The sequence below is a fragment of the Danio aesculapii genome, chromosome 13, assembly GCF_903798145.1.
Source record: "Danio aesculapii chromosome 13, fDanAes4.1, whole genome shotgun sequence".
Classification (NCBI taxonomy): Eukaryota; Metazoa; Chordata; class Actinopteri; order Cypriniformes; family Danionidae; genus Danio; species Danio aesculapii.
The window spans coordinates 31154725-31221122 of NC_079447.1; the positions used below are offsets into that span (position 1 = coordinate 31154725).

Genomic DNA, 66398 nt, shown 5'->3' on the forward strand with positions numbered 1-66398 from the left:
CGATTGTTTGGGAGCCGCACGGGAAGAATGAACCGCACTTAGCAGTGAAAATGAAACTGAAGGCACGCACATCATTTAAATAATCATTGCATATTAGAGTAATGATTACAACAAGCATTAATATGTTTTTCTTTCATAGCGAACACAGAGTGTTCTGCATGAGAATAAATGTTTACGGTGTCTACTCTAGACTATGTAATGTTGAATATAGAGGCAATCTGATAATGACAAATGTCTCATTTTACCAGTAGAAAAAAATGGTCTAATAATGTTGTCAATGACAGATTGCAAGCATATGTCTCAAAGAAAATAATTCAACATCAGAATTATGAATAGTTGTATTCTGATGCATCACTTTACTGTGCATTAATGATCAAGACAAATTTAAAGTCTGTTCAAATCCACCATTCAAAGTCTACTCAAAATTTAGCATTTTAAGCAACAGTAGACCTACACATAATATTTTTATTGTTTTACCATATGTTTGAGAAATAACAATAATAATAGCCTACTGATCTTAACCTTTACATTTAAAGAATCGTGAGAAAATTGTGATCTTTATTTTAAGCAAAAAAATCGTGATTCTTATTTTAGCCAGAATCATGCAGCCCTATTATACAGGGTTAAACACCAAGGATTTTTTCTAATTGGCTGTTTACTTCTGTAAATATTTTTTGTATTAATGGAAAATCATGTAAAGGGATGTGTTGCTTTAGTTTTCTTTTCCTGATTAGGGAATCTAAATTGGAGAATTTTCTGTAAAATGTCTAACAGCTGTTGCGAATTATAGCTCTTTGCAATATAAAACTTAAATATATTAAAAAAGATGTTTCGAGATGAATTATAGGTGATTAGGTGTCAGCCAGATTGGGGTGGTTTTACTTGTACATAGAAAAATAAAGACCTTTTTAAAACACTTTAAGACCTACAACACTAGATTTCAGTCAATTTAAGAATTTTTAAGGCCTAAAATTTAGATTTTTTTAAATTTAAGACATTAAGACTTTTAAGATCCCACGGATACCCAAATTCACCAGTGTTCTCCAAAAGAGTGACAAAATTGTGTTTAGAAAATATAAAACTGATATAAACATCCAAAGCTTGCAGTTTGTCACTTCCGCCTAAATGGATCAATGTTTTTTTCACCTCATATTTCAGTTTCTCATCAAATCTTGACCAATTAAATGCTCTCTAGTATATGTCATGCTCCGCCTCCTTCAAAACACTTTTCATTGGATGCGCTTGAACTCAATCACTCTCAGAGCTGGCAGAGCTGTGATAAACTATTGGCTGTTTCTTTTAAAGGGGAGGGGCTACTCTTTTCCCCACCCTCACTTTGTTTTACAGTTGAGATTTAAAAGCATTTTATGGGATCCTTAAAGTGATTTCTGGTAACATGCTGTTTGATCTGGTTGAGCTTAAAGGGCCCCTATTATGCTTTTTATACTATTATAATCAAATTTTATACTATTATAATCAAATGCAGCTGTTTGTGAATGTAAAAAGTCAAATCAATGTGAAGTCAAATCTACAGATTAATGTTCCCATAAAAAGTTAAATAAAATAATCAATTCTGAACTGCTGAAATAAGACTTTGGCAATTCCAGTTTCACTTTCGAAACTGATCTATTTTCGACTGTAAACAAACATCTATAACACCAGTCAACGATATTTTCTGGCTGCACTGGGTGTGAACAATGTCTACTTGACCTGAGCTCAAACACTTTTATAATTGGTACAGTAGGTTTGGGTTGATCAAGTAGTTCTTCCAATGTTTTACTGAACTGGGTCATCTGACCAATAACAGCAAAGCAAGCTCAAGAAAAGGTGGGGTTTAGGAATAAAACTCTTCAAATGAATTATTTAAAATGCATGGAAATGAGTTTAAATATAAATGTATATTGTAAAAAAATATACATGTTTTTCTCACTTTGTATTCATCCAACTTCTTGTAAGTTGCTAAAAACATGCATTTATGAACTTTTGAAGTGAAGCACTAATAATAGGGACACTTCAAAGACAGTTTTAGCTGTTATGAGGTCTGCGGGCTTTCACCTGATGTCTTCTTCATTTTCAGGGAAGCTCCAGTAGGCGATTCGCAATTGCAGCTGTTCAGGAACGGGGGGATAAACCTTTTCCACCACCTCAAATGGAATATGGAAGGCAACCTGTTTGGCCGACAGCTCCACAAGAGGGATAACTTGACCATCTAAGAAAGGAAGTGACAAGTGAGTTACTTATTCTGCTGCAGATTATCAACATGTTCAAACTATGAAATCACTGACTTCAATTGAGCAGCAATATTAAGGTTTACTCACACCATGTGGAAGCTAATTTATTTGGGATAAACATTTTAACTTGCCCGAACAGCTGTTAAATTGTTTGTTCAGAGCAACATCAACAGTTGAAATGCTGAAAATGTGGCAGGCAAAGAAACATCTCCAAGCAACAAGTTAAAACAAACATTACTGAAGCATGTTTAACATTAAAATACAATTTCAGCCATGATCAAAATCACTGCTATTACATAAAACTATTAAACTCACAACAATTATTAATTGTCTGATTGTAGATAGTTGAAACTTTTACTGTAAACATTGAAATCATGCCAATGATTTTTACTTCACACAGTTAAAAAACAAAGGACAAGTAGTTTTCTATGCAGACGGAAGGAAGAAAACGAAAACACGACTAACGCCTTGTATTTATTGTCACATATACATATACATATACATATATATATATATATATATATATATATATATATATATATATATATATATATAAAACAGAATGGTTTCCTGTGTTTGAGTGTTTGAATGCAAAAAGGGCAAACTCACAGATTAAAGATAAGCAAAAGACAAAAATAATTACTTCAAAGCATTAAATATATATATATATATTTTAAATTTTTAATTATATATTTTTTAATTTTGTATATATATTTTGTGCTGCACAATATATCATTTCAGTGTGGATATCACAATGTACACATGCACAATAGTCACATTGCACGATAAGCAATGTTGATCTGAATTAATGTTGACCAGGAGCTACAAAATTGTATTTAATGCATTTATAAGATTTTTTTTTTACCCTCTGGCAGATATTTTTACTTGTTTTAAGGAAAAACCCTTCATTTTGACTTTTTACTTGATCTAAAAATAGTTATTTTTATATAGATATTTGGATTAGATATCACAATATTTATCGCAAAAAAATAAAATATCGCAATATCAGATTTTTCCAATATTGTGCAGCTCTAATATATATATATATATATATATATATATATATATATATATATATATATATATATATATATATATATATATATATATATATATATATATATAAATAAAGCAGCCAAATAAATAATTTATTACAAACATTTATTCATTATCTAAAGTTTCTCAAGTTTTCTAAAAACAGATTATTTTGCATTATTTTGTTACAGTGAACAGGACAGAAAGCATCTAAACCCTATATGTGTGCGCTAAACATTTAAATTGGTGTGAGTGAACAGGCCTTGATTGTAGATTGATAAAATCACAACATTCCGGTCACAGGCACTCCACATTAAACAATCAAAAATACTTGGCATCTCAGTCAAATAGCTGAACAATAGTCACACACATGGCTGCAGTTCAAACAACTTGTTTTGAAATGGAGGAAAAATGACTGAGAAGTGAGGTTCATGACCTCAGGCAACCTAGTTTGTTCCTGAACCAGACGGTTCATATACACTCAAGGCTAATAGAGAAAAAACAAGACTGAGAAGAGTGTGTATAGCGGGGGGTTTCAATATACTCCAGGGTCCTGAATTCAAGTCACCAATTTTCTTTAGACAATAATAAAAGAGGCCACGCAGTAAAAATAAAAAAAAATGGACTAAAAGAAACGCTTTCAAGAGCAACTGAATATTTGTGCCTTCAGTCTAAATTGAACTCAGCCACAGGTTTCAGCGACAGCACTCATTATGAAACTTTATTTGCTATATTGAGCTGCAGGGCTGTAGTGACATACTTATCTTATTGGATATTATCAAGATGTGTCTGAAATGAACACCAGCATCAGGAGGTCATTATCATAACAGAGCTGCAGGCGGTTGGACTGTAATCCACTGCACTCGGTCACCTTAGAGTGGGATCTCACATTACATTCACACACAGACACTGCACTGATACGCGGTCACTACACAACTGCCACATGAAGACCTCACATAATCAAATACGTTTTCCAATATATTATATATAGTAACTTCACTGCATAATATAAAAACAAATGTTATGCATTACTGTTGTAGCATACTAGCATTACAGTACAGCCTAAAGCATGTTACTGCTTTTATAAAAGATTTAGTAGATTTTAAGAATACTGGGGGGGATACAAACTTGTATAATCTTATGAAGTATTACTGGACTTTAAAGTGATTCCTCAGTGAGTCTTAGATGAATAAATGTCTTCAAGCAATTGAATCATTAACTCAACTTATTCTCTTAAAAACTGATTCATTTAAGAACAAAAGAAGTGACTATCCTTATGTCTGAGCCATAGAATCATTTGCTCAACTGAGTCATTCAAACAGAATGATTCATTCAAAACCAAAAGATTGGTTTTACAGGCCTGTCTCAATACCTTCACTTGTGGTCTTTGCCTCTTAAACCTAAATTATACACAGTCAAACGGACAGAATTTAAAGCATGCTTTATTTGATATAGTGTGTGATGATGTAGTGTTTCTTGTTCATTTTCTGCACCTTCTTTCTCAAAAAAATATGAGTGGTAAAATATCTTTGTACTCATTTAAGGTAGCTCTGAAGACATCTTGTAATCTCACATAAGCACTGATCAATTGGCTTTCAATACTATGTTGTTAATCTTGTTCCATTACTTCCATATGTTTTCTGACTGTCAAACATCGGTCTACATGAAGTGTTGTATTGAATTTGATTAATACAGCGATGAGTATGTTGTAGTGCTGGGCCGATAAACAATATCATATTGAATCGCGATAAAATTTATATCGATAACGATGATAAGCCAAGGAGATTTTTACTCAATATTGATCTAAGAGCCAATCACACAGAAGACACATGCAATAACAGGAATCTGAAGTTGTGTTGATATCAGAGATAGGCTACATGATCCAGTATTGTTTATGCGAGCGCAATTCACTTTCCTGCCAGCAGCATTTGCTGTTAAATTGTTGCTTATTTTTATGATAATTTTTTTTTTTATATTTAAGTAAAACATTTATTTTAAAATAATTCTGTAATTGTTTGTTTTTAGAAAAAGCAACAAGTAAATTGTTCTTTGTGTACTGTATATATGCTGTCAGTTACAGTTCTTCAAAATGTTATATTATATATCACAAGTATATTACAGAAAATCGGAATCTACAAAAAAAATCAGGAGTAATGTGTAAATTGTTTTTTTTAATAAACAATACTTTAAAATGTTAATAAAAAAATCTTCAGACATTGTTGGGATACTATTTTAATGCTGGAGGCATTAACAACTTATATCGAAATATATATCGTTATCGTTCAATATGGAAAAGAATTATCGAGATTGCATTTTTGCCATTTCACCCAGCCATAGTATGTTGTATATTCTCCTACATGCATTGTTGTCGTTTACTTAATTAGAAGCATTAAAAGTACTAAACTGAGAGCATTTTAAAGTTCTAAGTAATAAGTCACAATAGAATAAACCACCATTATCACTTAAAGATGCACAATGATTTATAAATTTTTATCATTTGCAAAATAAACACTGAATAGTAAGCCATTCAGTATAAATACTGAACATGCACTGATACATTAGGTATCTTCTAAACTGCCAAAAACATGGTTTATGCTCACTCCCAAGTGCCTCAATTCTGTTCTATGACCCATGCTGAGTAAATAGGGAGCAGATTTTCTCATTTTTGTTGTGCATGTGCAATAACTTGCTAGCCAATTTCTCAAATTTATGTTTAATTTACATAAAAATTGTTTGAATGTTCTTCTCCTTTAGGGAAAAATATAGGGAATATAGGGGAAAAAACAGCCATTGACTTCTATACATTTTCCCTGGTACTGTGCTGAAATAAAATGTTTATAAAGAATATCGGCCGATATCTGCCCTCCCCATAAAAAACAATGTTCCTATTATGGATGCCTTTTCCCACAATTGTTCAGAATACCCCACTTTGCGTTTTACAACAGAAGAGAAAAAATTGTAAGTTTACTTTTAAAAAAGGAAACTTTCATTTTTGGGTGAACTATCCCTTTAAAGGTCATCAGTGTCTTTTGAATACTACATATAGATCCCAAATGGCTAACTGTTAATTACAGTCAACAAGTACACTAGTATATAACCTCCACAATAAAAAAAAAAAGTGTGCAACCTAACATTGTACCATTAATATATAGGCATGCTGTGATCACATAGCAGAGCCAAACCACATCATTACCAGCCACCCACAAAACCTGAACCCAACTGTCCAAAGATGAAACGCTAAACGACTTCAGAGATGACTTACCAACACCACAAGCTGATACAAAAATACTTTATAGACAGACAGTGGGAGTCATAGAGACCAACGACTTCGCAGGGGACAGGTGACTCATTACAGGTGCTGACAACAAACAGCTGCACAGCAACAATACGAGCATGAGGGCGACTGAGATCCCAGTGAATCAGGCGGCACACTCATAGCCAGTCTTGGCTGACTAAACCATGGTGACCAACAGAAGAGGAGTTAACACAGGCTGCGAGTCGTGCAAGACAGCTTTGCCTTTTGTGAGGCATTCAATAGGTGAGACAGTCTCTCATGAGAAGTCTGCTGTCCCACTGCTCCATACCCTCCAACAAGCAGAGAACAAAGACAAAGAGTGCTATGTCATGTCTGTAATTGTATTCCCTTAATTCCAGAGCCAAGAAAACGATGCACTTCTGATTTACTTTTAGGATGAATGCAGATTAAACACACATAAAAAGGTAAGTTTTGATGTCTCAAAGTGGGCTGTGCAGGATCAGCAGCATTATGCAGATTGATCAAATGGGGCTTTTTTTGTTTAACCACAATCCTCTGCTCAGAGGCAGTGACCTGCACAAGACAAAGCTCTTTTTACAGCTCTCAACTCCACCCAACCCCCTACAACACTCACTCGCTCTCAATCTAAACAACACACAAGGCCTCCGTTTCCAAACCCCCTTAACTCATCCAACAAATGCTACTCGCTGCACTAAGGGATCTGCAGCCGTACGGATCTCTCTACTTCACAGCTGACAAGTCTCTCTGCACATGCACTCCATGAGGCCTGAGGTGGACCGCAGTTACAAACTGACTGACCAAATGCAACTCAAACTCTGTGCAAACATTATTTTAACACATCACAGCTGTGCCGCAGTGTCCTAGAAGATTTACTTTAACTTTACTTTTAGAAAAATAAGCAGGAGGATGCTTGAAAGTATATCTGTGATAATACATCGGAGTTAAACAGAACTGCAAAAACAGCTGCTTTTTCAGTTGAAGAGACAGTTCATTCTTATACTTTTCCCTTATGCGCACAAAAACAACATATTTTTGATGAATGGTGGTGTTCAAACAACCCGTGTCGGTTTATGTGGTACATTTTTATCAGTTCATCCATGATAAAACTGCTTGAAATCAAACGTTCATCATAATGCTGGTTGAGTCCTGCTGCTTCCTCCTAAACTCCAGAAAGCACACAGATTAACTGAGTTTTCATACCTCTTAAATTCAAAAGAAGTTCTTCGATAACTCGTTGTAAATTTCATAATGTGATTTTTTTTTGGGTGATTTACAATTAGGCTGATCAAATTTTGAACAAAGAGATTTTTCTCATTTACTCTCAAGTTGTTTCAAACTTTTAGGAGTTTCTTTCTTCTTTTAAATGGGATGATAACCGGTTTTAAGGTTTACCACAGTTTTGAAAAGTAAAGGATTTAAAACCGTTAAAGTTTTCTGTTATACCATTCCTAAGGTATTTGTAAGTTGTGTTTTTTTTACTTTTTGTACTTTTTTTTTGAGAAACATCTGAAAAACAAATCTCTTATAAGCCAACATCCAGTATGCTGTAGAGCTGAACAGTGCAGTAACTCACTTTATATCCAAAAAAAATAAATAAAAAAAACATATCCATGACTTTTCAAGTTGAAAAGAAATCTGTGTTGATGAAACTAATTGAGACAGCAGATGTCAATGACTTGTTTAACTTATTTAACCTGACATTTATTGTTTCAAAATAATTTAAATGTTAAAATAAAACACGCCTGTGTTCAATGGGGAAAAAGTTGTTGTTTTTTACCCAGACAATCAAAAAGAACATATTTTAAAGCAGTAATTATAATACCGTGATAGTGAAACTGATATTTTTACCCAAGGTTAACATACTGTTGGAATCTTATACCAGCCCATGCCAATTTTGAACACAACAGCTAAAAATCTGTAACCACTGACATCAATAGTAAGAAGAGCAAATGCTTTGGGTGTTAATGGTTACAGGTATCCAACATTTTTCTAAATATCTTCCTTTGTGTCAAACAGAAAAAAAGAAACTCTTAAAGTTTAGTTTGAAACAAGGACGAGTAAAGGTCAGAACTTTAATTTGTGTGAACTCTCTCTTTAATTCAGGATTATAGAACTCACCTTTGATTAACTCAAATTGAACTTCAATTAAAAACAGTTTCATTTTTTGATGATGGCATAACAGCTCTAAAAGACTTCCTTAAAGGAATTATGACAGGAAACAGTGCACTGAATATTGATGCAGTAGCTTAACTAATTGAGCATGCTGTTTAGGTTAATGTCTTGTAATACATAATATTTTGTTGTTGCCACAAATCCATTCATAATGCCAAACAAACTTCTGCAGTAGGACTACAGGCACTTCTGTCAAGTTCTTAATTGTTTTAGTTGCCAACTAGTGTTGGAGAAAACTACGTAACATACGAACATTTAAAGTCACCTACATTTCGCTGACAACAAAACAAATTGAAAATGTGTATTATATCATATACAGTTACTTGTGTGTAACTGTTTAATAAAGTGTTTTAGATTACTCTGCATGATCTGACACATTTGGCGGTATGTTTTTGAATTGTTTAGCTCCAAACCATGGACATATTAACCAAATTAGCCAAGCAGGGCGATGTATGGAGCCACAGTTTGACTTGGTAGGTCTAAACATGTGAGTCACGTGACGATGTTGTCCATAAGTTAAGAATACATGTTAAGGTCAAAGGTACAGTTATGCTAACTCAAGGTGTGCTCACGTTACGATGACAGCACATAAAAACAATCATCCTCCATTACCTTTAATCTTCACAGTGGGGGAATTTGGGCCGGCAGACTGTTTCCTCCATCCTCTCCAGTTCTGGCAGAGACTTTCTGCCTCTGATATGAATGAGCACAGGGAGTCCTCCTCAAAACGATCTGAATCTTCAAAGGAGAACCTCTCTCCATCTTCCCACTCAGCGAACATCAGTTCCATCACATCTGCTGTGTGGAGACCTGGACGCCTCAACTGAACGTGCCTGTGCGCTCCTGTTGTTTTGAGAGTGACACTCGCCCAGGGGGAGGGGAAACACACTCAACCCAAACACAGCGTGAGGGGCCCAAGGAGGTCCCTCAAGAAGACTGTGTTTCTTAGTAATATATATTTACGGTTTTAAATTGAGCATTTGTGAATCACAAGTGTGGAGTTAATCCATATTTTGTTTTCACCCAACCTGCTGAAGACACTTTAGTTTTTAAAAAAACTAACAAAACCCATGACTAAAACTCAAATAAACCTCTAGACGTATAGCTTTTCCCCCTAAGTAAGTGGTCTTGCATTGTCAAGTAGTAACTTATAAGTCGAAAACACCTTCAAAGGTGTGTCGTTGGACCTCTCACGATTTAAATAAGATTTTGACCCCTATACAGTGGTCTGATTGCAAACAAGTTTTCAAACTGCATAGCAAGTTGTGTTATTTGACAGCATTAACAATAGTGACTTACTGGTAAGTAAAGTTCAGGGCTTTTTAGCAAGCATGAGTTCTTTTCACTCAAATGTTCATTTAAACCCCCTCTCCTCTGTTTGTCCTATCAGCTGAGCCTCGAGTCCCTCAGCAGCTCCACGGCTAACAAAACAAAAGAGCGGTGAAGAAAAAAACAGGTCCCCAGGTACAGCTAACGACCCACCGCGGGTTTATTTCTCTTAAATAAGGCCATATCACAACGGCAAACCCGTGTTAACCCTAAACAACCCTTGGTACGGTTGTTTTTATTTCGATCGAGGTAGCTCCGCTAACTCCGAGAAGCTAGTCGGGTTAGCCTGCTAGCTTTTCTAGCTAGCCCGAAATACCAAACAATTCAAAAACTGTCAAAATAAGCGCTGACACGGCCTGTGCTTATGTCCCTACACATAACCAGACGGAATAACGCTGTTTTGACGTTTTGGCTCAAAAGCCTTGGTCCCTAATCCGAATCTTGTCGATCCACTGGGTTGCCCAAAACAAACGACCGGCCAGTGCTCTTATCTCAGCATTGTGCCTCAAAGTGGGTTTACAGTAAAATCAGAGCACTAAAATGCAGAGTTGACCCCTCGACCAGGACAGACGTCCATCCATGGAAAACATATTTAATTGTCTTTATGCCACCTCTAGCTGCCTCGTATCTGTCTTCTTCTTTGTGTGTTAAAGCTTGTCATCCGCTTGTCTTCATGTGCCACCGGCCGGCTCTCATCCAGTCCTCCGTTTGCAAGCAGCCAGCGCTCTCTGGATCCAAAATGTCTTTTAAAGCCGACAATTTGGAGTCGAGATCCCCCTGTACTCTCTGTCCTGCCCCCCTCCTCTCCTCTCTCTCCGCTCCGCTCGGCTCAGCTCAGCTCGGGAAGATGAAGATGGCTCTTCTGCATCAGCTGATCCGCACTTCCGCTCGACGTTAAAGCCAGACAAACAAGCTTCCAAAATTCACCGCATAATATAAATGTGTGGCAGTTATTTGTTTATGAGTGTGGCGTTTTGATACTAAATCACAGGTCATCTATTATGCATTTTGATTGAACACTACTTGGGTATTAAATGATGAACACTGTGCAACATTGTCATAACCCTCTCAAATTTCAAGTTTGTTTTGGAATTAGATATCACAAATTGCAGTTTTAAAAAAAATAATAAACAGATTTTTATGTTATTTCTTGAACAAAAACTGATATAATTCTACATCATTTATTAACTTTATATCTTTTTTAATAAATTAATAATTAATCATTATTTTTTCGGGGTTTTGACCTTTAATTGATAGGACAGTAGAGAGTATTTACATGGAAGTGTGGGGAGCAGAGAGAAGGGGAAGAATCGCCATAGGACCACGAGGCAGGAATCAAACTCGGGTCACCGTGAGCACTGAAGTGCATATGTCAAAGCACTAACCATACACCACTGGCATCGACTGTTTATTTACATTGGGAAAATGAATGTGTTAGCTCAGGTGCGTTGCCTAATTTTACCAAAATCAGTCAGATTGCAGAACAGAATGCAGCAGAACAGAATGTTTTTTCATTGTTAGTTCATTAATAATTAATTCTGTACCTTACTTAAATCTTTGAAAACATTTTGATGACATCTCATTGATGTATTGTATCATTACATCAGGCCTGTTGCCAACCTGGTGAAAGAGCTGGTTCTTTTTTTTCTCAAAACGTGGACCTTTTTGCAGTTATTCACCTCATTTTCTTTTCATTGAAGGTTTAAATACTGCATTTTAGTGATATTTTAAGCACTATTTTAAGCACTAATACGATTTGCTTGTCGGGTGGTCATCAAAACCACAATTTATAATGTACCAAAAACATTTCCTAAAGATTTAGAATAAAGAAATACAAAAAAACAAACAAAAAAACTATTTATCCTTTTATTTATATGATATATAATTTATATGAATAGCAATAAATAGCAGTGGGTAGCACGTTCGCCTCACAGCAAAAAGGTTTCTGGTTCGAGCCTCGGCTGGGTCAGTTGGCATTTCTGTGTGGAGTTCGCATGTTCTTCCCATGTTGGCGTGGGTTTGCACCTCCCGGTGCTCCAGTTTCTCCCACAGTCCAAAGACATGTGGTATAGGTGAATTGGGTGTGCTAAAATTGACCATTGTGTATGAGTGTGTGTGTGTGTGTGTGTGTGTGTGTGTTTCCCAGTGATGGGTTGCAGTTGGAAGAGCATCCGCTGCATTAAAGATATGCTGGATAAGTTGGTGGTTCATTCCGCTGTGGTGACCCTAGATTAATAAAAGGACTTAGCCGAAGAGAAAATGAATAAATGAAAATCATTTTAAAAAAATGACTCAGTTTAAGTTTTTGAATTAAAAACTGTAGCCTGCTGTCATTCATTAGGCAAATAACAAACTGACCAGCACATTCAACTTTCCTCAGTGTGTATTTGTCTATTTGAATAGTGAAATTAATTAAACCAAGTAAAAATAATGACTCTCCCCGTGTTCGTGTCCTCCGGGTGCTCCGGTTTCCCCCACAAGTCCAAAGATATGCGCTATAGGTGAATTGGGTAAGCTAAATTGTCCATAGTGTATGTGTGTGAATGAGTGTGTATGGGTGTTTCCCAGTGATGAGTTGCAGCTGGAAGGGCATCCGCTGCGTAAAACATGTGCTGGATAAGTTGGCAGGTCATTCCACTGTGGCGACCCCAGATTAATAAAGGGACTAAGGCGAAAAGAAAATGAATGAATGAATGAAATATAATGACGTAGAGCTTCCTGGTTTTTCCAGTCTCTCTTGTAAAATAGTATGTTTAAAATTAATAGATAACAACAATAGCCTAATTATTATTGAATTTAACTTTAGCATGCTTCAGGATTACCTTTTGGTGCTTCACACCTTGTAAACTGTATACAGAAGGTAAGTAGATGACTTTACTTATGGTAGATTCCGCCTTCTTCGATGAGCTTTTTTCACAATTTATGTTGGCATAGCAGTCAAAATAGGACAAATGAGCTCATGCAAGGGACAAATTCTGGACCTTTGTCTGTGAGCGGTGGGTCTTACGAACCACCCGAACCACTCCTGGCTACAGGCCTGTATTTTAATGTGGATGTTGCTGATGTAATTGTAATTGACTTTTTAACTAAATGATCATCCTTGATTTCATTAGTCTGCACTGATAACAGACCTAAAGCATGATTATTGTGTCCCTGCAAAATTATCAATGTCTGAAAGAAATCTTTAACAATAATAAATCATACTCAAATAACTCTTATGCTGTTTTTTTTTTTTTGTAATAATTATGTTGCAATGTAGGCTAGTTAAGGAGATCAATTCAGTGATTTAACTTTTAAGACAAACCCAATAGGCTCTTTTTTAAAGATCTAGGCGCAAAGTCTAAAGCGCAATATAATAAAATGTAATAATATTTTTGTAACATTTCAATCCTTCAATTTTTTTCATATGTGACAATATTTGTGTATTGCTGTGCGTATAAAGCAATGTGTAAGCGTTTGGACCTGCGTAGTCACATCACTAACGCATTCTGCACAAGACTTTAGACCAACAATGCGCCTTAACACACCCATAAGTCCACAAAGTGGCGCAAATTAATATATAAACAACGTGGCACAGGGCTGCACGGTGGCTCAGTGGTTAGCACTGTCGCTTCACAGCAAGAAAGTGACTGGTTCAAGTCCCCGCTGGGAGAGTTGGCATTTCTGTGTGGAGTTTGCATGTTCTCTCCGTGTTCGCGTGGGTTTCCTCCGGATGCTCCGGTTTCCCCCAAACACATGAGCAATGGGTGAATTGGGTAAACAAAATTGTCCGTAGTGTATAGGTGTTTCCCAGTACTGGGTTGTGGCTGCAAAGGTATCCGCTACGTAAAACATGTCAGAGTAGTTGGAGGTTCTTTCCACTGTGGTGACCCCTGATAATCAGAAACTAAGTCGAAGGAAAATGAATGAATGAATGAACAATGTGGTTTGAAAATAGCAACAAATCGCGCCATGCACATCTTGATCCCTATGGCGCCTAGTGTATGATAGGGCCCAATGAGTGAGATGAATAATATCAATATTACACTATACATTTTTGATTCTGCTTGTATTTGTTTTGCCATCATTAATATTAAAAAAAGAGGCAAACAAGAACATGCATTCAACTCACTTTATCTCATGATATTGGTGGTACATTTACTGTCTAAACATTTCACTATACATATTCACTATGTGGTTTAAATTTGCCATAACCTATACATTTGTACATAAATACATCACTTTTAGCTTGGGACTGTAGAAAAACAGAACATCTTTTATTAACCTGAACAGTACTGCATGAAACTGTTACGGAAGCTTTGTCATTCAACTTTAGTATACCAAAAACAGCAGCACTCTTATAGTTCTTACAGTTTATTAATCCAAAGAACAATTCATTTGAAAGCCTGTATCGTGTTACATAAATAAATACAACCATAAATCTGAAACAAACACCTAGGCTGAACACTACAGGAAGCAAATGTAACATAACATCACTCAAGCCCCTTTAACGAAACATCCATGAGATGTAATGACAGACACAAGTCTGTTAACATGAGCCATATTTCAGAAGGAGATTCTTCTGACTGTATGTGAAATAACTTTGCATAATTTTTGGTTTTAAATATGTGCAGTTTTAAGTCTGTTGTTGTGGATATCAGTCTTTTTGAATTGCAATTCGGAACTTACTTTTAACACAATACACATCCATCAGTGATGGAAATAAATACCAGATAGAAGGAAGATGTTCACTTGCAAACATTGTTCTCTAAAAGGGAAATTTTAATTAGCTTGCAAAACCACTGAATTTTAGTTTTCCCCCCCAAACCATCATTTCCATCACCAGATTTGTAAGAAAATTCAACAAGAATTCATTAGTTAATGTATTTCAAAAACAATACATTTATTACAGTATTTATTCATCTTTGTTAACATTAGTTGATGAAAATAAAGTTCTTGTTGGTAACATTAACTCACAGTGAATTCATTAATGTTAACAAGCACCATTATTTATTTTAATAACACATCGATAAATGTTGAACAATGATCAATAAATGCTATACAAGTATTGTTCATCACTAATTCATGTAAGTGCATTAACTAGCATGTTAGTAAATGCATTAATTAACATTAAAACATGAAATCTTTTTGTAAAGTGTGACCAGGTTTGGTTTTGCAAGTAAAAGATTATTATATTTTTTACACAACATAATTCTTTCCATCATCAGTTTTGTATTCACTCACAAAATGCTTTGTTAGGGGAACCTTAACAGATTTTGTAAAGAAATATCGAGGCTTGTCAGTAAAAAAAAACAGCCTTATCTCACAAGGAAACGTGAAGTAACTATTTTACGTTTCGTCAGTTTAGTGGCTAATTCGTTCAGTCGTTCCCCATCCAGAATTCTAACCGTCATTGGGAGATAAACAAATCGTAGTAAATTGTATGAATTAAATTGACATTACATTACATAAATAATAAAAAAAAAATTCACAAAACATTGTTCTCAAAAAGGGAAATTTTAATTAGCTTGCAAAACCACTGAATTATAGTTTTCCCCTTCAAATCATATCATTTTCATCACCAGTATTGTGAGAAAATGTGACAAGAATTCATTAGTTAATGTATTTCCTAACATTAAAACACTGAACAATACATTACAGTATTTATTCATCTTTGTTAATATTATTTAATGAAAATAAAGTTCTTGTTATGGTGATGCGGTGGCGCAGTAGGTAGTGCTGTCGGCTCACAGCAAGAGGGTCGCTGGTTTGAGCATCAGCTGGGTCAGTTGGCGTTTCTATGTGGAGTGTGCATTTTCGCCCCACGTTCGTGTGGGTTTCCTCCGGGTTCTCCGGTTTCCCTCACAAGTCCAAAAACATGCGATACGGTTGAATTGGGTAAGCTAAAAAATTGTCCGTAGTGTATGTGTGTGAATGAGTGTGTATGGGTGTTTCCCAGTGATGGGTTGCAGCTGGAAGGGCATCCGCTGCGTAAAAACATATGCTGGATAAGTTGGCGGTTCATTCTGCTGTGGCGACCACAGATTAATAAAGGGACTAAGCCGAAAAGAAAATGAATGAATGACTGAATGAAAGTTCTTGTTGGTAAAGTTAACTCACAGTGCATTAATGTTATCAAGCACCATTTTATATTTTAATAACACATCGATAAATGTTGAACAATGACTAATAAATGCTGTACAAGTATTGTTAATCATTCATTCATGTTAGTAAATGCATTAATTAACAATAACTAATGAAACCTTATTGTGAAGTGTGACCAGGTTTGGTTTTGTTGGGGGAAAATAAACAGATTTTGTAAAGAAATTCTGAGGCTTTGTGAAAAAGTGAAAAAAAAAAAAAAAAATCAGTCTGATCTCACAAGGAAACGTAACTATTTTACGTTTTGTCAGTTTAGTGGCTACTTCATACAAATTCATAACAACGAGTTCAGTCGTACAAACATGTACGATTTTTAAAAGAAGAAGTGGAATCCAACCCCATCCCTAAACCTAACCGTCATTGGGGGATAAGCAAATCATACTAAAATGTATGAATTAGATCAGTGTTTCCCAACCCTGTTCCTGGAGGCACACCAACAGTTCATGTTTTGGATGTCACCCTCATCTGACCCATTAACTTCAGGTGTTGGAGTCTCTTCTGATGTTCTGATGAGTTGTTTCAGGTGTGTTTGATGGGTCAGATGAGGGAGACATCCAAAACATGAACTGTTGGTGTGCCTCCAAGAACAGGGTTGGGAAACACTGAATTAGATGGTACAAATTCATAAACCACTAAATCAAAAAGTTATGCGTTGCCGTGAATCAGCATTGAAAAAAAAACATGGTATTTCTATCATTGGCTTTGTGTTCATTCACAAAACACAATGGAACATTACATAAATTAAAAAAAGAAAATGTTTACACAAAACATTGTTCTCTAAAAGGAACATTTTAATTAGCTTGCAAAAATTATAGCAAAAAAAAAAAATCTTTGCATTACCTGACACTGCTTTTCTGCTTCCCAAAAAAAAAGTAAGCTCAATAATGTCGTACCCTACAAACCTTCATCAAGAGTACTACAGTAATAACCAACAAATAAGTGGAATGTTGATGATTGTTTTAACATTAATGCATGCCTATTTCATAGTGGAAGTGCAAAATGTGAACTTACTTTAAGATCCTGATCCATAGACCTCCCACATATGCTCACTTATATGGCATGCAGATTAGTGCAAACTGACTTATTTACAAAGGCTTACAAGCAAACAACCTTTAAACTCTGCTCACATAAGGCAGCTTTTCCTCAAAAACACACATTTGCGGCTTCATGTTTTTGTGCACGATCACGATGCTTCAAGTATACAGAAATGGAATTGAAATGGCACGGTGCAACTATTTAAATGTGCAACACATAAACCAGGATCAAAGCAGCTTTAAACCTAATGGCCAGCTGGTGATGCTTTCGTTCAGAGGCATTACATGATATACACTGCGGTCGACACTTTGGGATCAGTATGATTTTTTTTTTTTACATTTTACTCAACAAGCCTGCATCTATTTGATTAAAATACAATTAAAATTGTGAAACAGTACAATTTCAATTCACTGACTTCTTATTGAATATAAAATGTAGCTGTTTCATTCAAAGAAATGATTTCAACATTACAACATTTCACTTTTGAGATTTTCTGATCGGTTATGCTCAATTATTATTGGTACACTCATTATTATTAATAATGATGACTCTCATAATTATAAATTACCTGCTTCATAGTTTGGAAACTGCTACATTTCACTCATCATGGCACTTTGATTTGAAGAACGTTTAAAAAACATTGTTTAATTCTGTACTTTGAACCATTTAATGTGTCCCTGATGAATAAAAGTAAATACATTTACCATGGTATTGCACTGTACAACAGTTTCCATACTTTTCAAGCACTGTTTTCAACCAACATAGGCTCATTCTGAAAACGTAGCCCTATATACATACCAGAAGAACGTATGGCTGCATGGCGTCTTAAAAACGAACACTAGGGGGCGGTATTTTCACACTTACCAGCTAACCGATTACCTCCGTATGGACGGTTTTCCTGCTGTTACCAGTTTGTCTAGTCAGCTAACCATGTACATTGGCGGACTTGAGACGCAGAGAAGAGTTGACCACAAGGACGGGGTTCAAGTGAAAGCAGTTTCAGCAAGCGGGTAGGACAAAAACAGAATACAAAAATAAAATAAGTAAATAACAGCGTGAGAACGTGGTAAAATCTGAAAATGTAGTAAAAATCAGATGAAGGCTTTTCTTTTTCTGGATTGCTTTTAAAACTGTCGGTTGGGTTTAGGGAAGTGGGTGGTGTAGGTCAGTCAGTGCTTTTGAAAACACTGTTGGTTCGGTTTAGGGAAGGAGGAGGGTGGGTCAGTCGATCGTTAAGTCAGTCAGTCAGTCAGTCAGTCAGTGAACAGCGGCCTCTGGTGGATTTAAGCAAGAACAGCAGGCACGAATGGAACTCGCCAGAGAAATTTAAGATCTCAAAAAGCCGCAAAGCGGCCTCTGGTGGATTCGCCAAAACAAAAACTGCAAACAAAACATAGTTCCTGGGACGTATTTGGAGCTCTCCAGAAATATATATAGCGGTACATTTTCAGAATGAGTCTGGTTTGTTTTTAACACTGATAATAATAGTAATAACTAATAATAACTAGCAACCAATAGTAGCAACTAATAATAATAATAATAATAATAATAATAAATATTTCATGAGCAGCAGATCATCATATTAGAAAGACTTTTAAAGGATCATTTGACGCTGAAGATGAGAGTAACAATTCTGAAAATTCAGCTTTAAATCACAGGAATAAATACTATTTTAAACTACATTCAATATGAAAATAGTTTGTTTTAAATTGTAATAACATTTCACAAGTTTACTGTATTTTTAATTAAATAAATGAAGTCTAAAACATAAAACATAAAAAAAATTGTACTAATTCCCAATTTTTGACTGATAATATATAAATATATATTGACAATGCGGTGAGTGATTTTAACATCAACACTGTGATATCACGCTTCAGCTGGGCTGTGTGTGACTTTCTCAATCCACTTCAGAAAGCGTCCGACCCGTGTATATACACCTGGATATGAAGGGTCACCACAGCCGTGACCCCAGGAGATGACGCCTGTGAGCATCCAGTGCCCACCGTCGCCTTGGCACACCAGCGGACCCCCACTGTCACCCTGACAGCTGTCCACACGCCGATGGTTGGACAAGCTACCAGCACACAACATGCGGCTGGTGAAACGACTGCCATAACGCTTTTTACACTTCCAGGAGGGCAGCAGAGGAACCCAGGCTTGCAGAAGAGTTCTGGAATACTCAGAGTCTATGACAAGATAGAAAGAAAAAAATATAAGCATATATTCTTTTTAATTGTTATATATATATTATTTTTAAGTGTTATTTTTAATTATTTTTTTGTGTATTTATTTTCAAATGCGTAAGGCTTAAATAAAAATGGTGTTTTCAAGTGAAGATAAGAGTTTGATCAAAGGTTTCCGAGAACTGAAAGGCTACAGTGCTTCATGTTTTCTACATGAATTTCTGACAAAAAAAAAATGGACAAAAGGTGGATTGGATTACTTGTTGGTGAAAATTGGTCGCATTGGATCAGCATGTCGTGTGGCGGGGAGTGGTTGTCCACGCACTGCCCGTACTGTTAAAATATCACAACTGTCGATGACATGGTACTGAGCCTGGAGGACGCAAGACGCACCCATTGCACTGTCCGACAGATTGCACGGGAGTCTGGCAATTAATGACTCGGATATGTAAACGTTGCTTTATTTCTGTGTGTGCTAATTTAGTCTACAGATAATAAAACTGAAACGTTATGTCAATATTTTGGTTATCATTGTTTAACAAGGTAATGTGGTGATATAAATCAGGTGAGGTGGAAACTGTATATATATATTATATAACTTAATTAAACTTCCTATTTGTCAACTAATTACGAAATGTAATTAAAAAAAATTAAAAATTAGAGAATTAAGAATTAATGATGCTTGGATTTTTTTGAGACATATGGAAATATATGGAATGATATACAGTTGAAGTCAGAATTATTAGCCCCCCAGTTTATTTCTTTCACCAATTTCTGTTTAACGGAGAGAAGATTTTTTCAACACATTTCTAAACATACTAGTTTTAATAACTCATTGCTAATAACTAATTTATTTTATATTTGCCATGATGACAGTACATAATATTTTACTAGATATTTTTCAAGAGACTTCTATACTAGGTTAATTAGGTTAACTAGGCAGGTTAGGGTAATTAGGTAAGTTAATGTATAACGATGATTTGTTCTGTAGACTATAGAAAATAACTAGCTTAAATGGGCTAATGATTTTGACCCTAAAAAAAACGGCTTTTATTCTAGCTGAAATAAAAACAAATAAGACTTTCTTCAGAAGAAAAAATTATATCAGGCATGCTGTGAAAATTTACTTGCTCTCTTAAACATCATTTGGGAAATATTTAAAAAAGAAAAAATTTCAAAGGGGGTTTAATAATTCAGATTATATATATATATATATATATATATATATATATATATATATATATATATATATATATATATATATATATATATATATATATATATATATATATATATGCATTTTACACTTATTAATTTTATATGTTTTTAATTGTACAACAACCTCCAATTAAGAAGTTTGTTGAAGTCAATAGTGCATCAAAGATGCATTAAACTGATAAAGTGTAAAAGTGAAAATTAAATGTTATAAAATATTTCTATTTGAAATAACATTCTAGAAAACATTAAAAATCCTTTATGAAAATAATTGTATTAATTCTATTTAATAGTTTATACATGGTAGAGACATTTAACAAATCACACTGACCCCAAACTTATAAAAGATAAAGTATGTAAAGTATGCAAAATTTGAATATATTAAAATATTTAGAGAAAAAAGATTTTGTTTGCAAAACTTTAAGAAATAAATAAAATGCTATTTATTATGGGAGTTTGTGTCCACTGCTGAAAAGAAAAGAAGATAACTGATTTTTTTTCTCAGAATTACAACAATTTTTCGTGCAATTTTGAATCTTGAGGTTCAGAAAAAATTGCAAGAAATCTGCAAATAAGGCAAACAAATCATGCAGTATAAGATAAAAAAACATTTACATACAAGGTTATTCTCCTGCAATGTTTACTGCTAAAATAAGCTGCTAAATTAAGTAAATGAGATCAGAACTAAATAATAAAAAATTAATATAATAAAATATAATAACAATACTTTTGTGAGAAATAAACTGCAAGATAAATTGCAAGACAATGAGTAAGGATAGTGAGTTTGTTGCAGTTGCCTTTACTATAACATTCTTTTATTTGGCAAAATTTTTTTTTATATATGTTTAATAATTAAGTTGTATCATTTATTTTAATATATTTGACCAAGAATTATACTTTTCCAGTCTTTTATACCAAAAGCAAACTCTTTTTCTTCATTAGTAAGTTGAATTCACTGTAAATATGTTTATGAGTTTCCCAGTACCTGTAATTCCCCAGCCGGTGATCACACAGGCAATGGGTCTCTTGCCCTTCTTGCTGCTCTGAGGTGGAAGGCAAACAGCATTAGTGTGCGGGTTAAAGGCCACACAGTTCCCATCTGTGCCCTTCAACTTCAGCAAGGCAATGTCATACTCCCAGCCCTGACTGTGGTACTTTTTATGGATCACGATTCGCTCAGGAGAAAGACTGCGCTCAAAATCGTCCCGCTCCTCAGTGTGGTAGTCGCCGAGCCGCAGGACATATCGGGAGGCATCTGAACCAAACCTGAAAAGAATAAAAAGAGATGCTCACGTAAAGCATGTTTATTAATTGGCAACATAGGCGTAAGTTCAACAGAGAGCCACTAGATGCCAGTAGAGTCTCTCTTTTACCTTTTGAAGCAGTGAGCAGCAGTAATGACCCAACAGGAATTGATAAGAGTCGCCCCACAGAGAGGATGTGAGCCTTTTGATTGAGACCTGAGCCAAAGAGACACTTGCCATGGCCAGTCCCCCCTTTATGACAGACAAATGCCCCACCAAAAAAAGAAAACAAACACACTTATTAGAGATTTACATAACTTTTTAGATTTAAAAAATATATTACTGCATATATAAATATATTTAGGGATGATCCAATCAGGATTTTTGCAGCTGATAGAGTACCAATTCTGATGCTTCAAGCTTTATAATGCATATAGCACATGTTCCCTCTAAGTATGATAATATCTCGCCTTACCTAAGAGAATAAATAAAGGATGCTGCAAATAATCCCTTAAACATGTCTCTTATAACCATTTAGTAAGGAAATGTCATGGTCAGAAGGAGCTTACAAACGATGAATGAAGAATTCAACATGTCTCACTGAAGAAGTTTGGAGTGCATATTTGATGCATAAGAAGTTAAAATGCACACCTATAAATATACTGATCTTTCTTCCTGAAACAGGAAGGCCCTATAAACTACTGTTTATTGCAATAAGTATGTTACAAAAGTTATATTATTAAATATTCAAGTTAACATTCATGTCACAACAGCTCAAAACACTAGATATAAATAGTTGCAACAAAGAGACCATCACTCGCACGAGTCACACCAATAAACTGTATAAACAGAGATTGCATCACAGCTGTATATTTTTTATTTAGCTGCTGTGACGCGAGCGCAGTGATCACTCACATGTTGTATCACTGCTGATGTGTAATATACAGGTGCGCACGTGCCTTTTCCTCTGCTTGTAAACTCGTAAACAAACACCTGCGATCGGTTCATGAGGCCCGCCAGGGTTGCTTTTCTAACTATCGTTAGCCAACTGAGATCTCAGGTTCTGTCGTTACAAACATAGTTTGTTGATTTGCTGTTTCCCAAATCCATCGTTCCAATGAACATTCGCATACTGCATTGCAAATTTGTATGCTTGCAACTACACCTCTGGAGCTGTAGTTAGAAACATAGTTCCTGGCTGTGTTCTATTCCCAGTTATGCCCCCTATGCTCTATTGGTTTAGAACATTCTAACACTCAAACTTGAAATTATTGAAAAAAAGCATTAAAGTCATCTCTTTTGCATGTAAAACTATAATTTGCACAAAGAAATTATGGGGTTCTTCAACAAAGAAGTTGTTACCACCCTGTTTAGAGCATCATTATGGGCGTTTTACGTTATACTAACGTGGTTCAAATGATGGATCTGCGACAGAGAAACTATGGGTTTGGGGAAACACTCGTCACTACATCGTTCTTTTCCCAAACGATGCATCGTACTATGATAATTCAGCCGCGAGTTACGTCGTTGTTTGAGAAACGCAATATAACAACTTATATATATATTATATAAACTAAGTTAGCAAAACAATTGATGAATAGTGTTTAGAATTTTTCAGAATTTTGTTTTTGCACAACTTTAAAACACAATATCTGAAAAAGATTTTTTAGTAAATAAACTCTTCATAGAAGTATAATGTATTGATCTTGCAAAGTTGAATTTTCAGTATCATTCTGTCACATCTTCAGTGTCACATGATCCTTCAAAAATCAGTCTAATATGCTATTTTTGTACTTAATAAACATATATATTTTTTATCATCTTTGAGAACATATCTTTGCGGAAACATTAATTTTATTTGTTCTTTTAAAAACAATGTTTATTTTATTTTAATTTTTTAAATTGAAATGTTATGTGACATTAAATAACTTTATTATACTACTAATTATGATTACTTCGGTTTAAAAACAAAATCTTACAGACACCAAATTGTTGAAAAGTATTTTAAAGTATATCTTTTATTTATTTTATCATTTATTTGAACTAATATAAAGTTATTATTTATTTACTGATTTCTAAAACAGTGGTTCTCTTTTTTTTAACTTCAAACCTTTTCATTGCCAAAGACTTATTTAGATTAATCCCGTTATTAATCTGGGGTCGCCACAGCGGAATGAACCACCAATTTATTCAGCATATATTTTATGCAGTGGATGCCCTTCCAATTGAGTATATTTTAGACAATTTTCAGATAATGAAAAAAATGAATTGCATTAAATAATTTTGTAGCTTAAAGTGAGAATCCTCTTTACTTTCCTGATATAAAAAAGTCAGAGAAACACATTCTTCAAAATCTCTTCTTTTTGCATTCCAGTGCAGTCATATACTTTTAAAAGGAAATATGGGTGATTTTTTATTTCATTACAAATTACTAATTTTACTCAAATCCAGATTTGCGGTTTACTCTCAAACACCTGCTTACAATCCAGTTTTGATGTCATTTTGCTTTCATAATAAACTATAAACACACAAATGTTATATATTGTTCCCTTATGACAACAGTGCTACAATACAGAACCAATGGTATCCAGCCAATAAACACAAGCATAAACACAATGCATGAATGTGAGGGAATAAAATGAGCCCTGACCGTAGAGACTTGTCTCCTCCAATGATCCTCCTCCTGCGTCTCTGTGTGTTAGGTCTCAATCCACACTCCTGTTTGCCAAAACTACTGAACTTTACCGGTTCGGTAACATAGTCACAAATGACCCCTGCGTCCTCACTGTGCCTGCAATCATGAGCGTCCGACCCGACAGCAGAACACTCGCCCAACGAAACCTCTGTACCAACACACTTCACATTATCCAGATGGATCGGTCCCTGGCCCTCGCCAAAATAAGCCATAGAGCGAGCCTTCGAGACCCCACTAAATTAAAAAGAAAACAAATAAGTGCTTAAGATGTTCACTTTATGTTCTTTGCTTGTATGAAACATGCTTACACAAATCCTAGCTGTCTGCAGACCACTTGAGCATTGATATCATTCCAGCCATCATCACACACACTGCCCCACTGAGCATTAATAAACACCTCCACACGGCCCTCTTTACGGCTCTCTCCGTCCACCAGCCTCACCAGGGGACCTGAAAACACAGCACAAGACTTGCATCATCTCTAGAGTATAGGTCAATGTAGGATTGAGAAAGAAATTAGCTACAGTATTACATACATTTTAAAGGATGATGTAGTGAAAAATCATATCCCTTTCCAGCACAAAGGAATTTCATAAGCGTTTTGATGCACACGTTCTGTGCTACAGTTTGGTGCCTGATTAAAAATGACAGAAAATAGCTTTATGGTATTTTTAGTAAATAAATGTTTAATTATGTGTTTTAATGCCATAATATATATATATATATCGTAATACAATGTCAAACTAAAACAATCAAATTATGGTTTGTTTTAAATAGTCCTTGATTATTAAGCTAACAGTTCAGGCCTAGATAATTTAGTAATTAACCAAAAACTATATTAAAAATTAACGAAAACAAATATAATTTCAATAATAATAAGGTAGCTCAGACAAAAAAAAAAAAAAAAAAAAAAAAAAAAATATATATATATATATATATATATATATATATATATATATATATATATATATATATATATATATATATATATATATATATATATATATATATATATATATATATATATATATATATTAGATATATATTAGTACTCCAAATAAATGTAAGCTTGAACTAAGCATATTTTACTTGGAATTGTGTGCTGTTTACAGTTGTTTTTTATTTGTCTGCCAATTTTCTCATGTACAAATCAGCCATAATTTGTTTACAAAGAGATGCTCCTTTTAGCTGTGCCTTTACTGATTGAGCACTGTGCTATGTGTGACAGATTGTACTATTATGTCTTTTTTTTTCTTTTTCATTCCTTTAAAACCTGTTTTAACACATTTCAATCTGTTTTTAATAATTTGTATTCTTAGTTTTTATTTTCCTATACTTGTCTTATTATTATACTTACTTTTATTCCTGTTTATGTAAAGCGCTTTGAATTACCATTGTGTATGAAATGTGCTATGTAAATAAACTTGCCTTGCCTTTTATAAAATAAAACCCTCATATATCACTAGTTCACCTGTTAATTGTTTTAAAACTGTATATTATGAGTAGTCTTTTCACTATTACTTTGCCTTGTGAATTGTTTTAGTAAAAATCACACAAACTATAAAGTCTTGTAATTTTATTTGTTAATTTCAATTGAGGGCAAGGCGGTGGCGCAGTGGGTAGCGCTGTTGCCTCACAGGCTGGTTCGAGCCTAGGCTGGGTCAGTTGGCATTTCAGTGTGGAGTTTGCATGTTCTCCCCGTGTTCACGTGGGTTTCCTCCGGGTTTCCCCCATAAGTCCAAAGTTATGCGCTATGGGTGAATTGGGTAAGCTAAATTGTCCGTAGTGTATGTGTGTGAATGGGAGCGTATGGGTGTTTCCTAATGATGGGTTGCGGCTGGAAGGGCATCTACTGCATAAAATATATGCTGGATAAGTTAGTGGTTCATTCCGCTGTGGCGACCCCAGATTAATAATGGGACTAAGCCGAAAAGAAAATGAATGAATGAATACTTTCAATTGAATAACCCTTAAAAACAGTATTTCTGAATAATTCAGGTAATTGTTTATGTAAGTAATAACATCTAAATAAGCCTTTGGCAATGAAAAGGTTTGAGGTTAAAAAAAAGAGAACCACTGTTTTAGAAATCAGTAAATAAATAATAACTTTATTTTAATGTAGATTTGCTTTCACAAAGCAACAAATCCGTTTCTACTGAGTGCAATGATTTTTGCATATGTCCTAAAAACAAAAAAAAAACAAAAAAATAAATAAATAAATATATATATATATTATCAAGAACTTTTTTCTCAAACAACACATAAATATGTAACTATCTTATGTTTAAACAGATTCTTCATTTTGTTTGGTTCTGAAAAATAGAGACTTCAACTGGTTTGTCTTGTGTAACATGTAGAAGGATACTGTGTTACTCTTAAGGATGATTAAGTAAACAGACATGTTTTACATTAAGTTTCTGCACCTGTGACAGGAGCCACTTCGGGGATCTCATTGTTCTGTCCTTCTCTTTCACAGCGAATGCCCACGTCCTCACTGTGCGAGCAGTCATGCTGACCCCACTGAGAATGAGCACAGTCCAGCAGAGAGCTCTCTCCTCCTTCACAGGTCACCTCATCCAGCAGGATCAGCCCTGTACCCTCGCCATACATCCCAACTGGAGACACCTCAGCTCGCCCTCTGATGGACAAAGAGCAGAATTGCAGCCACAGATCATCAGATCAGATCAGATCATGAGTAAAAAAAAAATATGAATAAAACTTCATGTTGCAAGTTTATAAGGGCTTGATTTGACACCATGGGAGAAAGGAACCAAAAGCAATGTCAGAACATTCCATGTGACTTTAGTGGTTCATCTGTAACCATATGAAGTACTAAGAACACTTTTGTGGAGAAAAAAAAACGATTTTTTACCTATTTCTTCTCTTCTCAGGGTGCGCTTTTACTGTGGGCAGTATTATATACGAGTCAGCAGCGCAACAGGCAAATGTTACAAACCCTGATCTGGTCAGAAGAGAGGATATAGGTTGGGGTGACCAACCTGCTCATGGAGATACATACAGTTTTTTGCCACACAAAAGTGTTCTTAGAGCTTGTATGATTACAATTGAACCACTGAAGTCACATAAAATAATTAGTTTGTGGGTCATTTTCAAGATGTCCCAGGACCTTTGGCGTCTATGGTGTGAGGAAGCTCTCAGATTACATCCAGATCTTCATACGAGTTCTGTAGATGAACGAAGGTCTCAGGTGTTTGAAACGACATGAGGGTGAGTAATTAATAACACAAGTTTCCTTTTTGTTGAAATATTCATTTAGGGCCCTGATATACACGCAGCAACATTACTTATCATTCTTGAATGCTAAATAATTCTTCTTGAATGCTCCGGTTTCGCCCACGGTCCAAAGACATGTGCTATAGGTGAATTGGATGAACTGAATTGGCCGTAGTGTATGAGTGCTTGTATGAATGCGAGAGTATATGGGTGTTTCCTAGTACTGGGTTGCGGCTGGAAGGGCATCCGCTGTGTAAAACATATGGTGGAATAGTTGGTGGTCATTTTGTTGTGGCGACCCCAGATAAATAAGAGACTAAGCTGATATTCAAAAATGAAGAATGATAAAGTATGTTGCTTTTAAATACCTGAGCAGTTAAATGATATTATTCACAGCAGTTTACACTGCTAAGAGTAACATTTGGTTGAATATATAAATGTACAGCACGATTTACTCTAAGAAACATACAATAAACTAAATGTACAGTGGTGAGAAAACAACAGTTAAGAAAGCATCTGGTAATAATGATGTGGATGTTTGAAAGAGTGATGTGGATGTTTGAAAGAGTGATGTGGATGTTTGAAAGAGTGATGTGGATGTTTGAATGTAAAATTTAGCCCAAAAAAATTACATATATATATATATATATATATATATATATATATATATATATATATATATATATATATATATATATATATATATATATATATTATTTTATTTTTTTTTTTCTTCACTTTCGTCAATTGGTGAAGTTTGTTCCTCGCTGCTGTCGCCACTGGCTTGTTTGGTTTGAGACTTGTGAAGCTGCGCATCAATGGATTTGCTCTTTAGTGTTTGGACTTTCAGCAGTGAAAATTAAATTACACAGAACTGATTTAATCGGAACTTAAAAGCTAAACACTGAACTGACACAGTTCCAATTTTAATTCACTACAACTTCTATGTTAAGCTGCTTTGACACAATCTACATTGAACAAGCGCTATAGAATTAAAGATGAATTGAACTGAACTTATTTGAAAAGTGTTGCAAGAACCAAAATTAGAATACGTGTTGATATAAAAAAACAAATTCATGAGGAACACATTAAATAACGTCTGTTATATTGTCTGGTATGAAATACAATTCAAAGTACATTTTTTTATTTGTGTTTCCATAATGTTTCCGATTGTAAAACAAAACTGGGATTGTAAAGAAATACATTTTTGCTGTTACTTTCAAATATAAGCAGCTCAGTGTTTATGACTATACTCAGAGACATTTGGTCTTGATGGACCGAACAGACAAAATTAACCATAAAAGAATTACAAGTCAAAGAAGGCAGAGCCTGAGAGACAAACCAACCTATTAAACAACTCTGACCGACCAATAGCAGTTTACCACCCAAAGCAGACTTTTCCTGAAAGCTCATTTTAAAAAGCTGTTTCTAACTCCTGAAACAAACACCAAACAACCTTTGCTGTTTGTCTTTTGGGCTTCAAAACGACGTCAGTTTGTTCTTCGATTTTTGACTATATATCGTTGTACATTCCTGAGACTAAAGAGTTTATCTCAAACATAAACATTTAACACACTAAAACATGTGGCTTTTAGACATAATGCTTACATACATTTCAGTTTGAAAAGTTGTTTTATTTTATTTTAATGAGCTCCTTTAGACATTTGCAACTGCATGCCAACTAACTCTCTTTAGAGCGGTTATTAGCAGACTGTTGGAATAAGATTAGCAGAACAAAGACAATCTCACACGCACACATGAAAAGTTCGCTTCAAGAAGAAGAAAGAAACATTAATGAGTTTGGAAAAAACATGATCTCTGAGCGGTGTAGAAAACATCCACTTTCAACAGAATGTCTAAACAGAACCATCAAAATAAAGTGTTACCAAAATATGTTATCAATCAAGCAAAACAAGCCACTCACCGATAACCCAGCTGTCGACACACCACCTGGGCGTGACGTCCGGTCCAGTTGTCGTCACACACTGTGCCCCATTCACCAGCATGATAAACCTCCAGACGGCCTTCCCATGGGCTATCAGCTCCTACCAGACGCAACACTCCATCTACAGCAATAGCAGCATGTCTGCAGTTAATCAGTGCACAAACATTGATAAACAGAGGTAAAAGTAAAACTGTTGGGTTTTGAGTGTGTGATGTTGTATTGCGCAGTTGATGTCATCTTCACCTGTAAACGGGTTGCACGAGACTCCAGCGTCCTCCATGTGGTCACAGTTGTGTCGGCCCCAGGGTGCATGAGGACATTCCTCTAGAGAGAGCTCATTTCCTGTGCAGTGAACGCCATCCAGAGCGATAGGACCGCTGCCCTGCCCAAAATGAGCCCAGGTCCACGCCTTTGGCACGCCACTGAAAAACAAATACATGGCTGAAATTTATTTCAACTTTTTTTTGTTGTTGTTTTTGAAAAGTCTTGAAAAGAAACTTGAACAGATGTTTGTGGTCTGTAAGATTAAAAAAAGAGATCATTATTTTTTTCTCTAAGGATGAGGGTTTTGGGCGGCACGGTGGCTTAGTGGTTAGCACTGTCGCCTTACAGAAAGAAGGTGGTTGGTTCGAGTCCCGGCTGGGCCAGTTGGCATTTCTGTGTGGAGTTTGCAACATGTTCTCCCCATGTTGGCGTGGGTTTCCTCTGGGTGCTCCGGTTTACCCCATATTCCAAAGACATTATAGACAGTATAGATGAATTGAATAATCTAAATTGGCTGTAGTGTGTGTGTGCGCGTGTGTGTGTGTGTGTGTGTGTGTGTGTGTGTGTGTGTGTGTGTGTGTGTGTGTGTGTGTGTGTGTGTGTGTGTGTGAATAAACTATATGGGTGTTTCCCAATACTGGGTTGTGGCTGGAAGGGCATCCGCTGTGTAAAACATATGCCGGAATAGTTGGTGGTTCATTCCGCTGTGGCGATCTCTGAAATAGAGACTAAGCTGAAGAAAAATTCATGAATGAAAGAAGGATGGATATGAAGCATTTCTAAGGTTACAACAATAAAATTAAAATAAATATAAAATCAAACAAAAAGTGATTCAGGGGTAATTAATGTGTCGGTGCCCGTTGGATAAGGGATTCATTGGATTCATTCAACAATGAAATCATAAGTCCAAGGCACTCAAAAAGCGAGAGATAAAATTAATATAAAGTAATATATAATATAGTCATATAATATAGCTATTAATGTTAAGAATAGCACATAATAGCCATGTTAATAAAGACTTTTTAATAATCTTTTCACTTGAACTTGCCTTGAACCTATGATTTTGTGATAAAATTAAAATAGTTTTGTTATTTGGAACAAAATAGACATTATTGGAAAATATGTAATGCATTATAAACATATTTTATTTCAGCTGCTTGCCAAAAAAATCTTATTTTTAAAATAAGTCAATAAAAATAATAAAAATAGATCATTATAAAAGACAAAAATGTCAAATAAATACAAATGAATCCAACTGAAACTATTAAAAAATACCACAACAGTTATGCATTGATACTTCACATACAATAATGCATTAAAATGATCAAACGTGACAGTAAATAAACGTATAAATGAACTTATTTTTGATCAAATAAATGCAGCCTTGATGGACATGAGGATTTTATTTTATTTTATGTGTGTGTTTGGTAGTGACAGAAAAGAGGGTTTCACTGACTGTGAAGGGTAAAATCAGTTGCCTCTATCCCACTGCAGATTCATGGAGTGATTCCCTGCACCACATCAATCATTCACACACTCTATCCATTCATCTATATTAATAAAGTTCACTCTCTGTGCTACAGCAGGAGTTTATGCATGCGTGTGCGTAAAAAATGACTGTCCTATAAGAGCGGCGCTCAGATTTGTGTATGACATCATCAGCATCTCCCAGCTCTCGTAATTGCTTTTAGCTGAATCATTCGAGCAAAGCATTTTAACAAATGTACCCTAAACAGAAAAGAGCTCAATTACATCTTGATGATGCTATTACTTACAAATGCTTTTAAGCTACATTAGAAGAACTACTACTAAGACAATTGTGTGCAGAGATCCTTGTACCTTGTACAAACACAAATTTGAAAAAAGAAGAAGAAAAATAAAAGAAATAAACAGAAACAGTGCCTGGCATAATTGAGTACACTCATCACAGATCTCTCTTTAAAATTAATATTTTCTATACACTGAAAAAAGTGTTGCATGCAAAACTGTTGCAAACAATTTATTTGTGTTGAATTTAAACAAACAAATTAAATTTAATAATGTTCAACTTAATTTGTTTGTTTAAATTCAGCCCAAATAAATTGTTTACAACCACTTAACAAAAAAATTGAGTAAATCCAAGGAATCATCTTTGAATAATTTTTTTCAGTGTACACTATAAAAATGCAGGGTTCAACACAATTCATTCATGTTGTCCCAACACAAATAAATTAATTAACCAAATTTAAGTGGTTTGAACATTAAAAAATTGTGTTTCCCCCCCAAAAAAATCTCCAGAATTGTGCTGTTTCAGCTCATTTTAAATAAGTAGTTTGAATAAGCAGAAAAATATTTTTTGAGTGTAGGATGCAATATAGTATTTATCGTAATAGTATATGTTTAATAGTATAGTATTTAATCAGTTCCATGCGTGTTCAATAAAAAAGGTCAGGAGTGCTTTTTCTTCAATGTCAAAAATCGTAACAATTTATTGGATACAAATGAATAATTTGATTCACAGAATTCTGTTATCCTCAATGCAATGCAAAAGGTACATTAAGGAGGTGCGCAACAATTTTCAGTTCCTGACTTCAACTTTCTTCAACTGAGTTTAATGAAATCCGTCATTTGTCAATCATTGTCCAGTCCTCCATTGGCTGCACCCATCCATATATTCTCTTTTTCTATGAATTTTCCGCACAACAATAAAAGCATAAGACTTTCTGCGTTCTGTGTTCAGTTTTAACACCTCTCTTCAGACAGGAGTTTCTGCAGAGCTGAATTCAATCATGTATATACTTCTGCAAAAATGCTAATTAGTATGCACAGCATCCCACACACAACAGTAGAAGTTCAGTTAATATATGACCCTCAAATGACCAATACAACTAATTGTTTGATGAAAAGAAAAAGAGGCAAAAATAATAAAAAATATATTCCTTTTTCCCAACATACATATATATATACACATTACATTAGTCAGTGTGACAGCCAAAACTGAAACTAATATAAATAATAACATAGGAACACCCAATTTTGTTAGGTAAAATATTGAATACAATTTTAATACAGAGCAAAAATCAAGAGAAACATAAAAAAATTGTCAAATTTTGTTTTGTAGCCAAAATTATTGTGTTAACCAAAGATAATTAATTTAACAATATATTAAAAATAAATTGTTCCTGATTCAAGATCCTTTGTCTCAATATGAAAAGCCTTTTTCAGCTTTTTATTTTAATATGTTTTCTAACAGAATAGGGTATTTAAAATGAAGAGGTTAATAGAAAACACATATTGTTCAAGTAATATTTATAAAACACATATTACATTACATTACATTTATTACAGTGATATTACAATTAATATATATCATAATGCTATATTATTAAATATTTTATTATTATTTTAGATGTACAAATTTAAACAGGTTAAAATAATATTTGTGGGATACTGGCATTCAAACATTTCCAAGCCACTGCTTTAAGACACAGATAACAGATATCTTACCCCAATCCCAACTGTCTGCAAACCACTTCAGCATCAATATCATCCCACTCGTCATCACAGATGGTCCCCCACTGTCCATTATAAAACACCTCCACACGGCCCTCGAAATCCTCAAGACCCCCGACGAGCCTCAGGGGGGCACCATTTCCTAAACAAAACCATCAAATCAATTAATCATTCATTCATTCAATGTAGAGGAAAATGATTACGACTGTTTTCAGTGCAACATTTCATTCTTTTCACCTTAATGACAAAAGTCTGAAATCCCTTTAATAAACTATAGATGTCAGTCACACATATGGTTTAATGCTTTAAAGCATGTATGTATGTGTGGTAAAGGAAAAGGACATGTGTAAGGACTGTTGGCAAAGCCTCAGAGCTCTCAGATTGCTTTCTCCTTCCTAATGTTTCTGTGTGAATAATTCACAGCTCTCTCTAAATATACCTGACCCTGTTCTAGCAAACTGTCCCATTACAACAGGCACAGTGTTTACGACCCTGCTTCTGTCTCGTATGAATTCTGTCTTCATTTAGCTTCCGAGAAGCCTTTGCATACTATACCACTGCTGAAAATATAGCTATAGGGAGTATGATCAGCAGATACAGGAATACTGTACATGCACAGCTGTTGCTGTCACATATATACATCAAAATCTAAGGTAAAGACATTTATAATGTCACAATAATTTACAAACAATTTTGAAAATGATTTAATTGATAAGACAATAACTGTGTTTATTAATGACGTGTTTAATATTAATGACATTAAAAGAAATGTTTCCTGAGCACCAAATCAACTTATTACAATCATTTCTGCAGGATTATTTGACACTTTGCCATTACTGAAAATGTTTTTTTATAGGCAATAATACATCACAACAATATTATTATTATTAATTGCATTTTGATTAAAACATTATATATATAGTATTATTCATACATACAATATTGGTAAAAACAAGTTTGGAAACATTGATATTTATGTTTTTAAAGAATTCCTTTCACCAAGATGCCATATACAGTATTTGATAAATAATACAATAATATTGTAAAATATTAGTTCAGTTTAAAAAGCTGTTTTCTATGTGTATACACATTAATATACATTTATTTCTGTGATTAAAAGTGACACTTTAACATTACTCCAGCCATCAGTGGTTCTTTTTATCATCGGTGATGAATATTTTTGTGAATGTGATTTTTCAGATATATTTAGAGTATTTAGAATATTTTAATATTTTTAGAATATTTCATATTAATATTTATAAATATATAGAAAATAAATGCAGAATAACAGCATTTATTTTAAACAAAATCTTTTGTAACTGTCTGTACTGTCATTTTCGATCAGTTTAATGTGTGCTTGTTTAATAAAAGGTATTATTTGAATGGTAATATACCACAAAAATATTACATCACATCATTTATACCAATTTCTGAAGAATAATGTGATACTAAATACTGGACTGATGACCACTGACAATTCACCTTCTGCCGTCATATGAAAAAATTGCATTTTTAAAATATACTGACATGAATACAATTACAAAAATAAACACAACAACACTATATATTTTTAAAATAATATTTCAGAAAACATTTTTCAATGTACTTTTTTTTATTACCTTTTTTTAATAGAACGTAACACAAAATCAGAGATACATCAGAAATAGTCAGTAACTATACAGATGGATACTGAAAGGATTAGATTCTTCTTTGCCCCATGCTCTCAGGCACCATACCTAGGACTGCCACAGTTCAATACTTTTTAATTGAAAAAAGTGTACAGATGAATTATCATCAAAATTTGATGTAGTCAAATAAAGCAATCTTACCCTCGGGTACAGCACATATGACTCCAGCCTCATTCCCATGGTTACAGTCACCAGACACATATTTCCTGCTCCGGCACTTGAGCAGAGATTCTTCATTTCCATGGCAGCCGAGACGCTCAAAGTGGAAGAGACCAGAACCAGGTCCGAAATATGAATGGCGGAGTGCAGTGCCAATCTCACTGTGAGGAGTTAGCAGGTCATTAATGACATCGCATATTGAGTGTTAATCAGGACAGAGACTCTAGCTGATGGCGAAGACAGTTTGAGGCTTATACCCGAGTCTCAGCTGTCGACAGATCACACTGGCATCTCGATCCGTCAGGTGAGAGTCACACACTGATCCCCATCGGCCATTTAGATACACCTCCAGGCGACCACTCTTATTAGATGAACCCCCCACCAACCGCACATCACCTGGAGGAATACATGCAGAGTTAGAATTGAAAATGCTAAAGTTTAATTAACAATTATACGACTAAATAAATTAATTGTAAATAATAATATATAATAAAACATCATGACAAATCACATAATATAATATAATATAATATAATATAATATAATATAATATAATATAATATAATATAATATAATATAATATAATATAATATAATGTAACGTAACGTAACGTAACGTAACGTAACGTAACATAACATAACGTAACATAACAAAATATAACATAACATAACATAACATAATATAATATAATATAATATAATATAATATAATATAATATAATATAATATAATATAATATAATATAATATAATATAAAATAATATAATATAATATAACGTAACGTAACGTAACGTAACGTAACATAACGTACTGTAACATAACATAACAAAATATAATATAACATAACATAACATAACATAATATAATATAATATAATATAATATAATATAACATAACGTAACGTAACGTAACGTAACGTAACATAACATAACGTAACATAACATAACAAAATATAATATAACATAACATAACATAACATAACATAACATAATATAATATAATATAATATAATATAATATAATATAATATAATATAATATAATATAATATAATATAATTCATTAATTTTTGCGGAATGAACCGCCAACTTATCCAGCATATGTTGTTCAAAGCAGATGTACTTCCAACCCCAACCCAGTACGGGGAAACACCCATACACTCTCATTTACACACATACACTATGGCCAATTTAGCTTATTCAATTCACCTATAGCACAGGCTTTGGATTGTGGGGTAAATTGGAGCACCCGGAGGAAACCCCAGCCGGGACTCACACCGCGACCTTCTTGCTGTGAGGCAACAGTGCTAACCACTGAGCCACCATGCCACCCCCATAATATAATATAATATAATATAATATAATATAATATAATATAATATAATATAATAGAATAGAATAGAATAGAATAGAATAGAATAGAATAGAATAGAATAGAATAGAATAGAATAGAATAGAATAGAATATATGGTAAAAAAAATGAAGTGGGATTACAAATAAAATAAATAACCAATAAAATATATTTATAATACAAATTTAGGAACATTTTTGTTGAAATTGTTGTCATTTATTTTAGAGCATAAAATATAATTCTTTTAATATAAGCACGCCAAATTTCCTGACATGTTTCCATTTCTGTTTAGGCAACACAACAATTGTTGGGTTAAGAAATCAATATGGAAAAACCCAGATTTTTACAACAAATAAAAACTAATTATTCTGACCAGTCGTAATTTTCTGTGCTGATTACGGTTTATTTGCTTACTTTAGGTTATTTCTGGAGGATTATGGAAGAATAATTGTGCATTTATTAAGTGTGCTTCACACAGGTGAGTGGGCTTGACAAACCACCTCTTCTCTCTATTTGCACCATACAACTTACTGCAAGTTACTGCAACTGCCCATTTTCAGTAACTTACCTGCAAATGTGTTTTACAGTAGCAGGGCCCTACCGCAATTACCTTTTACAGTAAAATAGCCTTACTCGCAAATCTTCTTTTTATGGTAAAATACCACATTTTAATCTTACAGTTATTCATTTTATTTTTCAATTTTTACAATATCATTGCTGTAAATTATTGACATTTTACACTAGCAGTAAAACATTCATATTTAATATTTACTATTGAATTTAATATACTCCAAACAAGTGACGAGATCATGTACAACAGTATTTTTATTATTCATTTTATCCATTTTAAATGGTTTACAAGGTCATTTTCAATTTTCATCAATCTATTTTAAATACAGTTTGTGATTGTTAATTGATCTTATTTTTCATGAACTGTCTCATTTTTGTCTTCAACTACAGTAGCAGTACTTAATTACTATTATTACATTAGAATAGCGCAAATATGCAGTAGCCTATTCCTAATATGTAGAAGATTACTGTAAAAGTTACAGTACCCACAATCTAGTGCATATTGCAGTAGTGAACTGAAAAGAATATTTGTGGTATTTTACTGGGTGTTTTTGCAGTAAATAACTGTAAAATTGTGACAAAGTCTAACAGTGTAGCACTCGATTCTCTGAGCACTGTGTGTATTGCACACAGTCGTAGACATCTTGAAAAATAAGATTTACTTCTTCCCCTTGACCAAAGGCAAAACCAAACTTACCCCACTGTCCTATTTTACATTCACAAACTTCAAAAAGTTTATTAGAGACACTCGCAAATAGACATCCTGCTGCCAAACGTCATGCTCACAAACATCTAAATACTCTATTTGTTCAAGTCAGTTGCCGACCGTCTTTAATGGTATTCAGCAGAAAGGAAATGGCATACAGCACCAGACAGAGATAATCTCAGCCCACAGAGATACAGCAATCAGATTTCAACACTAGCTTGGACAAAGACGGGTGACGACAGACCGGCACAAAGAGATCCAGAGAGCTAGCAAACACACATACACTTTCTCAATGACAGTATCAAATGCATGTGAATGATGCGAGACTGATTGACAATCAATGTGGAGGAAGATGAACAGAGGACAGAGAGAATCCTTGAGGTCTGTTGGCTGACTGTGTGCTGTTACTGCAGTAATAAACATCACTCAGCTTCTGTACAACAACAGCTACACTAATAGGATGGCTATGACACTAAAACTCACCAGGACACCTTCACTGTATAAACACAGACGTCACGGTCCAGCTAGGACTTTCTCTAGGTCAAATGAGGCTAGACTTCAGAGATATGCAACCAAGAGCTCTAGCCACAAATGTATTTGAATCATTTTAGTGAGTTTGAGTGCTATTTTAATTTTTGCAATGAAAATGATGTATTATGAAATGAGCGTCTTTTAACACTGAAGTTAATCTTTATTTGCAGATATATAGAATAGCCTTCTGGCATTGAAGTCAAAATTATTAGCTCTCTTGAGAAATTTCAATTCTTTTTACAAATAATTTCAATTTTAAAAAGTTTATTGGAAAGAAAATTGTTGAACATGTTTAAACACTATATTTTTAATATTAAATATCTAATTTCTAATATATAATTTCTCAGCTATGATGACAGTACATAAAAGTTTACTAGTTATTTTGCAAGATACTAGTATTCAGGTTTAAGTGCAATTAAAAGGCTTGGTCATTTAGGTTATAGGCAGGTTAGGCTATTTAGGCAGGTCATTGGACAACAGTGGTTTGTTCTCTAGCCAATCAGAAATTATATGATCAGGGTTTCCTCAAAAATGCTTTTGTTGTTTGTTCAGATCATTTTTAACACAATTCTTGAGATTTCGCTGAGACAGATTAATTGTTTTATGTTCAATCCACTTAAATTTGTAAAAAATGAATAAGTTAACTTAATTTCTTCATGTGGTCCAATCACAAATCGTATGTGTGGAACCCAGCATTTTTTACAGTGTTTGATAATATTTACCTTAAAACATTTAAACTGCTTTTATTCCAGCCAAACCAAATGAAATAAAAGAAAAATATTATAGGAAATGCTGTGAAATTTCCTTGCTTTGTTAAATAAGACTTTGGGAATATTTGAAAAATAATTAAAGTTTCACAGGAGGGCTAATAATTTTGTCTTCAAGCAGCGGAGCTTTTATTATGCCACAGTACACCGCTTCCAGTTTATCTAGTCGTGATCTTGTGAGGAAGAAGCAGCACTGTTTTGTCATACTAAATATATTTTAGGGTTTTTCTACACTCTCAGAAATATAGGTACGCAAGCTGCCACTGGGGTAGGACCTTTTCAAAAAGTACATATTTATACCTAAAGGGTCTATATTGGTACCTCAAATGTATATATTGGTACCTAAAAATTTTAGGAGGAACACTTTTGTACTTTTTAGGTACAAATATGCATCCTTGAGGTATTAATATGGACCTTTTAGGTACAAATTTGTACCTTTTGAAAATGTCCCACCTCATTGACAGCTCACGTATCTTTATTTCTGCGAGTGTATAAGAATGCTCTGTGCAATCTAATAAAACATTAAAGCATCTTTGGTGTTCCCGTGTTTCCTATAAAACTTATTTTTTATCTAACTTCTTCTAAAACCCTCTACCATCTTAAGTCAGCATAATATATAGCACTGTTCAAGGGGGGGTTTGGATATTTTAATGAGCAAAATCTTACATAATATGCCTTTATTTAATTCATTAGTTCCAAACATTTTCACAATGGTAAATAATTTTAGACTTTTTAGGAATTTGCCTACAACCTTGTCAGATGTACCAGTTTGTGGGTACATTCAACAAGTCCAGAATGTATTCATTGCACAATTGAACTAATTATAACTTAGCAGGGTCACAGTATATCTCTGATGTCTAAAACGGACCATGGGCTAGTCCTGCTAGACTAAATAAAGATAACTGGCTAGATCAATATTTTGAAGAAACAACATTTGTGCATCTTTTTTTATCTGTTCATCTTTTATTTCTGAAAATAAGGTATATGTGTTTTGGTTGCTTTGTCTTTAGACACAACAATAAAAGGATATCTTTTATAAATATGTCAATTCTGTCATAATTTACTCAGAATTGTTACAAACCAGTTTCAGCTTCTTTCTACTGTTCAACACCAAAGAAGATATTTCAAAGAATGTTTGAAACCGGTAGCCATTGACTTTAACAGTAGATTTCTTTTTTCATAATGGATGTCAATGTCATTTATCAATGTTTCTTTTTTAATGTATGTGTTCAACAGAAAAATAAATTCCTGAAGGTTTGGAACATTTAACAGTGAGTAAAGTTTCATTTTTGCTTTAGCTGTCACTGTAAAACTCAATGTACTGCAAAACCAAAACCACCATAAATATGACTGCATAAGAAAAGGCATTGAGTGGAGCTCACCCTGGTGGCAGTCGCAGTAAGCCCACCCGACGGCTCCAGACTTCTGTCTGAAGAAGCACCAGGGGTTGGATTCACGATCAGGGTTTCTGCAGTGGTTGTGGTCCCCCAGCCCACGCTTCGGGTACTGAAGCATGTAGTCTGGAAATTCAGTCCATTTTAGACAGGAAAATCCAGCGTCGGTCTGAGACACAGATCCGTTGTAATAACCCAGCTCTGTGAAGCCCTCAGAGCAGGACAGAGGCCCTATGGGAAACACATCTTCAGTTCAATTCAGCATTCAATTTCTTTGAAAAACCACCTCCACAGAGCATTACAGGACAAGTCAATGCAGTGCCATATAAAGGTTTTTGGGATGAAAAAAATGTAAAAGCACGACCTAGACCTTTTTTTTTTTTCAAAGCGGCAGGGATGCAGGCTGAAGGTGTTCTTATTATTTTTTTGTAGTGGTTTCTGTATCAGTGAAACCCCTAGAGTGCCTCTTCTGGATGTAGTCCAGTGTGAGATACTAATGATGTCTTTACTGCAGTGATGACCCGCTGTGATGAGTCACACATCCACACCTGACATGCAGTGATGCACAATCTGTGAGTGTGATAATATAACTTATTTGTAAATTAATTAATAACCAATAACTAAAAATAAAATAATGAACAAATGCATTTATTTGTTCATAGAATTCATGAATATTACAAATATAAAAATCTTAATAAAATTTACATACAAAATATAAAATTATGTACTAATTCAATTCAATTCACCTTTATTTGTATAGCGCTTATACAATGTAGATTGTGTCAAAGCAGCTTCACATTAAAGGTCACAGTAAATAGGAACAGTGTAGTTCAGTTTGTAGTGTTTAAGTTCAGTTCTAAAAACAAAAGATTCATCGGATTTACTACATTTTAAAAGTGAAATGGTTGCAAACAATTTATATGCACTTAATTTAAATAAACAAATCATAAATTCAGCACATATACATTTTACAACCACTTACCTTTAAAAATGAATCATTTTATTCAGTTTACATCCTGTCAAGATTATTTAGCACAATAATGATTGATGATTTATTAAAATATTCAAAATACTACATATTTTTAAATACTTAAATGCAGTTTGCTCAGTTGTCAGCAAGAAGTTTTAATCATTTAAACTATACACAGTACTACAATTAAATGGGATATTTTAGTATGACACAAATATGACAATTTGACAATTATGACAAAGATACACTGGATTATTTCACCCATTTTTACATTTTATTTTAACAAAAAGTTATTTGAAACATTCAAGTAAACATTGTACTTGCATTTATTATGCTTTCTATAAGCATGCAACCAATTGTACACAAATACTTTGATGCACAATAAAACATTATTATTTACTTTTACTCTAAAAATGCTCCACATTCTGGGGTTTAGCATCATAAAACATCATCCCTGACTGTGGTATGTTCTCATTTATATTGTGATATAAACAAGTGTTTGAGTGTGTGTGCCTCGTATTCCTTACATGTCCCCAAAAGAATAGTAATACCAGTAAATATTGACCTTGCGGGGACATTTTTTGGTTCCCATGAGAAAAATGGCTCATAAATCACACAGAATGAAGTATTTGGAAAATGTCAAAATTAAAATAGTTTCCTGTCAGGTTGGGGGTAGGGAAATAGAATATACAGTTTGTACAGTATTAAAAATCACAATGTTTGTTTAAAGTAAAACTGTATGTGTTAAATGTGTGTGTGTTAAGTACAAGGTCACAGTGCAAATTTTAAAACAATTGAAATTTAATTGCAATAATGGAATGATTCTAATTGCAAATATATTAGGCCATTAAAACATTGTGACTTTGGGGAATGGTGACCAAATCTTGTGATCTAGTAAGTCTGAGTACCATGCATTCAGAAACAAAGTAACAATGACAATCCAATTTCATGCTTTGCTGTGGGCTGCTGAATTAATTTGTAAGCATATAACAATCATTTAATACAGCGATTTATAACATATAAGCTGTATTCTTATGCTGTTCCCCATATACTGCCAGTCATTTCACTACTTCATCAGACTAGAAATGGAAAAAGTCCTGGGCATTGTGCCCAACGACTCAGCTAAAGTCTTAAATATTCTCAGGCAAGAGACAGATGTTAAATCCATCCACCTAGACAAGAGAAGCACATTTAAACAGAACTAGTCTTTTCATTAAGTGCTTTAGAGGCATCTATAAAAGGAAATTAAATGAGATACTAGAAGACATACTTTAAAGCAATTAAAGGTTTCCAGAGAGCGTAACACACATAATAATTTCAGTTTAAATCAAACATAAGAATAGGCAAGTATAACAGTTTCATCAAAGGGAAACCACAAATGCATGTCAAAATGGTAAAATGTTGGATAATCATCATTGGCCTGCTGTCAGACAGAGGCCAGTATGTCCTTGTCTCTCTTTAGAAACAGGTGCTAAACCCTCAGGGATTTCATACCCCAAGCATCATAAGACAAAATGCATGCAAACGTAACGCCAGAAAGGTATTTACACCTGTACGCATATTTAAATCTATACCCAGAGGACACATAGCCTAACCCTGTCTCTGCTTGTGTAGATTGATTTAGCATTGGCTTATTGAGCTGAGAACACACACTTCAACATTGACGGCCAAGATAAGCGTGCTGGAGCCAAAGCATCACTGAAACTCTATTACGTTCTGCTATTCTGTCTATATTATTCCAAACGTAACTGTAAACAAAGCACTGAAACAGAACGATCATTCTTGATCTTATTAAACTGCATGTTTAGCATCAGGGAACAGTATTGAATTTCCAATCTGAGTTGTTTTTAACCTTCATCTACTATGCGTGTCTTGATTTTAATTAGCCCAGAGGATGCCTGTCATTTATCAAAGGAAACGTCTCTTGATAATTGTATATATATATATATATATATATATATATATATATATATATATATATTTGACTTTGGATGCACAAACTAACCATGAATCTGTGCTCTTTATAGGCATGTATGTGTGATTCACTGATTAATAATAAAGAATTTATGTACAGACACATTACATTCATGGTGTTTCTACACACATTCAGAATAATGTTTTTATTTGTCATGTCTATGTTACTCTGTGAATCCAAATATAAGTGTTCCATGCAAATAATCTTTTAGATGAAGCTTTACTTTACTGGAAATAGCGAATTATGACAAATTACTGCACTAACTTGAAGTGCTATAAAATAAATTGGGGAATTGTTTTAAGGTACTTTATGATATGTTCCCATATGGCAACAACGTCCAATAGTGGATACAACTTAAAAAATTCAAATTTAGAACTTTCCTTATAATAATAATTTTGTGGCTTGAAATAATTTAATTGGTGTTGCAGTATTACAAGCTTTAACACAGAACTTATAAATGACACCTTATACATACGTTACAACAAATGATATTCCAACAGCTTTTATTTACCGATTCTTTTTTTGCTGAATATTATTAAAAAAACAAACATAATATTGTATTATCATGTATACAACATACTGTAGGTATAAATATTTCTAGTAAATATTATAACAAATAAATAACAAGTCTATTATAATGCATCAGAATAATGTAGGTACTAGCAATGTTTATATATTATACTATATACTATACTAGTTCTACGCCTGTCTTATCTACCTCTGAGCTAACTTACTTGAACTGTCTCCATCACTGCTCTTATCAAATGTCCAATCTGTATCATTCTCATGGTCACTAAAACCATCTCAATCCTACTTTCATCTGCAGGAAGACCCGGTTCTGTCCTTTTCTTCTTTCACTCACCATAGAACATGGTGGTCCTCACAAATACACTGTTCCCTGTATTTATATTTAATCAAAAGTATTGACATTAAAATTTGATTTTATCCATAATGCAAATGCCATTAACATATGACTAATCAACATTATATTACTAGCATTTAAGTTGTTATTGTTACAACTTGAAAGATCACAGCTGACCTAGCTAGCTAGCTAACCTATTGCATCAAATGTATGCGTTTCCAAATGGCAATAGTGGAATGTGCAATATATTTCAAGGTGAACTTTCAAGGTGATGTCCCACATTGTTTTGTGGACCAGACATGAGTTGATCCTTTCATAGACGTTTTCATTTGCATTCAGCAACTACTCACAATAATCGTCAGTCTGTCAGAAATCGCGCCACAGAAACACAATACATGTCATGTGACTTAACCAAAGCACAACATTGGCTAAACTTAAATCTTCTCTTTCCAAGCAAAAAAATTATTCAGTTCATTCTGCTGTGGCGACCCCTCATAAATAAGGGACTAAGCCGAAGGAAAATGAATGAATGAATGTTTAACTACTATAGAAACCTACATCAGATTCTAGAACAAGTGTCTGCGGTAAGGCTGATGTTGGTGGTTATATAAGTGTTGATTTGAAGTGATACGTAAGTGATGACTTAAATATATCTGAAAATAGTTGCCATTATTATTAATAAACAGCACATATTAAGTCTAAATAACTACAATTCTGACTTAACTCATACATTTTGACTTCACTCATAAAAATACTATATGGAGTTTAGTCAGGAGTTTAGTCAGGTTGCATGAATGCTGTTATCACCAGAATATCACATGGTTGGAAAATGTTATCGGCCAATCAGATTCCAGAACTAGACAGAACAGTTGTGTGTATAAGCTGTGTATAATATACACATATACACATACAACTCTATATACAAATTACCTATAGAATATTTTCAAGTATCAAAACCTGACATGTGTAGACCATGTATTTATACATTAAATTCTTTGCAATAGTAATCGTTCCTTGCACACATTCATGCCTTGTCTCGTGAGAGCTCATGTTTCATGCTCTATGTCTGTCTGTACATACAGTAAAGCAATTTGCTGAAATAGCATCAGTGTAGAGTTCCAGTCATATTTCTCATGGTGTTACAGTTATAGACCATGATAAAAGACCACCAACAAGACTCCTGGTGGTATCACAAGAGACTAAATATAAGTGGTTTAAAGACTGGCCTGTGTAAAATAAATCTGCAGATGAGGCAATCATAGAGGAATCTCACACTGCCTCAGCATGAACTAGGAGTAGGTTGACGGTTCTGTGGGAAGACTGAGTATATTTCAGCATCCTGCCCTAAGGATGACAGTGTACAAACCTGTCCAGGCTTGGAAGGCAAGCAATGCAATAAAGTTCACAGAATATGAATATGACACGTGCAGTGTGTAAAAGCAGTGGGGCATTCGATCTCGAAATTAGCTATTCCTCGAGAGCCATCAATGCAGCAGTTGTTTCACATCCATTCACTGTCATCAGTAAGTGTTTGTGCTTCACTCGTATTACAAGCATATTGAATATTAGCTTTCTCTCCACAAAAATCTTGTCTGAGAGGGATTGTTGTGGTTGAATGTTTTTTTTTTATCTGCCAGAGGGAACCATTGATAAGTAAATCTCTTGACAGACGAGTGGTTTTGCATCGGTTCATGTTGTATTAGATATAGTGCCAAGTTAGGATGTGGTTATTGCCATTGACAGAGATGCTCTTTAACTGAACAAAAACACTGACATTTCAGCAGCAACCAATAATGATTATGTTTCAAGAGGCATAATTCAATTTCTCAGGAAATGTATAAATCCAGCAGAGCGGCATGGTGGCTCAGTGGTTAGCATTGTTGCCTCACAGCAAGAAGGTCGCTGGTTCGAGTCTTGGCTGAGCCAGTTGGCATTTCTGTGTGGAGTTTGCATGTTCTCCCCGTATTCGCTGGTTTCCTCCGGGTGCTCCGGTTTCCCCCAAAGTCCAAAGATGTACTGTATAGGTAAATTGGGTAAACAAAATTGGCCGTAGTTTATGAGTGAGTGTGTGAATGTGCGAGAGTATGCGTGTTTCCCAGCACTGGGTTAAGACTGGAAGGGCATCCACTGCATAATACATATGCAGGAGAGTTGGCGGTTCATTCCGCTGTGGCAACCCCTGATAAATAAGGGACTAAGCCGAAGGAAAATGAATGAATGAATGAATGAATGAATGAATGAATGAATGAATGAATGAATGAATGAATGTTCACACCAAATAGATGCTAGTAAGTCCCCAATTATAAATCCTCAATCTCTAGTTGTTTACATCTTTGTTTAAAGTAACCCTTTATGCTAATTTAAAGGTTTGTAATTTTGTTCTTAAAAGTCTTTTTAAATGATTTTGCACCCATCCAAGGTCAAAAAACTTTTTTTTGATTCTCTCATAATATACAATGCAACATTTTTTTTCTCACAATGTCTTCAATGGTTGGTTCAGAGGTTCTGTCTCTGTAAACCCCTCCTTTGCAAAAGTCTATTCTGGTTGAGATTGTTCAAAAGACCAGGGGTGCCAAACCCCTGCACAGTTTAGTTCCAACTACATAAAGAAGTCACATAAAAATTTCACATAAGGACACAGAAAGCTATACTGTGCAGAGCTGAGTTTGACACCTGTGTAATTAGATTGTTATCATTGGTCTACCGCCCATGTTGTGTGAACTCGGCGTAACAGGATGCATCAGAAACAAACCGCTTAATGCATATCTGAGATTCAGTGTAGATGCTGTTAATAGGCAGCCAGTAAAGACCATAGGATTTTCCAGGCAATACTTGAAAAGCATATAATAATAAAAAAAAACTAAAAGCATACAGACTTGTGACCTACCTGAGCTCTGTAGTGTATTCAGGTACATAGCACGCTGTCCTGCCTATGAAGACAAAGTAGAAACAAAAAGTTTATGTCTTTAACTAACAACAAAAGAATAAAAAAGTGTTTTTTTTAGACATACTGAACCATTTGAAGTGCCCCGCTAAATAAATGTGTCATCATTTGGAGTTTTTTGGTATTGGCATTTCGTAATATATACAGCAGGGGAAATAAGTATGGCATGACTATTTGATAACATCAGGGTACCATTTTCTTTTTATACGAACATGAAAAATAAATCTAGCAAATAATAACATAGGCATAAAGTAGTATGTTAACAGAGACCTATTTTAAGTTCACGTGATTTGAACTGTTTGGGTTATGTTTTGATGTTTTGTTTTTGATCTTAGTAAGCAGCTGCCAGCCTTAGTTAGAGGTTTTCTCCCTGGAGGAAGGTTATCAAAGGTATCCGTTCCTTTACGACAGGAAAATGTCACATAAAGACACGAGCTAACAGTGTGGAGCAGCTTTGCTTTAGCAGTGCTTCAGCTTAGATCAAAGCACACTTTCATTACCATCAAGCCATTAGACCGCTACTGTGTGAGTGTGATGAAGGGAATGAGCATCACACTTTTCTCTCATCCTGACTACAGTGAAAGACAGGACAGCATGCTTGCCGTGCAAACAGGTTGTAAATACAAATGAAATGCAATTTCCTCAAACCTTCATTTTCAGTAAGACAGACAGCACACACACATTAATGGTTCTATCTATCTATCTATCTATCTATCTATCTATCTATCTATCTATCTATCTATCTATCTATCTATCTATCTATCTATCTATCTATCTATCTATCTATCTATCCATCCATCCATCCATCCATCCATCCATCCATCCATCCATCCATCCATCCTGGCTGGAAGATGTGGCAGTATATACAATTACCGTGGAATAATTGGCCAACCTTAATAGATGTTTTACTCCATATATACATTATACCACAACATGTAAATAAGTGGGCATGGCTAACTTATGCGCAGTGTGTGAGAGTCTAGGGAATACATTTCATGTGAAACTACGGGAAGGGGTGGGAATGTCAAAACGTTGTATTTTTATATTTTCATTTTTAAGATTTTTCCTTTATGCAAGAGGCATTTATTTTATACCTGTTAAAATGTGAATTGAGGAATGTTTATAATGATGAATTCATCCAAATAACTGTGAAATGTAGTGACGCAGTGGAATTTGTTGTGTTGGAAAGGGTAATCCAAGTTCATATTTTATCTACCATATTTAACAAGATCCAAATAAAGTGAAAAGGTAATGCAATTAGGTGAAATGCTTTTCATTTTAAAGTATTTACATGTATTTATTATATAATGCTATTTTTGTTGATTTTTTCAGAATAACTAGACTATACCTATAGACCATTTCAATGTGGTCATGTCATTGGCTCATGAACATTTCATGCTTGTTATCAAACTATTTCCTAACTGTAACAAGAGGCAGTTCAATCATAAATTAATGTTAAAACAGCTATCAGAACATTATCAATATGTGCCTTATTTTGGATTCTCTGAAGCGATAAAAAATATATATGTAAAACAGGAAATACGGTGGGACCACTGTTTTTGTTTACATCCCTCAAAATTGTCTATATAAATAACTATACTGTAAAATAGAATTATATATGTGCATGTCTGTATGCACTTGCATGCATTTAGCATTTGATATTTTGTTTTTCAATATCATAGTCAGAAAGCCCCACCTTCATTACTTTACCCTTATTAAACCTGCTACACTTTTAGTGTAGGATAAGTGTAAAATGTCCAACAGTGGTCTGTTAAGTAAGTAAAATTTTCAGGTATTTTTTGGGTTAAAAAAAAAAAACTGGCAAGTTTTTTGTTATGTACATGATTTAGGACAAAAAAACAACTAACAATAACAGGGAAGTGGTTAAAGTCATGAACTGGAAGGTCTTGTTGACTTTACTTGTAATGTAAAATTTCCAACTAAAAAATGGAATACAGAATAGAGGGCAGAGTTTGATTATAAATCTCCTCCTCACCCCCTCTGACTCACAGAAAAAAAAAACGTTCAGGAGGAGTGTTTGATACGAATATTCGGTCTATAAATCAACATCAACCTGATGTCATAAGACACTTTTTAAAAATTACTTTAATTGTTTTTATTTACAAGCAAAAGATTTTAATTAAGTGTTCACCTCAAAGAAAGAAAGCTTACAAAGTAAATTTTGTCAGTTATGATTTCACATGGACTTCTGCCCAAGCCAACACACAAAGAAATGCCATCCATTTGAGAAGTCTGAGTGGAAGTCTGCTCAGGATATGTAAAGCTTAGGTTAGTATATTCTCTGAAATCATGATGGAGTTAAGGTATATTATGTTCTGTTTTGTTATTTTAGTAATATATCTGCAGATCAGTTTAAACAAATTTTTTTGCCTCTTTTCAGATTGTCAGGCACGGACAGATAGCAGACTGTTTTAAGATTATTTTAAATCAGATAAAGCAACCTTGTGTTGGTTTAATAGTTTTTATTATGTATTTTATAAGCCATTTTTTTATTTGTTTATTATCTGACAATGATATAATATCTTAAATAATTATTTATATAATTAAACAGTGATTAATTACACTACATAAAAATGACATTAATTGCTTGCAACATATGGAAACAGATTCATAAGGGACTTATTTGCATAAGCAGGGCCCTCATTACTGTTTCTCGAGATTATTTATATCCTTTAAAGAGCCATAATGAGGGCAAAGTACAACTCAACCACTAAAATGAACAATGAGTGAAGCAAGAGATAAAGCCATAATTATACCACACACTTTCACGTGATTCAAGACGTTAATGTAACGCACAGTAGCTATTAGTGACGGCGCGGCCAAAGCGTCAACTCGCACCAGAATTAATTCGCGTGTCGACTTCCAGTCTACTAAAATTAACATTTGGAATGCATATCATATTATAGCCAAGTACACATTTAAAATGATATATTTATTGTGTGGCGCTTACAAACTCGCCCTCTGAAATCTGAACTCCTTTAATTCCCAGAGTAACGTCAGGAGTTTTTCCGTCATATCTTTCAGTATAAATCACATCCAGTTTGACTGTTTGTGGTCTGACTGAAAACTCATGTCAACAAAGCAAACGGCGTTTACATACCTCGCCATAAACTCCGAAAGAGAAACCAAAGACAGCAGCGATAGAGAGAATCCCTCTGATATCCATCCTGTCATTGACCGTCCGTCCAGTACAACTGTCCCATCATCGCTGTCCGCGGGCATACGGACAAAAAGTGGGACGCCTTCCCACCTCAGAATATTTACAAATGTTTGTTACAACCGAAGAAACACAAAAAATGTTCAGAAAAAGCAAGCAATGTTGTGTAAAAGTTCTAAAAGTCCAGCGACACGACTGACACCCCTCTCATGCAGGTCTGCGTGCTCTGTGAGGTGTCGCTACTGAGAGAGAAGAGACGCCGCTCCAGCAGCCTCGACCATCACACACTACAGATCATTACAGGGCATAAACATTTATGGAGCAGAGAGGCTGTACCCTATGGCAAGCGGTTTTAACAATTTGTGACTTTTAATTATATTTCGTGTGTGTAAGTATTCATTAAGATGGCCAATACATATGTCAATATTGACCATCACACACTGTAAAACCCAAAAAGTTAAGGTAACTCAAACCGTTTGAGGAAACCGATTGCAACAAACCATTTATGTTCAAAAACTAATCCTAATGAGTACTGTGAACTTAATCCATTTGATTTATTGAAGCAATTTGAGCACAGTAAAACCCGATAAATGAAGAAAACTTAAACCGACTGAGTACTGTAAAACCCAATGTGTTAAGGCAACTCAAACCGTTCGAGGAAACCGATTGCAACAAAACTAATCTATATGAGTTCAAAACTCTTCAAATGAGTAGAATTAACTTTTAGTAAATTTTGACTACACTCATTTGATTTGATAAAGTTGACTGTTGGATTTTATAGCGCAGTCATATTGGTAGTTTTGCACTATAGATTATGGAAAGCCAAAAACAACAAAATGATTGAGTTGACAAAGTAAAACAAGTAAAACACTTAACATTATTTACTACATAACATGGGTTATAGATTTCCTAACTGTATGGCATTTTTTCTTATACCTAAGAGAAGCAAATTAAATAAATAAATAAATGTTGACTTTGAGTGGGAACAACAGATGCATTTTCTCTAGAACTTCTCAAATTATTTAGTCTATACCCAAAGCATGTCCCTGATCTCCAAATCCAAGAATAACACCCACTGCATACATCTTTTCTTTTTCTAAATCTGTCACACTGCTACCATTTATTTATTTTTCTGACTAAGAAATGTACTATTTTAATTAGTTTTCCTTTAGCAGTAATGAACTATGATTGATTTACATTTTCAATTAAAAATACTTAAAAGGCCAATCAGAAGTGATGAGACGTATTTTTTAAAACGAGCATAAAGGTAAACTTCTAAGAATCAGTGAATGTTATCAGTGGAATGCCAATTCACCAAAACACACAAGTGCATGTTCTACAAAGTCTGTTTTCATACACAAATTGAAAACAGGTTAATCAAATTGAATAAAAAAATCCAGTTTTTATCTCCATGAAATGAAATGAATATCTGAATAACTCAACAGACCCTTGTACAACCAACCAAAAATGTGCCTAAAGCTTAAAAACAAAACACAGACCTTTTGCAGTCACACTGCAAATATGAAACAGGCAGTTAAAGAATTTCTGCTCTTTATCCATAACTCCCGAAAGCTCCCTAACATGGGACAAAGGGCACATGTTGATAAGCTGGATATTATTAACCACTTGGACAAATATATTATTATTTTTAACAGTCTTAGCTTTCACCAATTTCATTTTAAATCCCAGAGCCTAAAGCTCGCCTTGTTCTGTATTGTTCACCTGTGTACACAGACACTTGAATGCACCTCATTCCACATTGTTCAGCATTCAGTAGAAGTCAACAATACCTCAATCCTTTACTGAATAAAAGATCAAAGGTTTCTTTAAACCCCACCACAATTAAACACATTATTCATATGATTAACATAAGTCGTCTATGCTGTAATTCATTCATCTGGAGGATCAGTTTACTTCTAGATACAAAAAGAGAAATAACATTCAATCTTAGAAAGATTGTACAGCCTGGCACACTGGTGAAGATCACATCATTGCTTAAAACATTGATTTGATGCAAAAAGCCATGTTCATTAGGCAATTTTTTTTAAATCGCATATCAGGGAGCTAAAAAAACAAACAAAAAGAAATGATAAAAGTTTGCTTTCTCTTATCAGATGCCCAGAGGTGTGGCTGCATTGCTTGGCATTCATCCACACTCTGTTCTGGGGTGTTAATCTGGTTTATACTCACGTTATAGGGATTGGTTTACTTTATATAGTGAATAAGACATGTTGAGTTAAAAGGTCATCACTTTAGACACCTTGAAGTATTGAAATTAAATCTTCGAGGCATTATTTGGTTGATTATGCGAGCCATTAGCTATATTAGTTCAGCTTAGATCAAAGTATTTTGGGCTGTTCATTGTTACTATACTGATTTCAGAAGTTTGTTCTGTTGATGACTGTCCAAATCTGAAAAATGTTGTGACTAAATAACAGGGCATTTCCTTTGGGGTTTAAACACATTAAACTGCAGACAACTGTAGATAATCAGCCTAAGGAAATGGTGGGCAGTGTTATCACAGGATGGCCATGGTTAAACTGCATTAAGGGAACTAAACCATGGTCACACAGTGTTTCAAATCACATCAGTCTAAACATGAAAACTATCATCGGAATAGAACGTGTATTGTTTATTATTAGATATGCCTATAAATGAGTTATTTTGATCTTTAAGGCAAGGCTCTCTCAGACAACACTGATATACTTTGCAATGGTATGTAACACAATCCAGCACTGAGTACTTCTGCCTTGATCTCAATTTTCTGATAATTGAGAATGGCTGAGACTAATTATATTGTGGACGCAACACGAAACAGGAAGAGAAATTGTTAAATAAATAAACCAGCAGGTTTCACAGGTCACAGCTCAGTTATGCAGAGGAGATGTAGAAAAATAAAACCAAAAACCAATACAATAGATCTCAGATTAGAGGCCATGGTGAAGTTTATGTGAATGAAAACGAGGCTGCGAGGGATAGACTTACAGTCTTTACAATGGCACACTATGTAGAAAGGTCCTAGATATCACATCATTTTCAAAACCGTTTTATGGAGATTTTGTCTGCTTGAAGTTTAATGAGCAGAATAATCCATTGAACACACTGTACTTCAGTCCCACACATCCTCATTTTAATTCATGTCAGAAATTAAATATGCCACTGATGCTCTAATTAAGAACACTGAGATTATCTGAGGAAGCAATTTAAACATTAATAACAGATTATGGTTATAGAGGACATCACTAAAAATAAAATCCATTATCATGTACTTGTCATTGACTGTTTCAACTGTTGAACACACAAGATGACATGAGGCTGAGTAAATGATGAGATTTACACTCAATGGCCATTTTGTTAGGTACACCTGTCCAACTGCACGTTAATGCAAATTTCTAATCAGCCAATCACATGACAGCATTTCAATGGATTTAGGCATGTAGACATGGTCAAGACAATCTGCAGCAGTTCAAACCGAGCATCAGAATGGGAAAGAAAGATGATTTAAGTAACTTTGAACATGGCATGGTTGTTGGTGCCAGATGGGCTGGTATGAGTATTTCAGAAACTGCTGATCTACTGGGATTTTCACGCACAACCACCTCTAGGGGTTTACAGAGAATGATCCGAAAAAAAGAAAATATCCAGTAAGCGGCAGTTTTGTGGGCACAAATGCCTTGTTAATGCCAGAGGAGAAAGGCCAGACTGGTTCAAGCTGATAGAAAGGCAACAGTACTTCAAAAAAATTTGCATCATGGATGTGCAGCAGACAAATCTGCAGCAGCTGCGTGATGCTATCATGTCAATATGGACCAATATCTCTGAGAATTATTTCCAGTAACTTGTTGAATCTATGCCACGAAGGATTAAGGCAGTTCTTAAGGCAAAAGGGGTCCAACCCGGTACTAGTAAGGTGCACCTAATAAAGTGGCCAGTGAGTTTATATTCTTGGTAGACTGTCAATTTATGTGAACAAAAGAACCAGTTTTTCATCCTTGTTTTGTTTTAATGGGATGACTTACAGGAGTGCAGCCGGGAAAATGTACCAATCACCAAAAGTGCTTTTGAACTTTATGAATGCAGCTTATTTGCTCTGCATGCACCTGCTGATGTGTTTTTGGCAGAGTTTGAGTTCCAGTGACAGTTTCATTGCTGTTTTTCAGTAAAGCTTTCCACACCCCTTTCTCATCACTTGGCTGTCCCAGTGCACTTAGACTAAAGTCCCCATTAACAGAACTCAAATAATAAAACTGTCCATTCTTAGACTAATCTATGAGACTGCACTTTTAGATCAGACTTCCCTGGTTGGGAAATCGTTTCAATAAGGTGTTGACTTCCTCAGGCAAAAGTCGAGCTCCATGCCTTCCCTGGTTCTTGCTCTTCGCCTGTAGGAAATGAAATTAGGAAACAAGGTTATATAAAAATAATGACTGCATGCATTTTAGCTAATATCCATACACAATAAATGCTTTGAGTTTTTTTAAAATCTGGTATAAAGATGCTTTTTACAATTCGATTGGATCAGATAATACACGGGCAACATTAAATACAGGTGTAAATTTTTTTTAAACGTATCCACTTTTAGAGGTAGTTAAAAATAAATTTTAATTGCTTTCGTATTGAAAATACTCATGTGATCGAATAATTATAAACAGCTACAACAAAATCACCTCTTTTCTGTTGTTAACCCTCAAACTGTATCTATGTCCTGTTTACTAATTGAGGCCTTGAGATGAAGAACCATATAAGTCCATATTTTCAAAACTTTGAGTAATAAGATTTCGACTATTTGGATTGGGAACATTATATTATATATTTTTATTTTACTTGAAGATAGACAACAAAAGCTTCTCAATTCTAAGGAGGCAACATATTTCAATGTCAGTATCAAACATTAGGGTTTAGGGGTAAGGGTTTTTCCCTGGTTTTTGTTCTCCTTTTCAATTCAAATATGGTTTCCCTGCATACTCTGTCCTTCCGTTTGTTCATGTCGGCTCTCCTTTTATTGCTGACAATTTGCCTTTTAAATGTCCGAAGCGCACATGACAGCAAGCAGCATCTCTATTCTTCTTAGTGGACATAAATGTTTTTTTTCCGTGTGAAGCTATTTCTGTATACAAAGTCCACACATACAATTAATGTCACATGGTTCTCTCATTGTTTATTTTTTTGGACTTATACGGTTGTTCGTCGTACGCACTCAATTGTATATTTGGAGTCTATATGACCCCAACAACTTGTAATTGTAAAAAAACATTTATACATTTAATCCATACAAATTACATATCTTTTTTTGTTTACTTCTCAGCTTTACATTGATGGTGTGTTTGGGGAGATATGAAATATTTCCTACTTTACCACATAAAATCCTCAACTACACCTTTCCCCTGTATGTGAAATATTATGTTTCCTTCGGCTTAGTCTCTATGAACCGCCAACTTTTCCAGCATATGTTTTACACAGTGCATGACCCAGTATTGGAAAACACCACACGCTTCACGTCTTTCACCACAGCCAATTTAATTTATTCAATTCACCTATAGTGCATGTCTTGTGGTGAAAACCAGAGCACCCAGAGGAAACCCACGCCAACACGGGGAGAACATGCAAACTCCAGAAATGCACAGAAATGCCAACTGGCCCAGCGGGAACTCAAACCAGCGACCTTCTTGCTGTGAGGTGACAGTGCTAACCACTCACCCACCGTGCCGAATGAAATATTAAATTTTTTAAGGGAAATTTTTTTTTATTTAAGTTGTTTCTGGATATTGATCTAGGTGTTAGGTGTAGAATTCTGCTATCTGTTGGTTAGTGATGAACTTACAAGGGTTACAGTTTACAAACGCATTGCCAGTCTGTGTTTTTTTGTGAGTACGAATTTTCTATTTTACATTTGTGCTCTAGTACCAGGTCTTCATTTCTGTTTGGAAATTTTTAGATTTATTGATTCTTTTTTTTCATTTACAATTGAGGTCATATCTTTTACATACCCTCAGATAGATAATGATGAAAAGTCACAAAATCTTGTTTCAATAAAACTCTAAACTAATAAATTTCAGTTTTAAAACGCATAACTTTTGCTATTGTTACGCCTTCCATCCACACTACCCCAGAGTTTTCGAGCCCTGAAAACGGAGCTTTTTTAAAACCACTGAAGAGGCCGTTTTGGTTTAAAAAAAAAAAAAAAGGCTGCTGCTCTGTGTCAAGCAGGTCGCACACTAGAAGCGCCGCTTCTGGTGTTTCAGAATTCTAAACATAGGTTTCTATCCGGGTACACACACCGGCACTGCAAGTCGGCGGCTGTCAGCGGCACCCAGCCACGACTCAGGACACTGTTAATTTCTCTGCCGCGCCACAGAGCACCATCTGATTAGTTTCATGTTAAATATCATGTGAATGTGCACGTCTGGTGTGTGAAATTTGAGAACAAGTAATAGATTCAAAAGACCAAAAAGTCCTTAGATAGAGACAAGATGTATTAAATATCACATTTGACAACTATATTGAGATGAAATTCAGCGATATATTCTTGAAGAACTGTCCGACGTGTGCTGCTCTCACACGTGGAGGTGTGCTCAAAGCACCCGCTGACTGCCTGGAGCTCAGACGTGCACATAAGCTGCAGTGCATGTCAGAGCGTGTGTTCGGTCACATAATGTGCGTTTTCAGCAATGTAGTGTGGACGGAGATCTTTTCAGAAACGCTGGATGAAACGCCAGTGTGGACGTCGATCGTTTTCGTTCTAAAACGCTGTTTTAAAACTAAAACGTTTAAGCAGGGATGCCGCTGGGCAGGGGGAAAGTTAGGATGATTCTAAGGGCCCACACCGTTTTGGGGCCCACAGAGATACTATTAGGGGCCCATCAGAACCACCTTGCTCTTCACTTTTTGTGACACCCACAAATGTTGTCATAGGGCCCGTACCGGTCAGCAGCGCCCCTGCGTATAAGTGTAAACGGTGCCTAAGATGAAAGGAACCATGTCTTTTCATAAGGAAAAGTTGATTGGGGTCATGTATACACCAGGATCAATTTTATGGTTAAGCTAATTTTTAATACAGGATTTAAACTTTGTGGAATTGTAAATTTAGTTTCACAGCTGAAAACGTAAAAATTAGGATCTTCTCTAGGTGTCTGTAGCATTTTCTTTTTTGTACTTCACATTTACATGCAAACGGCAGGCGTTTTTTGGCAATATAAGATTGAAAGATTAGAAAATGTTGCCTACATACATGTCCATATTCCCTCCCATTAAAGTGGCCAAATATGATTAAATGTCAAAAAGAAAAGTCAAGTGAAAGTTGGAATGTGTCTCGATGTGATTAAATGTAATCTGAATCAGAACACAATACAAGATATAAGTATTTGAACTAAAAGAACACCCTCATTCTGTAGAGGGAGATAGCAATAAAAAACATGATCCCGCTAGATGCGTGAGGATGCTGTAAACACGGAAACAACAGATGAACAAAAATAAATGTCAAGCAGGAAACTGCACTGCAAACTGGGAAGTCTGTTCGCCATAACCAGGAAATGGCAGAGAAAATTTTGCTGGTTGTTCATGCTAATTGCTCATTCCTATGCATTCATCAAAATCATGTTAATTATGGCCATCGAACGGCTTGTCAGCTTTCAGCAGGTTGTTTAAAGGAGGATATCCTGAGCACAGTGAGTTGCATGTCTGCAGTACCTTTTCGACACATGTGTAGAAAGCGGTGACTTCTTGAGGGCAGACTGCATTGTTAAAATCGTTCTGTTTCCAGCAGGCCATAAGCAATGACATCTCTGTAACGCAGGTGGCCTCTGTAACAAAGATAGTATTTAACCATGACGGGTTTAACAAAATAAGACATTTCGATATTTCTAAATAAAAAGAAACAACAAACCTCTAATAATTTAATAAAAAATTAGTCACTGAAATATTGAATTATTTTAATACTTTAAATTCATGACCCCACCCCTGATTAAAAAATGATAAAAAACAAACAAACACTACACCTTCACAAATTAAAACCACATCAGTGTTGAGATGAAAATTCTATTAACTTTTAATTCTGAAATAAATTCTGTTCCCTAATAGTGTCACAATGTTGTTGACATATGAAGATTAAATATTTCAAAAGAATGCAAACACTGAGGAAGGTCCTGTGTGACCAAAACGTTTGTTGTGTATTTTAAATGCTCTCATCAATTTAATTTTTGTGGTTATAATAAAAAAAGATGGATGCCAATTGACCATGTCATTATAAAAGCAAGCACAGTTTATTCACCATATTATATTGTAAGGTCCTTTAACCCGTCTAAAACTGCCTCAGTCAGGTTGTGGTAAATTTTGCAACTTTTTGCAGAGAAACCGATAATTCAGAGATACCCAAACTACGGCCCGCGGGGCAAAATTGGCCCATGGTAACCTTTGATTTGGCCCACCATCCCATCTGAGAAAAGAGGAAGAATGATGGTTTAGAGATTATCATGTCAATTGTAACCTTTTGTATGTTTGTGTTATTGTTAAAGCTAACTAAAATTAAACCTTTCAATTAAATATTGTAAATAATCAGATTTAGTTTAAATGTACATATTGTCACCTGGTGGACGGAGGACAATGCAAAGACTTTAGTGAGAAAATCAAGGCAAAGGCAGATGATTGACTAGTGTGTTCAGCATTGAACTCCACTGTTTATTCTTATGTTTTCATAGCAATAAGTTATCGATTTAAAGGTTACACTGCATTAGTTAATACAATTTATGTAATTTAAAGTAATGTTTTGTTATTTATTTTTAAATATTATGAAATAAATGAGGGGTAATTTCTTAGCAACTTTAATGTAATATAGTTTTTTTTAACATAATCATACTTGGTTTTAGGCCCATTATACGAAAACGTTTGGGCACCCCTGCTCTAATTAGTAAATGTAAAAAAATTTGAATAGGATCATTTACTGGACTGATTGCTTATGTGTCATTTCCCAAACTAATGCAATGTAAAACATCACCTTTCCCACTCAGAATAATCACTATAGTTCTCTGATCATAAAACTAAGCATTTAAACGTCATATTGGGAAGGATGGCATGAACATGTATATTTATATACATACATATGATATATCCATATATCTATATTGTACTAAATAATGTACTACACTGCTATAACAACAGATATATATCATCAATACATAATGTATGCACATATTAGCTGACTTTCTGGCCATACAAAGAACTACAATAAATGATATATATTTTTTGCTGAAGAAAATGTGTTTTCCTCTGACTGTGAGCCGTGTCGTATTCTTCTATAAGCCTAAAATACAGTGCATGAGTACAAGGAATTATATTGACAGGAATTATAAAATAGAACAGAGATTTGCAAATATTATTCACAATATTTTCTTAAATGTATCAGTTATTCAACACTTCGACAAATGATACATCAATACATACAGAGAGTTAAGTAAAAACGTGAGATAAATTTTGTAAAGGTTGTAAAATAACACAAAGTTAGCACAGCAATCTGATTACTGCACATTCATTAAGAGGCTAAAAGACACCGAACATTTTGTGAACTCATATAACGTTAGACATATTAATACATGTTAAATGAAGAAGTTCTGACCTCCTTTCTTCATTTTACGGATGGGGACCTCATTTTTGAGCACCAGGGGTTTTGTAGCTTTGAGTGCAGGTTTCCCATTCTGTCTGCTCAACAGCTTAGCAACCTTCTCCTGAATCGCAGATCCACTCATTGTCTTGCTATGATGCCTCCTTGCGAGACGGTACAAACATTAAATAATACAACAGAGAGAATCGCAGCCTTATAAAAGAACACTCAAATTACACACTAAAATGTCATTGCGAAATACGTCACGTCCTCATGTGTACGTCGCCATTTTGTGCCATAAAGCGTTCTGTACCGTTGTTATGGTTACAGCTGCCGTCAGTGTCGTAAAAGTATGGTGAATAGGATTTATTTTCAGAGCTTTAGTCATTCAACTTTAGCATTCGTTATTTAACTTAACTTCAGTTTTGTACAACTTTTAAAAATTTCAAAAAATGTTATTCATGCACTAACCAGGGTTAATTACACTGGGGATAGAGGTAAGTTGAAAAATAGTTCAGAGTTGTTTTCTAAGGAGTTTGAACTCATAATTGAATAGGTGTCATGTGTTAAATTCAGAAATATGCCATTATTATATACAAGACCTGGTGGTGCAAACTAAGGAATTAACTAATTTACCTTTTAACAGGAACCAAACATGTGTTTAATTGTAAACATGAGGACAGGATGCCTTCAGGTGATTCAGGTTTTCCAGTAAAAGTTTTACTCAGGACATGGTTACACACTTAAGAAACAGCGGGGTCCTGTGAGAGCACAAAGCATGCCAGAACAAACTTGATTAGCTGTGTTAAAGAAATTACGTGGAACCTAAAAACACGATTTATGGCCTCAAATTGCCGGCCTACTCTATTAGACCATTACACTATTTTCAAGTAATTTTAGGGATTCTGCAGGTAAATGTAAAACTTTTTAAGATGAAGTAAAGAAAGCATAAAGCCGATGGCTAGAAATTCAAACAGGTTTGAACAAGGGGAGCAGGCTGAATTCTCACAAGTCATGGAATTTCTGAAATATCATGGCTTTTTAAATGGTCCTTTCCAGAAATTTTAAGTCTGGGAGTATTTAAAGTTATGGAATATCAGGGGTTTTAGCATGATTGCCTCACAGCAAGGTCGCTGGTTCGAGCCTCGGCTGGGTCAGTGGGCGTTTCTGTGTGGAGTTTGCATGTTTTCCCAGGGTTTGCGTAGGTTTCCCCTCTGATTTCCCCCACAAATCCAAAAAAAACACATGAGACAGGTGAATTGGGTTGGCTAATCTTGTCCCTAGTGTATGTGTGTGAATGAGTGTGTATGGATGTTCCCAGTGTTGGGTTGCAGCTGGAAGGGCATCCGGTGTGTAAAATGCTGGATAAGTTGGTGGTGATTCCGCTGTGGGGACTCCAGATTAATAAATGGACTAAGCTGAAAAGAAAATGAATGAATGAATGAATATCAGGGGTTTGTTTGTCACTTTAAATTTTTGTTGCATAAATTCACATCTGTCGTTAAGCTACCATATCAGGATAATAATTTAAGCTGCTTTGGCTAAATATACTGGGGGGCCTATCATACACCCAGCGCAAAAAGGAGCAACACATGTTTGGCGCGATTTGTTGCTATTTTCAGACCAGCGCCACTCTAATTTTTACGTTTTGCTCCACGTTGTTTAAATAGCAAATCCATTTGCGCAACTTTATGGACTCAAGGGGGTTCCGTTCTAAAATAGAGGTGTGTAAAGGCGCATTGTTGGCACGTTGCTATTTTGAAGACCTGAAACAGACAGTGCCATTGATCATCTAAGCAGGTCTAAAGTCCAGTGCAGAGTGCGTTATTTATGCGCCTATGTGGGTTCAGACGCTTAGACATTGCTTTATACACATAATGTACAGCAATACACAAATACCTTTACAAATGAAAAAATTAAAGGATTAAAATGTGACAAGAATTATTACTTACTAGCTAAATAAATGTAAAAACCACTTCCTCCATGAGATGATGGTCTGATTGGTTTAATGCACGTTATGCTCAAAACACACCCATAACTCATTAAGAGAATAAGCACAATCCTGTTAGATTATGCACCAGGGTGCAGAGTGTATTTTTTCATCCTTAAAATAGCAAAAGTGGATTCGGGCACGCCCTTAATGCTTTTGCGCCATGCGCCTTAGACTTTGCGCATAGATTGTTAAAATCGAGAAAAGTAGATCACAGAAAAACTAAATGTAAATTTTATAAAACTAATATCAAGTTATCAAATATGGTAGAGGGAGCACTTCACAGCCACACAAACAGTAAATACTTTAGATTTTTTTTAAAAACCTGATGTAAATTATCCATTGTTGTTCTCATAATGGCTATTAAAGTCCTAAGCTAAAACCATTCTAATATCATGCAAAGCACAACAGCAGCCTGTGTTTTCGTTCAGATTTTTAGTCACTGAAAGTCAGCAAAAGTCAGTGAATTTGATATTTGGCTTACAGTGGGAACCCTGGGGGAGAGAATATGATGCCAAAATTTCTTTTTTTGGGTGAACTATCCCTTTAAATGTTTCTGCTCTGATTTCAGACTTTCAAAGATGTAAATTATGGAAGAATTTTTCTGACTTTTTTTAAGATCTGCAGAAGGTAACTCTTTATTTTATTTATCTTCATGTTCACACAAACCAAAGCTTTCTCTCCATTCCCAGACAGGGCATTCAGATTAGATATTAAGTGAAACATTTTCACATAGATTTGACTGAATGTAACTCTACAGAAATGCAATCCTGTTGATTGCCGCTTACAAGAAAAGTACTTGAAATGAAGTCACAGTTTTTACTTTAAATAAATACGGCTTATCAAACAGAAACTCCCATCATCTATTCGGCTTCAGATGTAAACATGCAAAAACAAATTTACCATGCAGTAAATCAAACAAGTTTTTTTGTTTGTTTTTAAGAATGATTATGATAAATTAGACAACCATAATTCATGTCTTGGTAGAAAAATAAAGATAACGAAAAGGATGAGGCAATGCTTTTTTCCATATGAAAATATTTCTTGTGAATACGAAGACAAGACAAATGTTTTCTCCCAGTGAGTAGCACAGGGTAATAAAGTAAGTTTGACTTATTTCCATTTTTCCCCCCTCAAAATCTATTTCGACCATTTTTCACTTGTCGTTTCCTTCAGGGTATGCAGTTACAGCTGATAAACTCTATACATTCCATTAAACAGCAGCTTGAACTCCGATCTGCTCTGGTATTCTGACTGTGTCTCTGCTTGTTTGTAACTACCTTGATTTTTTAGCCAGCTGGAAACATAAACCCGCTATTATGATTTTTACACTTGCTTAGATTGGTAAATGTTCCTGGAATGTTGGTACTGTTTATAGATTGGAAAGTAAATTCCATTTCAGGATTTTAAATTACCATAGTAGCATACGGGCTGTGAAAATTAGGTGTCATTTAACATTTTTATTAAAACAAATGTGGCTCTGAGGAATTTTGAAAAAGATTTCAGTTGCTGTGTATCATTTTTTCGTGTGCAAACAGAATATGTTGACATGGACAATACGTAAGAAACAAAGACTGGCCCTTCCTGAACTCTGACCTTTCCTGCTCCTGTTTGCTTGACTGAACTAAATTCAATGGCCTTTACTCACAAAGTTTTCCAAGGAAGTTTTTTTTCTGTTTCTTTTTGGTGAGGCTGCATTTTTACTCAAGCTCTCAGTTATAAATCATTCCCTGAAACAACTTAGTTCAAGCTTCATTCAAAAACCTGACAAAGCAGTGTTTTTCTTTTTTGTGCTGGACTATGAACACACTGACAGTTGAGTTGTATATAGAAAAATCCCTCTTTGTATCTAATTGTTTTCAGAAAACTGAGTTGTCTATACCCTGAAAGAAGTCACTTTTTGCACTATGAATTGTTTACCAAAAACTTTAGTTCTGTCACCATTTACACAATTCGTGTTGTTTTAAACTCATAAACTTTTAGTTTATCTTCAGAACATAAAATAAGTTTAATGACACCTAAGAGACCTGCTTTTTATGTTTTGGGCTTTATGTTCAGAAAAACAATGTAAATAAAATTATTATGACACAATTTGACTGATGCAAATATTTTATCAGTGCCAAAACACAAACAATTCTGTACAGATTAAAATCTTCCTCACACACACACACACACACACACACACGCACACACACACACACACACACACACACACACACACTCACACATGCACGCACGCACGCACGCACGCACAAACACACACATAGGTGATGTAGTGGCGCAGTAGGTAGTGCTGTCGCCTCACAGCAAGAAGGTCGCTGGTTTGAGTCTCGGCTGGGTCAGTTGGCGTTTCTGTGCAGAGTTTGCATGTTCTCCCTGTGTTCACGTGGGTTTTCTCTGGGTGCTCCGGTTCCCCCCACAGCCCATGCGGTACAGGTGAATTGGGTAGGTTAAATTGTCCGTAGTTTATGAGTGTGAATGAGTGTGTATGGATGTTTCCCAGAGATGGGTTGCAGCTGGAGAGGCATCTGCTGTGTAAAAACATATGCTGGATAAGTTGATGGTTCATTCCGCTGTGGCGACCCCAGATTATATATATATATATACATATGCATATTGAATTGACATGAATGCGGAATGCACATGTATTCTAGAAATGCTGAGTTGTTTTAAAACATAGACCAACCCAACAGGTGGGTTAAACTTTTAACAGCCATTGAGTTGATCTATATTTTACTAAAATTTGGTTAAACAGTATTTTTTAAGTGTACTGACCCCTTCTCTTTAGGTTCATGCATATATATGCACTTGTGCACATTTTTATTTGGATTTTATCCATCTAAAAGTTGAACTGTTGAATCATTCAATGATTTGATTAGCATAGGTTGATGTTGTTTCTAATATGTTTTATTCTTGTGAATCACTTTTAATTGCATTTCATGTATACTGTAAAACAAATCTTCCTGTCTTCATTTTTTTTGTTGAATCAAATAAACCAAAAAAAAAAAAGTTAAACTTTATATAGCTAAAAAAAAGTTTAGTTGAACCCTGATTCAAGATCCAAGACCTGTGAAAATATGATGCTAAAAAAACGGTTTCCGTTTCACTTTACTTCACTTTACTTCAGGATGCATTAATGCCGCTCGGTGGGTCTATTAGACAAATTCATAAGTATTCCTAGCAAATCTAATGAATGTTAGAGACATACTTGTTACATTTGTTACAAAAACGGAAACCGTTTTTTGCTAAAAAAAAAAAGGTATCCTTGATCCTGGATGCTATGGCGGTCATGGAGGAGCGGAGAGCATGAGACTGATTCCTGAAAGACCACAGTGACAGACGAGTCTTCGCATTGATCCTATGGGCCAGCTTGAACACCCGCTGGTGACCTACTCACACCTGCAGTTTCTCTACGATGGAGGTCCAGTATTTTTCAACCTATGGCACTTAGACTGCAGCGCCACACAAAAAGTTTGGCCAGAGGAGAAATGGTCATGCCCAACTGAGCCTGGTTTCTCTGAAGGTTTTTTCCTTCACTTTCATCAATTGGTGAAATTTGTTAATCGCCCCTGTCGCCGCTGGCTTGCTTGGTTTGGGACTTGTGGAGCTGCGCATCGAGGAATTTGTTCTTTAATGTTTGGACTCTCAGCAGTGAAAATAAAACCCCACTGAACTGAACTAAACTGAACTTCCACTCTGAAAAATGGACTGACGCAGTTTCAATAACTTCTGTGTTTAAGCTGCTTTGACACAATTTACACAGTAAAAGTTTTTACATTGTTTATATAAATAAACATCAATTGAATTGATTAACTTATTACAGTTACAGTGAAATAACAATTTGTCATATAATGTTTTTTACAGTGTATAAAAAGATATATAACATTACTGCTGTTGTTGTTATTATTTAGTCAGATGTTTACTTTTTTCTGAATAGTTTGAAACTGAAAACATTTAGGTGAAGAGCCTTTTAATGGTGAAGCAGAAATAAGTAAGGCTTCATTAAAATGTCTTCTTATGTATACCAAAGGATAATTTGTGACCATATAAATCCACAAATCCATGTCTTTTGTATCTACATAACTTTTTATCTATGATATATCTTATCAACACATCTTGTAAAAATTCTAAAAGTCTGCATTTGGTTAACAACAGTGTCTTACTCTACTCTTTTCAACCAAGAAATCAATTGAAGAAAGTTTACTCACGCTAAAACAATGTTTCTTCTTC

The 66398-nt window shown here is 34.8% G+C and overlaps 3 protein-coding genes across 5 annotated transcripts in view; all 3 read right to left on the bottom strand.

Moving 5' to 3' along the window:
* zswim8 (zinc finger, SWIM-type containing 8) overlaps window positions 1-10900 on the bottom strand; it is a 62280-nt gene extending 51380 nt beyond the window's left edge. For 2 of the 3 annotated variants that reach the window (XM_056471524.1, XM_056471523.1), the window contains exons 1-2: window positions 9328-10899; window positions 2056-2209 (exon numbers count right to left, since the gene is read on the bottom strand). In XM_056471524.1, coding sequence (XP_056327499.1) covers window positions 2056-2209; window positions 9328-9505 — 332 coding nt within the window. In that variant the 5' untranslated portion in view covers window positions 9506-10899. Of the gene's footprint in view, window positions 1-2055; window positions 2210-9327 lie in introns of all 3 variants that reach the window. The other variant, XM_056471525.1, reaches the window with a different exon arrangement.
* Window positions 10901-16723: 5823 nt separating this feature from the next.
* si:ch211-51a6.2 (neurotrypsin) lies at window positions 16724-50886 on the bottom strand. Its single transcript, XM_056470887.1, has 14 exons — window positions 50530-50886; window positions 47352-47394; window positions 40646-40888; window positions 35600-35738; window positions 35325-35503; window positions 33490-33637; window positions 29983-30161; window positions 29719-29860; window positions 26984-27198; window positions 24869-25010; window positions 24516-24794; window positions 21995-22117; window positions 21607-21887; window positions 16724-19409 (listed from the first exon to the last, which is right to left on the bottom strand). The coding sequence occupies exons 1-14, from the start codon at window positions 50593-50595 to the stop codon at window positions 19090-19092; spliced, it is 2499 nt and encodes an 832-aa protein (XP_056326862.1). The 5' UTR covers window positions 50596-50886; the 3' UTR covers window positions 16724-19089.
* A 1474-nt stretch (window positions 50887-52360) lies between these two features.
* On the bottom strand, window positions 52361-60475 carry chchd1 (coiled-coil-helix-coiled-coil-helix domain containing 1). The gene is made up of 3 exons (XM_056471355.1): window positions 60194-60475; window positions 58273-58385; window positions 52361-54968 (listed from the first exon to the last, which is right to left on the bottom strand). Exons 1-3 carry the CDS (start codon window positions 60321-60323, stop codon window positions 54870-54872), a joined length of 342 nt encoding a protein of 113 aa, XP_056327330.1. The 5' UTR covers window positions 60324-60475; the 3' UTR covers window positions 52361-54869.
* Window positions 60476-66398: the final 5923 nt, after the last annotated feature.

Bases quoted from the DNA above. Each gene is read 5' to 3' on its own strand.
- chchd1 (XM_056471355.1), bottom strand. From the start codon at position 60,323: ATGAGTGGATCTGCGATTCAGGAGAAGGTTGCTAAGCTGTTGAGCAGA. The intron at 58,386-60,193 runs GTCAGAACTTCT...TCTTTGTTACAG, and splicing joins CCGTAAAATGAAGAAAGGAG to AGGCCACCTGCGTTACAGAG. The intron at 54,969-58,272 runs GTACTGCAGACA...CATTTCCTACAG, and splicing joins TCTACACATGTGTCGAAAAG to GCGAAGAGCAAGAACCAGGG.
- si:ch211-51a6.2 (XM_056470887.1), bottom strand. From the start codon at position 50,595: ATGGATATCAGAGGGATTCTCTCTATCGCTGCTGTCTTTGGTTTCTCT. The intron at 47,395-50,529 runs GTATGTAAACGC...TTGTCTTCATAG, and splicing joins CTTTCGGAGTTTATGGCGAG to GCAGGACAGCGTGCTATGTA. The intron at 29,861-29,982 runs GTGAAGATGACA...CTATTGCTGTAG, and splicing joins CTCGTGCAACCCGTTTACAG to ATGGAGTGTTGCGTCTGGTA.